This window comes from Dromaius novaehollandiae, chromosome 1 (genome assembly GCF_036370855.1).
Source record: "Dromaius novaehollandiae isolate bDroNov1 chromosome 1, bDroNov1.hap1, whole genome shotgun sequence".
Lineage (NCBI taxonomy): Eukaryota > Metazoa > Chordata > Aves > Casuariiformes > Dromaiidae > Dromaius > Dromaius novaehollandiae.
This window is the reverse complement of record NC_088098.1, coordinates 154,451,555-154,520,426: the sequence shown is the minus strand read 5'-3', so window position 1 is coordinate 154,520,426 and position 68,872 is coordinate 154,451,555. Positions and strand designations below refer to the sequence as shown.

The 68,872-nt window shown below is 52.7% G+C and overlaps 2 protein-coding genes and 2 long non-coding RNA genes across 4 annotated transcripts; all 4 read left to right on the top strand.

Annotated features, from left to right (window-relative positions):
* The first annotated feature begins 8,146 nt into the window (after positions 1-8,146).
* Positions 8,147-12,598, top strand: LOC135325936 (uncharacterized). The gene is made up of 10 exons (XM_064503887.1): positions 8,147-8,242; positions 9,029-9,100; positions 9,193-9,231; positions 9,433-9,504; positions 10,013-10,084; positions 10,536-10,607; positions 10,713-10,811; positions 11,331-11,408; positions 11,748-11,895; positions 12,089-12,598. The coding sequence occupies exons 4-10, from the start codon at positions 9,441-9,443 to the stop codon at positions 12,273-12,275; spliced, it is 720 nt and encodes a 239-aa protein (XP_064359957.1). The 5' UTR covers positions 8,147-8,242; positions 9,029-9,100; positions 9,193-9,231; positions 9,433-9,440; the 3' UTR covers positions 12,276-12,598.
* Positions 12,599-18,370: 5,772 nt separating this feature from the next.
* Positions 18,371-22,821, top strand: LOC135325926 (uncharacterized). Its single transcript, XM_064503885.1, has 10 exons — positions 18,371-18,466; positions 19,253-19,324; positions 19,417-19,455; positions 19,657-19,728; positions 20,237-20,308; positions 20,760-20,831; positions 20,937-21,035; positions 21,555-21,632; positions 21,972-22,119; positions 22,313-22,821. Exons 4-10 carry the CDS (start codon positions 19,665-19,667, stop codon positions 22,497-22,499), a joined length of 720 nt encoding a protein of 239 aa, XP_064359955.1. The 5' UTR covers positions 18,371-18,466; positions 19,253-19,324; positions 19,417-19,455; positions 19,657-19,664; the 3' UTR covers positions 22,500-22,821.
* An 18,612-nt stretch (positions 22,822-41,433) lies between these two features.
* On the top strand, positions 41,434-44,951 carry LOC135329959 (uncharacterized). The gene is made up of 7 exons (XR_010391667.1): positions 41,434-41,708; positions 41,960-42,795; positions 42,888-42,926; positions 43,118-43,177; positions 43,542-43,613; positions 44,117-44,188; positions 44,886-44,951. It is a non-coding gene; the product is annotated as an uncharacterized LOC135329959 (long non-coding RNA).
* Positions 44,952-46,357: 1,406 nt separating this feature from the next.
* Positions 46,358-46,916, top strand: LOC135329956 (uncharacterized). Its single transcript, XR_010391662.1, has 2 exons — positions 46,358-46,501; positions 46,697-46,916. It is a non-coding gene; the product is annotated as an uncharacterized LOC135329956 (long non-coding RNA).
* The last annotated feature ends 21,956 nt before the right edge of the window (positions 46,917-68,872 follow it).

Below are 68,872 nucleotides of genomic sequence, written 5' to 3'. Positions count from 1 at the left end.
GCCTCCAGAAACACAGAAGCCAAAGCCTAATTCTGCCACAGGCTCCTGGAGAGGCGGGGGAAAATCCCACCTCCTCAGTGGCTGGTTGAGAAACACCCCTGATGCCAGAGAGAGAGACATGACAGAGGCTGCCCAGGGAGGGACTGGCCATTAATTTACAGGCAAGAAGCGGAGAAGCAGATCTGATGGTGCAAATGGCCTGACAGAAGTGCTGCAAAGTGCTGTGCGCATGCTGAGCAGGTGCTGAGTTGCCACTCTAATGCTCTGAGATCACTGTGCCCAGACAAGGTGCAATGCAAAGAGGGATGAGAAAGGGCTGAAAGCAGCCCCAAGAGCTCCAGGTCAAGCGCAGTATTAGTATCATTCAAAATGTCGCTGGCAGGATTTATTACTGCAGGCAACAGCTCCCAGAGAAGGTAAAAGGCCTGCTCTGTTGGGGGCATTGTGCAGGGAGGTTCTGAAGAAGGTTATGATTCACAAGGCACCCCCAATTTCTCCCGCATGAAGGTCCAGAGGTGAGCTCTGGGGAGGGTTTTGCTTTCCGGTGGACCTGGGCTCAACTCCCAAAAGGCTGCTGTGGCACATACGGCTGTGAGCCTCCTCTCTTTCTTTCTGGCATGCTAGGAGCTGATTGCACTGGGGAATGGGAACTTTGGAATGAGAGGTACAGGACAATGGGAGAAGAAGGCCCCTCAAAGAAGGCACTCTGTGCACGACACCCCAGCAGCTCCCCCATCGCCCCTTTCTGGGTCCTCCGAAATAAGCAGGAGGTCCTGAAAAAAAAGGAGTCTCTCTGCATGTCCTTAACAGCAATGACTTGCAAAGGCTAGGAAAACAAATGGAATGCAGTGGGAATGTGCTTTTTCTCACCAGATTACACCAAAACGTGCCTATTGCTTTCCCTGTGGGGAGAAGACGGACACTTGAATGAAGAGACTGTCCCCTCTGGCAGGGGAACAAGCGCTTGGTCTCCCATGGGAAGACTAAACAGCTGTCCGTAGCAGTCTCGCAGTAGTTCTCCTCTACTGTGAACGAGCAGCTTTCCAGAGACGGGATGTGTAGCTCATCCATCCTCCACCCAGACACACCTAGCTAGACACGGTCACTAAACTTATTGCCTGTTGAGGACTAGTGCCTACAGACTACTGAACAGAGCAGCAAAACATGAAGCCCCAGAAGTTACACCTACTCATCAGCCATTTAGAAGGAAAAAAAAAATTCTGAGGGGCACCTGGCAGAAGTGAGCAAGTTTTGGCAGCTGTGTGCACATGCAGAGCATGGGTTCTTGACGTGCTTTCCTCCTCCTGCTCGCCTCTTCCTCTTGGGATGCACTTACACCCCTTAGCCCTACAGAGAGACCAAAGGAGGAAGAGCGGCAGCATCATATGATGCAAGAGACTCGCTGGGCCCACAGAGGCCCCTGGCTAAACCACCATGTTCACACAAGCCAAGCATCGCCAGAGCGAGCCAAACACGAAGCCTCTGCTATTGCAGCTCTCAGTCCACGAAGCCCCTGCTACTGCAGCTCTCAGTCCACTCAGCACCTGTGCAGCACATGAGACTATTCAAGGTGTGTTAATGAGCTTTACAAAGCCTTTACAAGGGCAAGTTGCAGGACTTGTTTGCACATTCTTCATAGGAAGAGAGCAATCTGAGGGTAACCCAGCAGGTGAGTCTCACTCCAGCACCATACTTCCCACGGACAAGCAGTAGGGATACATAACACAGGACTGTTGAACTGAAATGGTTTTAGACGGAGTTTGAGCAGCTGTTCTGAGAAAGCCCCGAGGCGAAGTTGGAGGGCAAGTGTGACAGGACTGGGGCATTTGTGACTCCGTCTCTGCTGCTCACCTACAGAAGAGGATGTCTCTGTTGCAGAAGGGTAGTGCCAAGATAACCGTCAATGGCCTAACTCTCTGGTATGCAGATAGTAAATGTTCTGGAAGTAGGCAGATGTCTGGGGAGAGGAAGTCCTCTCTCTGGACAGCTGCCAAAGTGACTGCACCACTGTAGGCGAGCACTGAGACTGCTACAGAAGCAATTCTGTGCTTTCATGCAAGGCAGCACATGTCTTTGCCCACACACTCCCCTTTCTCGGGAGCACACACCCAGAGAAGCCACGCTGGCCTCCTTCAGCCAGCAAGAGCCACAAGGGCCTGGCCAGCATCCTAAACACCCGTGCTGTTGAACATGCAGCCAAAACAGAAGGTGGTGAACAACAGAGCTGTTATCTGCAAACAGCTGCTCCACGGCAAAGCAGAAGAAATGCCTCCCGGCATGGGGAAATAGGAACGCAGACCAAACTGCCTTCGAGGAAAAAACAAGTCCCTAACAATGGGAGATGGTTCCTGCTTGAAAACTCTGGGACGAGGAAAATTGGTTACCTGCTCCCTCGCCTCAAAGGAGTCCGCAAGGCAGAACACCCAAAAACACTGGCTTGGAGTCAGTGAAGCACTCATTGGGGACAGAGAAATGACAGGAGAGGAAATGGCATTTCCCAGGAAGAGGAAGGAAATGGAGTCATGCCATGAAGTCCCACAGACCAGCCCTGTGAATCACAGCAGACTCCACAAGAGCCTCTTTCCCAGCCCCCTCCAGAGGCAGAGGCGTTCTTTGCCTCCTCAGGTCTAACAAAGCCCACAGCAAAGTACCTCAGAGCTGAAGAGCAGCCTTGGACTCTGCAAAGAAGGAAGCAACAAGCTCTGAGAAGAAACAAATACTGTGCCAGTGCCTGCATGTCCAGGCTTTCTTCCAAAGCCACCTCCTTGCCATTGGAAACTTTGGTCCTGCAGGAAGAGACGTACTTGCACCTCGGGCATATTAAACTCGTGTCCAGGAGGACAATTCACATCAGAGCCTGGGAACCGACAGAACCCCCCTGCATGCTAGTTACATCCAGGCTTGCACAACGGAGCCCTTCATGCTCCTCTGATGTCACTGTAGGAGCCGGGGGACACACGAGCCAAAACATGAGTAAAGACAGAAATGCCGTTTGCAGAAAGCTGCCTCCCTGCCTGTGCACATTCTTCTGGGCCACTGACTCCTTCCTCGCGGACCTTCCCTGCCTCCCCTGCACCCAAGCTTTTGCAGCTCGGAAATCACTCGACATCACCTTGAATGGACAGGAGGAAATGGAATCCATGGACTTGGAACAGAGGAGCTTGTGCTTGAGACACAGGGTCAGTGCTCCTGCTGGGAAATGCAGGGGGAGGTGGCTGGGCAGACTCAGCTCTGCTGCTCCACCACAGCCCATGAATCCCAAACCTACCAGAAGACATGAAGAATGGAGGAAACTCCCTGCCCTTCCGTTCTCTTTCCTGCCCTTCCCAAAGGTGCTGTTGCCCTGATCACCCGGGCCGCCAACACTCACCTCTCTCTCAGAGAGACACGTCCAGGCCAATACCTTCTTGCTAAGACTACAAGCCATCACTTGACTAAACCGCAACTGTCCCAGCTCTTCAAAGCACACACTGCTATGAAAACTACGCTCGCCGGCCACCATAACAGGGTCCGACCATAGGTTGCCGCTGAGAAGTTCGGAGCCAAATCAAAGCAAATTCAATACAATTTAATGATGGACGTGCAGGAATTACAGCTCAAGCTGGCTGCCTCCCAAGAGGCACCCTGAACTAAGAAATCCCTGGGCAATTATACCCTCACAATCTAAGCTCCCCACCCCTCATGCAAAGCTTCAGACCAATCATCATATTTGGTTCTGGGGACTTCCTGTTCTTCAGTGGGTCCCACTGCTGTCTCTAGGCAGCCTGGCTTTCCTGATCTTTACTGTGGCAGCTTCTGCTGATGGACTTACCTTCCTCGTAAGCTTCCTTATCTTTCCACCTTGAACTGGTCCTGGGGCCCTTCCTTACTGGGCTAGATAAAAGTTCCTCATGTTATCTGAGAGCAGCCTAAGGCTTCAGCAAATTTAGCTACTCATGCTAAGCAAGGTTTATATAAGTTGTGCTAAGTGGTTACCTCTAGACAGTTCCAGCTCAATATTTTTTAACAGTCTTCCCTTTGTTTCTATTAAGCATCCCTGCTAATACTTTAGACAGAGTTCTCAAAGGCTTTCAAGGCATGCTGTCACTTTCCATAATCTAATGTACAATATGATCATAAGTAATAGGCATAACATGGTTAAACTTAACACAACTACTCCTGGGCGCAACAGGTGAGTATGAATCCCTGTTGCAGTTGGTGACATCCCAGAAGAGTTTCCCACCCATGATGTGCTCTGTCCTGCTTCACCCTTTCCAAGATGTCCTGTATCTCTTCCGTATCATGATGAGCGGTGACTAGAATTTTCTGTCCATTGTTTTGGATGCGTTCTGGCAGTTGACGCAGGTCATCATGTTGCAGCAGTTTCTCCACCAATGTAAGATTCATCCCGCTGGGGGTAGGCAGTCAATCTTACTTAACTCAATGTGCAATTAGATTGTAACAGTGGATAAGATGTACCAGGAGCTGTATAATTAAAGTCGCATCGCATAATTTTGGTAAAGTTACCAACACAAATATTTGAGTGATTACTTGTATTTACAGCAATGTTCTCTATGAATATAAGACTACAAAGGATTCTCATACATACACAGCCTTTCCCAATATATACAAGTACAGTTCATCACCAAAATAAGAACATAGTATGACAGTATAGGGCCTGTCCCATTTAGGTTCTAACTGGGATTTTCCTAAAAATACTTTAACTAAAACTTCATCCCCAGGCTGTATACTAGGCACTTGTATTTCAGGTGATGTGGATTGATACCACTGAGCGTATTTTTTAAGATTTTTCAAACCCCTTTTTGCATACTTAGAACACACTGGCTTAGTCGTTCCTCTCTGTCTAACAGGCTGCTCTTAGCTGGAATAGAAGTCCCTCGTGTAGCTAAAGGTCTCCCACAGAGAATTTCTGCTGGTGGTAGTCCTAGAGGTAGTTGTGGAGCATTTCATATGTCCCACAGAGCTAAGTTTAGGGCTTCTGGCCATTTTAGGCCACTGCGTGTGCATACCTTTGCGATTTTTTCTTGTAATGTCCTCTTCATTCTTTTGACCTCTCCTGAAGACTGTGGGTGGTAGGGAGTAGGTAGGTTTCTCTCTATTCCTAGGAATTTATATAACTGATTGACTATGTCTGCCGTAGAATGAGCGCCCCTGTCTGAATCAATGGCTTCTGGAACCCCATACCTGCGTATGATTTCTTTCAGTAAGGCTTTTACTCCTCCCCCTGCGTCGGCCTTTCTTGTTGGGAAAGCTTCTACCCAGCCTGATAACTGATCTACCATCACTAACAAGTGTTTGTACCCATCGGTGGAAGGCATAGCTGCGTAATCTATTGGTAGCCTTTGAAAAGGGAAGCAGGCCCACGGTCGTCCCCCTAACTCTGAGCTTGGTTTGTTGCTTGAGAACTTTTGGCAGGCTGGGCAGCTATTGCTTCTTCTTTTTGCAGCCACGTAAATTCCTGCACTGGCCAGGACCTTCTGTACTTGCTTAGCTACCGCCTCTGCTCCCCCATGAGCTTTCTTGTGAAACCACCTAGCTATAGGAATTACTTTTTTTCTTTTCTTTTTTTTGGTAGAATTGGTTTTCCTCCAATTGTCCATATTCCATCATCATTTTGCTCTGCTTCCCACTATTCCTATTGTTTCTTCTCTTCCACGGAGCAGGCCTTTTCATACATGGTTCTGGGGTATATTACATTTGGCCATTCACTTTGGTTCATCATTGGAACTGCCACCATACGTCCTCTCAGAGGTTGTTGGGCTGCAGCCTTCGCAGTGGCGTCAGCTAAAGCATTTCCTTTACTGATTTCTGTAGTGTCTTTAGGATGGGCTGGGCAGTGTATTACAGCAATTTCTTTGGGCCTTTGGACTGCTTCCAGCCAATTACATATTTCTTCTCCACTAGCTGTTTTCTTTCCTGATGACATTTAAAAAAATCCTCGTTCTTTTCAAAAGGCATATCGAGAGTTATCATTTTAAAGGATCCATACATCCTTTCTGGATTTTCTCGGTATGACCCAGCAGACTCCTTCCAATTCATTAAATCTGGAGTTGAAAAAGGCACCTTCACATCTACAGGCGGTCCCTCTGGTCCCACTGCTTGACGCAGCGGGGCCTGAATCACAGCGTTTTGCTGAGCCCGAGTAGCCCGAGTTCTGCCTGCAGTCGGGCTAAATGCCTCACTTCCCTCATCTCTGCCATCGACACTACCTTGATCTCTTTCCGGAGAGACCAATAGCTGTGCATCCTCTTCCTCATCGCCCACTTTTAAACAACTTTTCCCAATGCTACCAGCAGAGCAACACCGAGGCACTTACTCTTTGTCTTCCATCATCATTAACACATTTCAGTCAGAGACCAACAGCTTACATTTTTTTCTTGTTCCATGATCGCTTCTCAAAGAGAAAAACAAATCGACCTAGGGGACCTCATCGCATTTCTTCTGTCTTCTGCAAAACAACGTACGTTGCAAAATTGTATTATAGTTCAGCGTTCCCATTTCTGGCCATTTTTTCTCATCCTCCAGTTTCAGAGGTGCGCAAGCCTGGGGGCTCGGTGGTTTCCCACAAATCAAGCACACCCCCCTGCCTTTTCAAGTAGCATTTATACAAACACACTGCAAGGTTTGCAACTTTCCCTTTTACACTGATTGGGTAGTAATTTACAGACAATTATAATACTGCTTACACACCATTTTACCACTACGCATGCTCCGGGGAGGGGTCTTCACCCGGGTGGTGCAGGGCTTTTTGACCTGTGGGCGTGATTTTTTGTATTACATGGAGGACAGGTCAGTTAGGGATACATGAACTCTTTTGCCAAACTGGCAATACATAGCTAGAAATAAAACATTTTGATGTAATGTTTCTTTAGGGCTTTAGCAGTTCCAGGATGTCCTGGGTTAAAGAATGCTGCTTCTCCGAAAAGAGAGAGTGCGCTTCTCCTAATCTGCCTCCTTTAAAGAGCAGGAACCTTCTTCCTGAGCTTCCAGGGTTGTCTTGTAAGAGGAGCACTCGGGGCAAGGCCCAGGCCCAGGCCCAGGAGAGCTCTGCTTGCTTCGGGTGCTGCGCAAAGCCCAAGGAGGCCTGAAATGTTGGTCCCAAAGCAAAGGGGACAGAAGGAGTGGTGCCAGCAAGAATGGAGGACTCTGAATCCCAGCTGGACGGGGGCTGAGAGATGGGGCACAGGCTTGGCACTGGAGCCCCCCCACTTGTCAGCAGCTGCCCCTGGGCCAGCTCCAGAAGGGCAGAGCTGCAGCTGGGGCTGGGGCTGGAGCAGAGCGGCGGCAGCGGGGGCGGGAAGGAGAGCAGCGAGCGAGGCCGGATCCGGCAGGCGCTGGCGCGGAGCTGCCGAGCAGCGAGGCGAGCGCAGGGCCGCGAGCGTGTGGGCAGAGAGCCGGGCTGCCCCCGAGGGGCTCCTCGAGGGCGGCGGCAGCACCCCCGGCCGCCAGCATGCCCGGGCTGCCCGCACAGGGCGGCGGCGGCGCGCGGAGGGAGCGCGGGCCGCGGCGGGGGTGCGCGGCCCCCTGCGCCCCCGCGGAGGCGCGCGGAGGGCGCCCCTGAGCTCACAGAGGGGCCCCGCGAGGCGTTGTGCTGCGCGGTGTTGCGTTGTGCTGCGTTGTGCTGCGGGGCAGTGCGGTGTTTTGCGCTGCGCTGCGTTGGGCTGCGGGGCGGTGCAGTGCGTTGTGCTGCGGTGCGGGGCGGTGTTTTGCGCTGCGTTGTGCCGCGCCGCGTTCCGCAGACGCCGCTCCGCGCGCGTTGCTCGAGGGCGCCGGCGGCGGGCGGCTGCTGGCGGCGGGCAGCATGGTGCGAGCGCGGGGGGCGTCCGGCCCCGGGTGCCGCCTGCTGCTGCTGCTCGGCCTCCTGGCGGCCCTGCGTGCCCGGGACAGCCGGGCTGCTCCGCGGGCAGCGCCGGGCCCAGGTAGGGCGGGCGGGCGGGCGGGCGGCGACGGAGGCAGCCTGGGGGCCGCGGGGCCGGCTGGCGAGCGGCCGGGGCGGCGGGAGGCGGCGGCCGGGGCCAGGAGCCGGGAGCCGGGAGCGGCTCGGCGAGGCTTGTGGGGCCGCGGGGAGGGGGGTGCGCTGGGGGGCGCCGGGGTCTGGGGGCGAGAGCTGTGCCTGGAGCAGCGCCTGGCGCTGGGTGACGGGAGCTGTTGTCCCCGCGGGCGGTTGCAGCGGTGCCCGGCGGCGATGGCGATGCTGGTGCTTGGTTGGATGCGGGACCGAAGGCTTGGGAAGATGCAGGAGGTGAGTCCTCGGGGGACCTGACCTTCCCTGGCAAGACCAGAAGCATGCCTTTCCTGGCGCCGCGTCGCCCTGGTGCTGGCCGGGGAGCTCCTGTGCCCACGCAGTGTGAATGATGCTTCGTGTCCCCCGGTGCTGAGGGTTGCCCCTTTGCAGAGTCCTGGCTTCCTTGGTGGAGGTTAGAGACCTCCCTGGAAGAAGGGGCCGAGGGGCCACGTGTTTGTCTTGGGGGTGCTTGGGGGCTGTCGTATAGCGGCTGGATGCAGGACTTGGAGAGGCGCCAGGTCCCAGCCAGCGAGTGCCGCTGGTCCTCCTGTAGCTGGGAGACTCTTCAACTGCATGTGTGGGATGAGCATTCCTTTTCAATTTCTTCTGCATGTGACATTTAACTGAACAAGTCCTTGGCCAACGATAAGGCACTGAAAAGAGCACGAGTGCAACTCAGAAAGGCTTCGGAGATCTGCGCTGGCTGCTTTGGCTCGCAAAGCGCTGTTGGCGAGTCCCCTGAGCCTGTGCTGCTTCCAGTGCCTGCTGCCAACTGGGCTGGCATGATCGGATTGAGTTTACAGCTTGTGTGAGCTCCGGGGCATCCTTTCCCCCAGCAGCTCCATGCCTGCTTAGATTTATGGCCATAGGGTGCCACTGCAGACACCCGCTAAGCGTTTGCAAGGTGCCCACGAGCTGAAGTATGGTGTTATTATATGTTGCCCGTCATTCACCACCCTTCATATCCAAAGTCGTCTGTGGAAATACATCATGAGAACTTCTCCCATCTGTGTTTGGTTACAGATGTGGCTGTAGTTGAGGATTATCGAGTTTCTCAACTGCATCCTGTTGTTGAGCCTCTGGGTCTTCCCACGGGTATGTAGTCAATTTTTACTTCCCTGAAAGAACAAGAACGTTCCTTGTGCTATTTTGTTCCCGTTAACTTGTACTTCATACTTCCTCTGCAGGTGGTCCAAGTGCTTTAGGGCCGCGGGGGGTCCTCAAGGGTAAGTTGTGAGCATTTCTTTCCTTTGAGAGCTGCCAGGTGCCAGGCAAAAGATCCTCTCTGCTCCTCCACAGCTTTGAGACTTGCGACCTACATATATGTCCCATCATGGCCCCCCTTCCATTCGCTACCATTGCTTTGTGAAGAAGCTGTAATGGGAAGAAGAATGTAATGGGAGCCATTCTCATGTGTTTGGTTACAGATGTGGCCATGGGTGATGAAGATTTTCCTTCTCCTCTGGACCCTGGATATGAGGCTCAGAGACTTCCTGGAGGTGAGCAGTCAGCAGATACTCAGTTGAAGAAATAAGCATTTCTTTTCTCCCTCTGTAGTGCACTCCTGAGGAGGCCAAGGTCTGCAGCACACATGCCCTGACCAAAGGGCAGCAGAACAACTAGGGGTAACGCTGGTTCAGTCCTAAACTGGCCAGTGGGCTCCTGTGCGTGAGCAATGTAAACAATCCTTGTTGTCCTCCGGTTCTGAAGGTTGCCTGTTGCTAGAGTTCTGGTTTCCTTGGTGTACATTAGACACCTCCCCAGAAAAAAGCACCAAGGTCCTCATGTGTTTAGGCTGGGGGTGCTTGGGGGCTGCTGGGTAGCGCCTTGACGGAGGATTTTGGAAAGGCGGCAGGGCTCAGCCAAGTGCTCCTGGCCCTCCTGCAGCTGGGAGACTCTCGAACTACATGTGTGTCCCCCATTCCCCTCCCATTCATGGCAAGTCACTTCTGTGGAAGTATGTTGCAGCACGTAATGAAAACTTGTCTTGTCTGTGTTTGCTTACAGGCATTCCTGCAGGCAGTGGCCTTCCAGCTTCCCAGCTGGATCCTGTTTCTGAGCCTCAGGAGCATGCCAGGAGTAAGTGGTGGAGATGTACTCCCTTCCTGGGAGGAACCTTTGGTTTCAGAGTTGTATTCGTGGGCCGTGTAGCTTCAGTCCTTGGCTGAGGCTCATGCCCGCAAAAGAGCAGAGTGGGCTTTGGGAGGGCTTCAGAGATCTGCGGTGGGTGCTTTGCCTGGCTTCTCCAGCCTTGTGCTTTTCCAGTGCCTACAGCAAAGCCAGCAGGCTTGTTGGGGTTGAGCTTAGAGCTCAGGTGAGCTCCAGGGCATCCTTTCCCAGCATGCTTGGATTTGTAGCCACGTGGTGCCTGTGCAGGCACCCAGTAAGTGTTTGCCAAAGACTCAGGAGCGGAAGGGCAAGACGAGTGCCTTGCTGTAATGAGAGGTTCCATGCTCATTCGCTACCATTCAAATCTGAAGCAGCATATGGAAATAGGTAACGAGAGCTCTGCTTGTCTCTTTGGGTACAGATGTGGCCGCAGGTGATGGCAATGCAGCTTCTCAGCTGGATGCCCATGTAGAGTCTGTGGGGAATCGTACAGGTGAGCTGTGACTATTTGCCTACTCTTTTGGGTTATTTGAAAGAAGGAGCATTTACCTGTGCCTATCTTGTTCATGTGCAATTTAACTTAATACTTTCTGTTTAGGTCCTCGGCAGAGGAAGTACGAGGCCCAGAGAGGAAAGTTGGCTGAGAAATATTCTAAACTCCTTCAGAAAATCTTGAAGGACTTGGAAAGAGCAGCTGGTGGGTAGATTTCACTCTGTGTTAAGGGTAATCATTGTAAACGTGAGGTTTTAGAAACAGCTATGGATAATCTGTGGCTTACGCAGGAGAAAGGGATCGATCAGAGCCTCGCTGCAGTGACGCACCATGTCACACCTTCCAGGCATTCGCAAGCCACAGAGCTTGTTGAGGGTGTCTTCTACAAGCTTGTTCTTCACTGCATTTGTTCATGTTAAGGTGCTAGAGTATGGGAAGTGTCCTAAAGCAAGGCAGGAGCGGCTTTCTGAAGATGACTTTTGTCTCTGGTGTGTGGAGATGCTTGCAATTAGTCTCTGGGGAATCCCAGAGGTGAGGCATGACTATTGGTTTACTGTGAGAGCCGCGGTGTCCCTAGCCAAAGGTCTGGCAGGCCCCTCGGCCGCTGTGCGAATCTAGACCTACCCAGGGCATGGCAACATCCCTTTCAGTGCACTAGAGTTCCTTTACAAACGTGTATTGCCTCACGTATTTTACCCTTTTCTCCTCCGTGTTTAATTACAGATGTCCCTCAAGTCACTGAAGCTTCTGCAGCTTCTCAGGGGCTGGAGCCTCTGCTTGAGTCTCAGGGAGATCTCAGGGGTAAGTAGTCTCTCTTCCTTTCCTTTTGATTCTTCTATTAGTATTTTCTCTTTTTTCCTGTTTTATTGCCCTCCTGGGGAATCCAAGGTGCCCAGCACACATGCCGTCCCTGAAGCCCAGAGACACAGGTAGGAGTAGTGCTGGTTCAGGCTTTCACTGGCCAGTGGGCTCTTGCCCGTGAGAAGTGTCAATCAGCTTTCTTGTCCGCTGGTGCCAAGAGACCAGAATCAGTGATAGTAACACCACGGCATGTAAAATTGCCTGGGAATCCCAAACACACAGTGAGATTATCAGTCCTGCAGAATCCAGGGATGTATGGGATTGTCTCCTTTCCTCCAGGTCTTGGTGGTGACAAAGATGCAAAGGCCGCAGATCATAAAGCCCTACAGATGTACTATTTGGTCCTCCCTGCCGCAGTCTTGGGTTCCATGCTGTTTGTCATAGTGCTGAGCTGTATAGTTACTTCCCGGCTGAGGAAGAGAAAACAGTGAGTTGTTCTTTCCGACATTCTTTCTATTTTCTGTGTTTTAGCAACAAAGCATGTGTAGGGATAGTATGGTGGAGTGCCTGGTGAGCTGTTGAGAGGACTCTGTTGAGATGTCTGCTGTAAGCTTTCTTACGCGGACTCTTCCTTCCTAGCAGTGAGTGCTCTTTCCTGAAAGCCATTCTCGTTGTTGCAGAGAAGCGGTACCAGCTAACCCTGCCGCTGCCTCCAACAGAGAGGAGTCAAGCACAGAGGAAGGCAGAGCAAAGGCAGGGAGCAAAAGAGAAAAGGATGAGCTTGCCCTGGAAAATGAAAATTTCAACAACAGCTCCAGGCGACTCCTGGTGCCTATCCCAAACAGAATAAAAAAATTGTTGGGCTAAAATGGCGTGAGTCCTTGGCTGTTTTGGTCCTTTGTGTCTGGGTGTAATGCACAGCACTTACAGCAGGGTTGGATGAGGGAGAGGAGCTGTCAGGGAGTTGCCCTCCCTCAAGGGCTGCCCTCGGTCCCATCATCAGTGTAGTTTCCCAGCTCAGGCTGTCATTAAGGTTTCATTCATCTGAATGGGGGAGTGTGGATGAGCCTTGGAGTGCAAGTGAAGTCACTGGGACTGCTCCACTGAATCCTGATGGATTTGCACAGGACCAGGAGAGCTCTCATTGCTTCGGGTGGTGCACAAGGCTCAAGGAGGCCTGAAATATTTGTCCTAAAGCAAAGGGGACAGAGGGATTGATACCATTGAGAATCAAGGAATCTAAATCATAGATTAACAGTTGAAAGAGAGAACACTTTCCTGATATTTGGTTAAAATCTGTGAAAGAAATCCCCTGCCAGGTGTCCACATTTCAGGCTGTGGCATGAAGTTTTGTATGCAAAGGGTCGATGTGCTATCTGATATAGTCTTGAGGCAGAGCTGTTGAGAAAAGTAATGGTAAGCACAAGGAATGAACATTGATAGAGGGAAGGTAAAAATGTACAAGGCAAATATACCTAAGCACTCCTTTTCTGCTGTGCTGTACCATACTGCTCAATATACAAAGGAATGTATATTCCAAGTACTCAGATTTCACAGGGATGCCACTGTTTGGATTATTTCTGTATATGTTCAACACACAGAAAACAATCTGTATTCAATGCTTCCCCCTACTCCATTCTGAACTTGTATTTAGGCTACCTGAGTGTTTTTATGATTCAAAGCAAGTACCCTGAAATGGAACAAAGTTCAGCATAAAATTTTTTTTTACAGAAGAAAGGACTGCAGATGCCAATAAAATGTGTTAGTGACTAAGTTCCCCTTTTTGGCGACTTATGTTTTCAAATCAAGAAAAATGCTTGAAGCTTAGTTTATTAACCATTCATAAAGTAGTATTTTTTAGATAAAAGCCTTTTTTGCTTAAGAATACGTAATGTGTATAAGAAGCAACTGAAAAGCTAACAAAGTCACAGCACTTCACATGGGCTCAGCCTTGCACCCAGACTGTCTCCATCATATGACTGGGATCTGCCAATGCTAAAAGGAGAAAGTATCTAAAAACTTGAAAGCTTCTGTTGTTACCTTTTTTTTTTTTTTTAAATGAACTAATCCTTAAATCACACTGTGGTAATTTGTGAAACGTAAATTAGAAAAAGGAATCTACATAAGTAACGTGTCATTAGCTGTATTATCATGATATTCCTGGTGCATGGCTCTTTCACAAAAATGCTTGCCTTTAAAACAGTCACCTCTCTGCTTTGTTTCTTCTTTCCAGAGACAAGGGATGTTTCATTTGCGCACTGCTACAAAATTTCATAATCAGGGCCTAAGCAACAAATGGGAAACTTCCATTCTCAGTTATACTATTTCACCTTCATCATGATCTGTCATGAAACAGTCAGTCAAGAGAACAAAACATAAAATTCATCCCAACCCAGGAATCCATGGTCTGCAACATCCCACAAGAAAGCAGCAGTTAGGTCAATTACAGGGAAACATTTTGCCCAACGTGGCATTTGTAAAAGCACTGTGGAAGGATCAGGCACTACTGGGGGAGGGGTCACCACACGTTGACTGATTGCTCGCAAATCTTGTACAAACTGGTATTCTGGATCGCCATCAGAATCCTGCCTATGCTTTTTAAGTGGCACAATCGGAGTGTTGTATGGGGATTCACAGACTCTAAGGAGACCCAGTTTTACATAGTGATCAGTTTGCTTTCAGATACTCTTCTCAGCTTCTTTTGGGGTAGGGTATTGTTTAACCATAGGAGGGAATCCCCCCTTTGCTGTTATCGAGACTCAACTAGCTGATTTCAACAGTCCACCATCCATTCCTCAAGAGCTCCGTAACTTTCCAGGAACTCATTCTAAACCTATGGGAATTTGCAGATTAGTTGACTCTGGCTCTGGTGTCTCAGCCACAACGCATGAGCCCGTTAGTATTAATTTTATCCCTCCCGGCTGTAAGCAGATCTGAGTATCCAAGGCTTGCAGGACATCTCTCCCTAAAAGGCAAGAGGGTGAATCTGTGGAAATCATGAAATGTCCCCACACTCCTTTACCTCCAACAGTGAGCAATAAGGGCTTAGTTAACGCTCATTTGCCTTTTCCCATCACTCCTTGTACTATTATTTCATCTGACGATTTGCACCCTTTAGGCTCAAAACTCAAAAGGGAAAGGGTAGCTCCAGTATCCACTAGATAGGGCACTTCTAGACCTTCTATACTTGCCACTATCTGCCCCCGACATCCAAATCTATATCCCAGGAATTTACCCCAATTTCCACAGTATTCACTGTTCACTCCTGATGATCAAAGGCTCCCTGCGGCGGCCATCCTTCTGCCGGGTTACCCTCCTTAGTCACGAACGGACAATCCTTCTGACATACTTGGATCAACCCTTTTTTCCTTTGATTCTTACTACCATCAGTCTTACTCCAGTTTTGCAAAATTTCTGCCAAGGGTGACCCCTTCTCTAGGCCAAAATTATTTCCCACATTGAGTTCCTGAAAAGTGCATCCTATGGTGATCAGGTATGCCTTTTTTTTTCTTTCTTTCCTCTTTCCCCCGCAATACCAGCCTGCAGCTGCTGTGATCACACACTCTCTCTCTCTGGGAACCGCACTCACACCACCCGAGGCTTTGACTGCTAGGACTGCTGTCCCGTCGCAGTGGGCAGCTTTAGCAGCTGACGGGTGCCCCCGTCGGTTCCCAGGTTATACGCACTCACACACTCACGGGACTGTTCACACTCACACCAGTTACAGTGACTCCAGATTTCTGTTTCTAGAGTCTGGCGGTGCGCCTTACGCTGATCCGGCTGCGCACTCCCCGTTCCGGCCGGATTGAGACGGGACTCGAATCCACTCAAGGAAGCGGCAGTTAGGTCAATTACAGTGAAACATTCTGCCCAATGTGGTTCATCACGTTATCTGCGTTATCGGCCTAAGACCTCAGCAAATTCAGCTACTCATGCTAAGCAAGGTTTATGTAAGTTGTGTTAAGTGGTTTACTCTAGACACTTTCAGTTCAATATTCTTTAACTACAGCACAAAGGGGAGTGTTTCGCCTGCACCAGCGTTTGCCAAAGAGCAGAAATTCCTTAACATTGGTGACCAAGAAGCGTTTGCATTCCTTCTTCAGGTTACTGATAGGAAAAGAGCAAGCTTGACTTTACTGCCTGCCATTACTCCTTTAAAGCACTACAATCCCGAGTGTTCATACGGTTTGGGAACAGGCAATAAAGCTATCCTAGAAAGAGAACGCTACCTCGAGGGAGTTGACAAAGCCCTTCCAGCTGCTCCACCACAGCCCACGAATCCCAAACCTACTAGAAGACAGGAAAAATGGAGGAAGCTCCCTGCCCTTCCTTTCTCTTTCCTGCCCATCCCAAAGGTGCTGTTGCCCTGATCACCAGGGCCACCAACACTCACCCCTCTCTCAGAGAGACATCTACAGGCCAATACCTTCTTGCCAAGACTACAAGCCTTCAGTTGACTAAACCACGACTGTCCAAGCTCTTCAAAGGACACAGCACTGCACTAGCGTTTGACACCCCCATGCTCGGAGCCCAAACAACTAAGGAAGAAGTCAAAGACTTGCTTACACCACTCGAGGGAAAGGCAAGCAAAGAGCTGGGGTATTAGCCAATCCCATCAGGAACAGATGAGCAAGGGACGGAGAAGAGAAGCTCTCAAACCAGGATAGCAGTTCCTGCTGGGGGAATTCTCTGAAGAGGCACATGGGCGAAAACACCCACAATGCAGCCTCTAGTAGCTGCGCTCCTGTAACACCAAAGCTCTGCAAAACTCATGCAAGCAAAACTCATACAAGCAACAGTACATATGGACACTGGCATTTGCGCCTTACCTCTCTACTCCCACCAGCCAAAAAGGTCCTCACTCTAAACACCTACATACATCTTGCTAAACATTACCATGCCACAAAGAAGTGCATCCCTCCGGAGCTACAGTTGTCCGAAAAGCAGATTCATTGCCCGGTGTGCAATAAGCCAATAACTACACACTCGGGAGAGACATTCGCTTATCTAGTTCAGAGCTGCGCAAGCCTGGGTGCTCGGTGGTTTCCCACAAATGAAGCACACCCCTCCAACTTTTCAAGTAGCATTGATACAAACACAGTGCAAGGTTCGCCTTTTACACTAATTGGGTAGTAATTTACAGACAATTATAATATTCCTTACACACCATGTTACTACTACACATGCCCAGGGAAGGGGTCTTCACCCAGGCACGGGGCTTTTTTACCTGTGGGCATGATTTTCGGTATTATATGGAGGACAGTTCAGTTAGGGATACATGCACCTCCAATTCTTTTGCCAAACTGGCAACACATAGCTAGAAACTACCTAGTTTAAACATTCTTGCCGAGCTTCCCAGGGTTGTCTCGTAACAGTTTCCCACAAATGGAGCACACCCCCCTGCCTTTTCAAGTAGCATTTATACAAACACATTGCAAGGTTTGCAACTTTCCCTTTTACACTGACTGGGTAGTAATTTACAGACAATTATAATACTGCTTACACACCATTTTACCACTACGCATGCTCCGGGGAGGGGTCTTTGCCCAGGCGCGGGGCTTTTTGACCTGTGGGTGTGATTTTTTGTGTTACATGGAGGACAGTTCAGTTAGGGACACATGCACCTCCAATTCTTTTGCCAAACTGGCAACACATAGCTAGAAATAAAACATTTTGATGTAATGTTTCTTTAGGGCTTTAGCAGCTCTAGGCTGTCCTGGGTTGAAGAATGCTTCTTCTCCGAAAACAGAGAGCGAGCTTCTCCTGATCTGCCTCCTTTCAACAGCAGGAACAGTCTTCCTGAGCTCCCAGGGTCGTCTTGTAAGAGGAGCACTCGGGGCAAGGCCCAGGCCCAGGCCCAGGAGAGCTCTGCTTGCTTCGGGCGCTGCACAAGGCCCAAGGAGGCCTGAAATGTTGGTCCCAAAGCAAAGGGGACAGAGGGAGTGGTGCCAGCAAGGAAGTGGGAGGCGGAATCCCAGCTGGGCGGGGGAGGAGAGCTGGGGCACAGGCTTGGCACTGGAGCCCCCCCGCCTGTCAGCAGCTGCCCCTGGGCCAGCTCCAGAAGGGCAGAGCTGGCGCTGCCGCTGGGGCTGGGGCTGCGGCTGGGGCTGGGGCTGGGGCTGGAGCAGAGCGGCGGCAGCGGGGGCGGGAAGGAGAGCAGCGAGCGAGGCCGGATCCGGCAGGCGCTGGCGCGCAGCTGCCGAGCAGCGAGGCGAGCGCAGGGCCGCGAGCGTGTGGGCAGAGAGCCGGGCTGCCCCCGAGGGGCTCCTCGAGGGCGGCGGCAGCACCCCCGGCCGCCAGCATGCCCGGGCTGCCCGCACAGGGCGGCGCCGGCGCGCGGAGGGAGCGCGGGCCGCGGCGGGGGTGCGCGGCCCCCTGCGCCCCCGCGGAGGCGCGCGGAGGGCGCCCCTGAGCTCACAGAGGGGCCGCGCGCTGCGCTGCGCTGCGCAGTGTTGCGTTGTGCTGCGTTGTGCTGCGGGGCAGTGCGGTGTTTTGCGCTGCGCTGCGTTGGGCTGCGGGGCGGTGCAGTGCGTTGTGCCGCGCCGCGTTCCGCAGACGCCGCTCCGCGCGCGTTGCTCGAGGGCGCCGGCGGCGGGCGGCTGCTGGCGGCGGGCAGCATGGTGCGAGCGCGGGGGGCGTCCGGCCCCGGGTGCCGCCTGCTGCTGCTGCTCGGCCTCCTGGCGGCCCTGCGTGCCCGGGACAGCCGGGCTGCTCCGCGGGCAGCGCCGGGCCCAGGTAGGGCGGGCGGGCGGGCGGGCGGCGACGGAGGCAGCCTGGGGGCCGCGGGGCCGGCTGGCGAGCGGCCGGGGCGGCGGGAGGCGGCGGCCGGGGCCAGGAGCCGGGAGCCGGGAGCGGCTCGGCGAGGCTTGTGGGGCCGCGGGGAGGGGGGTGCGCTGGGGGGCGCCGGGGTCTGGGGGCGAGAGCTGTGCCTGGAGCAGCGCCTGGCGCTGGGTGACGGGAGCTGTTGTCCCCGCGGGCGGTTGCAGCGGTGCCCGGCGGCGATGGCGATGCTGGTGCTTGGTTGGATGCGGGACCGAAGGCTTGGGAAGATGCAGGAGGTGAGTCCTCGGGGGACCTGACCTTCCCTGGCAAGACCAGAAGCATGCCTTTCCTGGCGCCGCGTCGCCCTGGTGCTGGCCGGGGAGCTCCTGTGCCCACGCAGTGTGAATGATGCTTCGTGTCCCCCGGTGCTGAGGGTTGCCCCTTTGCAGAGTCCTGGCTTCCTTGGTGGAGGTTAGAGACCTCCCTGGAAGAAGGGGCCGAGGGGCCACGTGTTTGTCTTGGGGGTGCTTGGGGGCTGTCGTATAGCGGCTGGATGCAGGACTTGGAGAGGCGCCAGGTCCCAGCCAGCGAGTGCCGCTGGTCCTCCTGTAGCTGGGAGACTCTTCAACTGCATGTGTGGGATGAGCATTCCTTTTCAATTTCTTCTGCATGTGACATTTAACTGAACAAGTCCTTGGCCAACGATAAGGCACTGAAAAGAGCACGAGTGCAACTCAGAAAGGCTTCGGAGATCTGCGCTGGCTGCTTTGGCTCGCAAAGCGCTGTTGGCGAGTCCCCTGAGCCTGTGCTGCTTCCAGTGCCTGCTGCCAACTGGGCTGGCATGATCGGATTGAGTTTACAGCTTGTGTGAGCTCCGGGGCATCCTTTCCCCCAGCAGCTCCATGCCTGCTTAGATTTATGGCCATAGGGTGCCACTGCAGACACCCGCTAAGCGTTTGCAAGGTGCCCATGAGCTGAAGTATGGTGTTATTATATGTTGCCCGTCATCCACCACCCTTCATATCCAAAGTCGTCTGTGGAAATACATCATGAGAACTTCTCCCATCTGTGTTTGGTTACAGATGTGGCTGTAGTTGAGGATTATCGAGTTTCTCAACTGCATCCTGTTGTTGAGCCTCTGGGTCTTCCCACGGGTATGTAGTCAATTTTTACTTCCCTGAAAGAACAAGAACGTTCCTTGTGCTATTTTGTTCCCGTTAACTTGTACTTCATACTTCCTCTGCAGGTGGTCCAAGTGCTTTAGGGCCGCGGGGGGTCCTCAAGGGTAAGTTGTGAGCATTTCTTTCCTTTGAGAGCTGCCAGGTGCCAGGCAAAAGATCCTCTCTGCTCCTCCACAGCTTTGAGACTTGCGACCTACATATATGTCCCATCATGGCCCCCCTTCCATTCGCTACCATTGCTTTGTGAAGAAGCTGTAATGGGAAGAAGAATGTAATGGGAGCCATTCTCATGTGTTTGGTTACAGATGTGGCCATGGGTGATGAAGATTTTCCTTCTCCTCTGGACCCTGGATATGAGGCTCAGAGACTTCCTGGAGGTGAGCAGTCAGCAGATACTCAGTTGAAGAAATAAGCATTTCTTTTCTCCCTCTGTAGTGCACTCCTGAGGAGGCCAAGGTCTGCAGCACACATGCCCTGACCAAAGGGCAGCAGAACAACTAGGGGTAACGCTGGTTCAGTCCTAAACTGGCCAGTGGGCTCCTGTGCGTGAGCAATGTAAACAATCCTTGTTGTCCTCCGGTTCTGAAGGTTGCCTGTTGCTAGAGTTCTGGTTTCCTTGGTGTACATTAGACACCTCCCCAGAAAAAAGCACCAAGGTCCTCATGTGTTTAGGCTGGGGGTGCTTGGGGGCTGCTGGGTAGCGCCTTGACGGAGGATTTTGGAAAGGCGGCAGGGCTCAGCCAAGTGCTCCTGGCCCTCCTGCAGCTGGGAGACTCTCGAACTACATGTGTGTCCCCCATTCCCCTCCCATTCATGGCAAGTCACTTCTGTGGAAGTATGTTGCAGCACGTAATGAAAACTTGTCTTGTCTGTGTTTGCTTACAGGCATTCCTGCAGGCAGTGGCCTTCCAGCTTCCCAGCTGGATCCTGTTTCTGAGCCTCAGGAGCATGCCAGGAGTAAGTGGTGGAGATGTACTCCCTTCCTGGGAGGAACCTTTGGTTTCAGAGTTGTATTCGTGGGCCGTGTAGCTTCAGTCCTTGGCTGAGGCTCATGCCCGCAAAAGAGCAGAGTGGGCTTTGGGAGGGCTTCAGAGATCTGCGGTGGGTGCTTTGCCTGGCTTCTCCAGCCTTGTGCTTTTCCAGTGCCTACAGCAAAGCCAGCAGGCTTGTTGGGGTTGAGCTTAGAGCTCAGGTGAGCTCCAGGGCATCCTTTCCCAGCATGCTTGGATTTGTAGCCACGTGGTGCCTGTGCAGGCACCCAGTAAGTGTTTGCCAAAGACTCAGGAGCGGAAGGGCAAGACGAGTGCCTTGCTGTAATGAGAGGTTCCATGCTCATTCGCTACCATTCAAATCTGAAGCAGCATATGGAAATAGGTAACGAGAGCTCTGCTTGTCTCTTTGGGTACAGATGTGGCCGCAGGTGATGGCAATGCAGCTTCTCAGCTGGATGCCCATGTAGAGTCTGTGGGGAATCGTACAGGTGAGCTGTGACTATTTGCCTACTCTTTTGGGTTATTTGAAAGAAGGAGCATTTACCTGTGCCTATCTTGTTCATGTGCAATTTAACTTAATACTTTCTGTTTAGGTCCTCGGCAGAGGAAGTACGAGGCCCAGAGAGGAAAGTTGGCTGAGAAATATTCTAAACTCCTTCAGAAAATCTTGAAGGACTTGGAAAGAGCAGCTGGTGGGTAGATTTCACTCTGTGTTAAGGGTAATCATTGTAAACGTGAGGTTTTAGAAACAGCTATGGATAATCTGTGGCTTACGCAGGAGAAAGGGATCGATCAGAGCCTCGCTGCAGTGACGCACCATGTCACACCTTCCAGGCATTCGCAAGCCACAGAGCTTGTTGAGGGTGTCTTCTACAAGCTTGTTCTTCACTGCATTTGTTCATGTTAAGGTGCTAGAGTATGGGAAGTGTCCTAAAGCAAGGCAGGAGCGGCTTTCTGAAGATGACTTTTGTCTCTGGTGTGTGGAGATGCTTGCAATTAGTCTCTGGGGAATCCCAGAGGTGAGGCATGACTATTGGTTTACTGTGAGAGCCGCGGTGTCCCTAGCCAAAGGTCTGGCAGGCCCCTCGGCCGCTGTGCGAATCTAGACCTACCCAGGGCATGGCAACATCCCTTTCAGTGCACTAGAGTTCCTTTACAAACGTGTATTGCCTCACGTATTTTACCCTTTTCTCCTCCGTGTTTAATTACAGATGTCCCTCAAGTCACTGAAGCTTCTGCAGCTTCTCAGGGGCTGGAGCCTCTGCTTGAGTCTCAGGGAGATCTCAGGGGTAAGTAGTCTCTCTTCCTTTCCTTTTGATTCTTCTATTAGTATTTTCTCTTTTTTCCTGTTTTATTGCCCTCCTGGGGAATCCAAGGTGCCCAGCACACATGCCGTCCCTGAAGCCCAGAGACACAGGTAGGAGTAGTGCTGGTTCAGGCTTTCACTGGCCAGTGGGCTCTTGCCCGTGAGAAGTGTCAATCAGCTTTCTTGTCCGCTGGTGCCAAGAGACCAGAATCAGTGATAGTAACACCACGGCATGTAAAATTGCCTGGGAATCCCAAACACACAGTGAGATTATCAGTCCTGCAGAATCCAGGGATGTATGGGATTGTCTCCTTTCCTCCAGGTCTTGGTGGTGACAAAGATGCAAAGGCCGCAGATCATAAAGCCCTACAGATGTACTATTTGGTCCTCCCTGCCGCAGTCTTGGGTTCCATGCTGTTTGTCATAGTGCTGAGCTGTATAGTTACTTCCCGGCTGAGGAAGAGAAAACAGTGAGTTGTTCTTTCCGACATTCTTTCTATTTTCTGTGTTTTAGCAACAAAGCATGTGTAGGGATAGTATGGTGGAGTGCCTGGTGAGCTGTTGAGAGGACTCTGTTGAGATGTCTGCTGTAAGCTTTCTTACGCGGACTCTTCCTTCCTAGCAGTGAGTGCTCTTTCCTGAAAGCCATTCTCGTTGTTGCAGAGAAGCGGTACCAGCTAACCCTGCCGCTGCCTCCAACAGAGAGGAGTCAAGCACAGAGGAAGGCAGAGCAAAGGCAGGGAGCAAAAGAGAAAAGGATGAGCTTGCCCTGGAAAATGAAAATTTCAACAACAGCTCCAGGCGACTCCTGGTGCCTATCCCAAACAGAATAAAAAAATTGTTGGGCTAAAATGGCGTGAGTCCTTGGCTGTTTTGGTCCTTTGTGTCTGGGTGTAATGCACAGCACTTACAGCAGGGTTGGATGAGGGAGAGGAGCTGTCAGGGAGTTGCCCTCCCTCAAGGGCTGCCCTCGGTCCCATCATCAGTGTAGTTTCCCAGCTCAGGCTGTCATTAAGGTTTCATTCATCTGAATGGGGGAGTGTGGATGAGCCTTGGAGTGCAAGTGAAGTCACTGGGACTGCTCCACTGAATCCTGATGGATTTGCACAGGACCAGGAGAGCTCTCATTGCTTCGGGTGGTGCACAAGGCTCAAGGAGGCCTGAAATATTTGTCCTAAAGCAAAGGGGACAGAGGGATTGATACCATTGAGAATCAAGGAATCTAAATCATAGATTAACAGTTGAAAGAGAGAACACTTTCCTGATATTTGGTTAAAATCTGTGAAAGAAATCCCCTGCCAGGTGTCCACATTTCAGGCTGTGGCATGAAGTTTTGTATGCAAAGGGTCGATGTGCTATCTGATATAGTCTTGAGGCAGAGCTGTTGAGAAAAGTAATGGTAAGCACAAGGAATGAACATTGATAGAGGGAAGGTAAAAATGTACAAGGCAAATATACCTAAGCACTCCTTTTCTGCTGTGCTGTACCATACTGCTCAATATACAAAGGAATGTATATTCCAAGTACTCAGATTTCACAGGGATGCCACTGTTTGGATTATTTCTGTATATGTTCAACACACAGAAAACAATCTGTATTCAATGCTTCCCCCTACTCCATTCTGAACTTGTATTTAGGCTACCTGAGTGTTTTTATGATTCAAAGCAAGTACCCTGAAATGGAACAAAGTTCAGCATAAAATTTTTTTTTACAGAAGAAAGGACTGCAGATGCCAATAAAATGTGTTAGTGACTAAGTTCCCCTTTTTGGCGACTTATGTTTTCAAATCAAGAAAAATGCTTGAAGCTTAGTTTATTAACCATTCATAAAGTAGTATTTTTTAGATAAAAGCCTTTTTTGCTTAAGAATACGTAATGTGTATAAGAAGCAACTGAAAAGCTAACAAAGTCACAGCACTTCACATGGGCTCAGCCTTGCACCCAGACTGTCTCCATCATATGACTGGGATCTGCCAATGCTAAAAGGAGAAAGTATCTAAAAACTTGAAAGCTTCTGTTGTTACCTTTTTTTTTTTTTTAAATGAACTAATCCTTAAATCACACTGTGGTAATTTGTGAAACGTAAATTAGAAAAAGGAATCTACATAAGTAACGTGTCATTAGCTGTATTATCATGATATTCCTGGTGCATGGCTCTTTCACAAAAATGCTTGCCTTTAAAACAGTCACCTCTCTGCTTTGTTTCTTCTTTCCAGAGACAAGGGATGTTTCATTTGCGCACTGCTACAAAATTTCATAATCAGGGCCTAAGCAACAAATGGGAAACTTCCATTCTCAGTTATACTATTTCACCTTCATCATGATCTGTCATGAAACAGTCAGTCAAGAGAACAAAACATAAAATTCATCCCAACCCAGGAATCCATGGTCTGCAACATCCCACAAGAAAGCAGCAGTTAGGTCAATTACAGGGAAACATTTTGCCCAACGTGGCATTTGTAAAAGCACTGTGGAAGGATCAGGCACTACTGGGGGAAGGGTCACCACACGTTGACTGATTGCTCGCAAATCTTGTACAAACTGGTATTCTGGATCGCCATCAGAATCCTGCCTATGCTTTTTAAGTGGCACAATCGGAGTGTTGTATGGGGATTCACAGACTCTAAGGAGACCCAGTTTTACATAGTGATCAGTTTGCTTTCAGATACTCTTCTCAGCTTCTTTTGGGGTAGGGTATTGTTTAACCATAGGAGGGAATCCCCCCTTTGCTGTTATCGAGACTCAACTAGCTGATTTCAACAGTCCACCATCCATTCCTCAAGAGCTCCGTAACTTTCCAGGAACTCATTCTAAACCTATGGGAATTTGCAGATTAGTTGACTCTGGCTCTGGTGTCTCAGCCACAACGCATGAGCCCGTTAGTATTAATTTTATCCCTCCCGGCTGTAAGCAGATCTGAGTATCCAAGGCTTGCAGGACATCTCTCCCTAAAAGGCAAGAGGGTGAATCTGTGGAAATCATGAAATGTCCCCACACTCCTTTACCTCCAACAGTGAGCAATAAGGGCTTAGTTAACGCTCATTTGCCTTTTCCCATCACTCCTTGTACTATTATTTCATCTGACGATTTGCACCCTTTAGGCTCAAAACTCAAAAGGGAAAGGGTAGCTCCAGTATCCACTAGATAGGGCACTTCTAGACCTTCTATACTTGCCACTATCTGCCCCCGACATCCAAATCTATATCCCAGGAATTTACCCCAATTTCCACAGTATTCACTGTTCACTCCTGATGATCAAAGGCTCCCTGCGGCGGCCATCCTTCTGCCGGGTTACCCTCCTTAGTCACGAACGGACAATCCTTCTGACATACTTGGATCAACCCTTTTTTCCTTTGATTCTTACTACCATCAGTCTTACTCCAGTTTTGCAAAATTTCTGCCAAGGGTGACCCCTTCTCTAGGCCAAAATTATTTCCCACATTGAGTTCCTGAAAAGTGCATCCTATGGTGATCAGGTATGCCTTTTTTTTTCTTTCTTTCCTCTTTCCCCCGCAATACCAGCCTGCAGCTGCTGTGATCACACACTCTCTCTCTCTGGGAACCGCACTCACACCACCCGAGGCTTTGACTGCTAGGACTGCTGTCCCGTCGCAGTGGGCAGCTTTAGCAGCTGACGGGTGCCCCCGTCGGTTCCCAGGTTATACGCACTCACACACTCACGGGACTGTTCACACTCACACCAGTTACAGTGACTCCAGATTTCTGTTTCTAGAGTCTGGCGGTGCGCCTTACGCTGATCCGGCTGCGCACTCCCCGTTCCGGCCGGATTGAGACGGGACTCGAATCCACTCAAGGAAGCGGCAGTTAGGTCAATTACAGTGAAACATTCTGCCCAATGTGGTTCATCACGTTATCTGCGTTATCGGCCTAAGACCTCAGCAAATTCAGCTACTCATGCTAAGCAAGGTTTATGTAAGTTGTGTTAAGTGGTTTACTCTAGACACTTTCAGTTCAATATTCTTTAACTACAGCACAAAGGGGAGTGTTTCGCCTGCACCAGCGTTTGCCAAAGAGCAGAAATTCCTTAACATTGGTGACCAAGAAGCGTTTGCATTCCTTCTTCAGGTTACTGATAGGAAAAGAGCAAGCTTGACTTTACTGCCTGCCATTACTCCTTTAAAGCACTACAATCCCGAGTGTTCATACGGTTTGGGAACAGGCAATAAAGCTATCCTAGAAAGAGAACGCTACCTCGAGGGAGTTGACAAAGCCCTTCCAGCTGCTCCACCACAGCCCACGAATCCCAAACCTACTAGAAGACAGGAAAAATGGAGGAAGCTCCCTGCCCTTCCTTTCTCTTTCCTGCCCATCCCAAAGGTGCTGTTGCCCTGATCACCAGGGCCACCAACACTCACCCCTCTCTCAGAGAGACATCTACAGGCCAATACCTTCTTGCCAAGACTACAAGCCTTCAGTTGACTAAACCACGACTGTCCAAGCTCTTCAAAGGACACAGCACTGCACTAGCGTTTGACACCCCCATGCTCGGAGCCCAAACAACTAAGGAAGAAGTCAAAGACTTGCTTACACCACTCGAGGGAAAGGCAAGCAAAGAGCTGGGGTATTAGCCAATCCCATCAGGAACAGATGAGCAAGGGACGGAGAAGAGAAGCTCTCAAACCAGGATAGCAGTTCCTGCTGGGGGAATTCTCTGAAGAGGCACATGGGCGAAAACACCCACAATGCAGCCTCTAGTAGCTGCGCTCCTGTAACACCAAAGCTCTGCAAAACTCATGCAAGCAAAACTCATACAAGCAACAGTACATATGGACACTGGCATTTGCGCCTTACCTCTCTACTCCCACCAGCCAAAAAGGTCCTCACTCTAAACACCTACATACATCTTGCTAAACATTACCATGCCACAAAGAAGTGCATCCCTCCGGAGCTACAGTTGTCCGAAAAGCAGATTCATTGCCCGGTGTGCAATAAGCCAATAACTACACACTCGGGAGAGACATTCGCTTATCTAGTTCAGAGCTGCGCAAGCCTGGGTGCTCGGTGGTTTCCCACAAATGAAGCACACCCCTCCAACTTTTCAAGTAGCATTGATACAAACACAGTGCAAGGTTCGCCTTTTACACTAATTGGGTAGTAATTTACAGACAATTATAATATTCCTTACACACCATGTTACTACTACACATGCCCAGGGAAGGGGTCTTCACCCAGGCACGGGGCTTTTTTACCTGTGGGCATGATTTTCGGTATTATATGGAGGACAGTTCAGTTAGGGATACATGCACCTCCAATTCTTTTGCCAAACTGGCAACACATAGCTAGAAACTACCTAGTTTAAACATTCTTGCCGAGCTTCCCAGGGTTGTCTCGTAACAGTTTCCCACAAATGGAGCACACCCCCCTGCCTTTTCAAGTAGCATTTATACAAACACATTGCAAGGTTTGCAACTTTCCCTTTTACACTGACTGGGTAGTAATTTACAGACAATTATAATACTGCTTACACACCATTTTACCACTACGCATGCTCCGGGGAGGGGTCTTTGCCCAGGCGCGGGGCTTTTTGACCTGTGGGTGTGATTTTTTGTGTTACATGGAGGACAGTTCAGTTAGGGACACATGCACCTCCAATTCTTTTGCCAAACTGGCAACACATAGCTAGAAATAAAACATTTTGATGTAATGTTTCTTTAGGGCTTTAGCAGCTCTAGGCTGTCCTGGGTTGAAGAATGCTTCTTCTCCGAAAACAGAGAGCGAGCTTCTCCTGATCTGCCTCCTTTCAACAGCAGGAACAGTCTTCCTGAGCTCCCAGGGTCGTCTTGTAAGAGGAGCACTCGGGGCAAGGCCCAGGCCCAGGCCCAGGAGAGCTCTGCTTGCTTCGGGCGCTGCACAAGGCCCAAGGAGGCCTGAAATGTTGGTCCCAAAGCAAAGGGGACAGAGGGAGTGGTGCCAGCAAGGAAGTGGGAGGCGGAATCCCAGCTGGGCGGGGGAGGAGAGCTGGGGCACAGGCTTGGCACTGGAGCCCCCCCGCCTGTCAGCAGCTGCCCCTGGGCCAGCTCCAGAAGGGCAGAGCTGGCGCTGCCGCTGGGGCTGGGGCTGCGGCTGGGGCTGGGGCTGGGGCTGGAGCAGAGCGGCGGCAGCGGGGGCGGGAAGGAGAGCAGCGAGCGAGGCCGGATCCGGCAGGCGCTGGCGCGCAGCTGCCGAGCAGCGAGGCGAGCGCAGGGCCGCGAGCGTGTGGGCAGAGAGCCGGGCTGCCCCCGAGGGGCTCCTCGAGGGCGGCAGCAGCACCCCCGGCCGCCAGCATGCCCGGACTGCCCGCACAGGGCGGCGCCGGCGCGCGGAGGGAGCGCGGGCCGCGGCGGGGGTGCGCGGCCCCCTGCGCCCCCGCGGAGGCGCGCGGAGGGCGCCCCTGAGCTCACAGAGGGGCCGCGCGCTGCGCTGCGCTGCGCAGTGTTGCGTTGTGCTGCGTTGTGCTGCGGGGCAGTGCGGTGTTTTGCGCTGCGCTGCGTTGGGCTGCGGGGCGGTGCAGTGCGTTGTGCCGCGCCGCGTTCCGCAGACGCCGCTCCGCGCGCGTTGCTCGAGGGCGCCGGCGGCGGGCGGCTGCTGGCGGCGGGCAGCATGGTGCGAGCGCGGGGGGCGTCCGGCCCCGGGTGCCGCCTGCTGCTGCTGCTCGGCCTCCTGGCGGCCCTGCGTGCCCGGGACAGCCGGGCTGCTCCGCGGGCAGCGCCGGGCCCAGGTAGGGCGGGCGGGCGGGCGGGCGGCGACGGAGGCAGCCTGGGGGCCGCGGGGCCGGCTGGCGAGCGGCCGGGGCGGCGGGAGGCGGCGGCCGGGGCCAGGAGCCGGGAGCCGGGAGCGGCTCGGCGAGGCTTGTGGGGCCGCGGGGAGGGGGGTGCGCTGGGGGGCGCCGGGGTCTGGGGGCGAGAGCTGTGCCTGGAGCAGCGCCTGGCGCTGGGTGACGGGAGCTGTTGTCCCCGCGGGTGGTTGCAGCGGTGGCTGCTGGTGATGCTGGTGCTTGGCCGGATGCAGGACCGAAGGCTTGGGAAGATGCTGGAGGTGAGTCCTCGGGGGACCTGACCTTCCCTTCCCTTCCCTGGCAAGACCAGAAGCATGCCTTTCCTGCCGCCGCTTTGGCCTTTCGGTGGCCGGGGAGCTCTTGTGCCCGCGCAGGGTAAACGATCTTTCGTGTCATCTGGTGCTGAGAGTTGCCCCTTTGCAGAGTGCTGTCCGTTAGAGAGCTCCCTGCAAGAAGGTGCTGAGGGCCTGTGTGTTTGTCCTGGGGGTGCTTGGGGCCTGTGGTATAGCGCCTGGATGCAGGATTGGGAGAGCTGCCAGATCCCAGCCAACAGGTCCCCCCCGGCTCCTCTGCACTTGTGAGGCTCTCGACCCACATGTGTGACCTGGGGAAGGCTTCCGAGATCTGCACTGGGAGCTTTGGCGCGCAAAGCACTTGCCGAGTCCCCCGAGCCTGTGCTGCTTCCAGTGCCTGCTGCAAAGCCAGGGGACATGATGGGGTTGAGCCTACAGCTTGTGTGAAGTCCAGGGCACCCTTTCCCCCAGCAGCTCCATGCCCGCTGAGATTTATGCCCCTATGGTGGCACTGCAGGCACCTGCTAAGTGCTCGCCAGATGCACCTGAGTGGAAGTGTGGTGTAATTTTATGCTCCCTGTCGTTCACCACCATTCGAATCAGAAGAAGAGTGTGGAAATATGTACTGAGAACTGCTATGTGAACCCATGTGTGTTTGGTTACAGATGAGGCTGTGGTTGAAGGTTATCCCAGTTCTCGCCTGGATCCCGTTGTTGAGGCTCGGGGTCTTCCCAGGCGTACGTAGTCACCTTTTCCTTACCTGCAAGAATAAGAACGTCCTTTGTAGTATGTAGTTCGTGTGCAACTGTACATGGTGCTTCCTCTTCAGGTGGTCCAAGAGTTGCTGAGCCTCGCAGGGGTGCCAGGGGTAAGTTGTGAGCATTCCTTTACTTTGAGAGCTGCCAGGTGCCAGGCAAAAGGTGACACCTGTCACCTTTGAGACTCTTGACCTGCAAATATGTCCCATGTCATTGCCTGGCCCCCCTTCCATTCAGTGCAACTGCTGTGTGGAGAAGGAAACCTTGTCACCAATGCGTTCGGTTTGTGCTCTGCCTATAGGCGATGGTTACCGAACTTTTCGGCAGTATCCAGTTCTCGTGCCTCGGGAGGATCCCTGGGGTAAGTAGTCAAGCTTTATTCACTTGACAGAATAAGCTTTTACCTTTGAAAATGTTCTTCATATGGCAGAGACCTGAGTAAGTCCTTGGCTGCTGCTCAGACACTCCCAAGAGTAGAGTGGGACTTGGGAGGCCGTCAGCTATCTGCCGCGGTGTGCTTTTCCTTGGGAAGGCTTTGTGCTGCTCGCAGTGCCTACTGCAAAGGCCACAGGCTTGTTGGGGTGGAGTTACAGCTTGCGTGAACTCCAGGGCATCCTTTCCCCCAGCAGCTCTGTGCAGGCTTCAGTTTGTACCCGTACAAATCTGCAGAAGTATATGGCAACATATATATATAACAGGAACTGTTCCCATGTGTTTGGTTGAAGCTGTGGCCGTAGCGGATGGAGATCCCTCTTCTGCTCTGGAGCCTGGACTGGTGACTCCGGGACATCGTGGAGGTGAGCAGTCAGCAGATATTCAGCTGAAAAAATAAGCATTTCTTTTCTCGCTTTGTTGTGCCCTCCGGATGATGCCAAGGTCTGCAACAGCCGTGCCCTGCTGGCAGGCCAGAGAAACAGTTAGGGGTAGCGCTGGTTGAGTCTTGCACTGGCCAGTGGGCTTCTGTGCATGAGGAATGTAAACAACCCTTGTTGTCCTCCGGTGCTAAAGGTTCCCAGTTTGTAGAGTTCTGGCTTCCTTGGTGTACGTTAGAGACCTCCCCAGAAGAAAGCACCAAGGGGCTGCGTGTTTGTCCTGGGGGTGCTTGCGGGGTGTTGGATAGTGCGTTGACGGAGGATTTGGAGAGGCGCCAGGTCCCAGGCAGCAAGTGTCCCTGGCCCTCCTGCAGCTGGGAGACTCTCAACCTGCGTGCGTGTCCCCATTCCCCTTCCCGTCACTGCAATTCACTTCTGCAGAAGAGTGTGGCAACCTGTAATGAAAACTTGTCTGTGTTTGCTTACAGGTGTTCCTGTAGGCAGTGGCCTCCCAGCTTCTCATCCGGATGCCATTGTTGTGCCTCAGGGGCATGCCAGGGGTAAGTGGTCAGGATTGATTCCCTTCCAGGAATGAGCAGGATTTTTCACTATTTGATTCGTGGGCCATGTAGCTTACGTCCTTGGCCGACGCTGCTAGATGCAAAAGAGCCAAGAGGGATTTGGGAGGGCTTCAGCAATGTGTCCCAGGGTGCTTGGTGTGGCAAAGTGGTTTTTGATCTTCTCTTGGCGCCCACTACTGCACATCGTGCCAGTGGGCAAATTTTAAAGTACTAGGGCATCGGAAGTGTTCTACAGCAAGGCGAGAGCGGCTTTCTGAAGATGACTTTTGTCTCTGGTGTGTGGAAGTTATTGCAATGAGTGTGTCAGAGATGTGCATATAAACCTTTGTGGATCCTGTGAGGTAGCCTCCCTTCCCACACCACGCAGCTCCCAGGGATTTTGGAGCTTTGCCACGTGGGGACTGAGGCGGTTTTAACCCCACTGAGCACATGTTAGCAAGCACGACTCCTAATCCACTCAATCTCCTGCCGTGTCCGCATCTCAGACCTTGCAGGGAGTCCCTCGAGGCCCTAAGCACAAAAGGTGCACCGAGTGGGATCCCTGCTGTGAAAGGAGGCCCAAAGTGATGCCCTGATTCAGGGGTCGGGCAGGAGGGAAGCTTCTCCGTCCTTCTGCATGCTGTCTGCCCGAGCAGTGCTGAGGCTTTCCCTCTCTCTGATTCTTCATAGAGCTTCCAAGCGTGTCACAGCCTGGAGAAGCCCCCCACGGCAGGAAATACTCCTTTTTTCCAGTGCACCGAGGTACTGAGCAGTCTTGCGGGGATGCCTAAGTGAGAGATAAGTCCTGGAAACGTGGAGCATGCGAGTTGTGTTTGGAAGAGCAGAGGGCAGAGGAAGGGGAGGTGGTGCCTGTGTGGGAGAAAGGGCAAAGGGAGAGAGCCAGGTTCAGGTGTCTCCTTGGCCACAGGCAGACTCAGAGGAGCCCGCTCTGCCTGCTGGCCAGCACAGTTTGGGGTAGCACTGGTTCAGACTTTCACCGGCCAGTGGGCTCTTGCCCATGAGAAGTGTCGATGAACTTTCTTGTCCACCGGTGCCAAGAGGCCAGAATTAGTGACAGTAACAACACGGGATGTAAAATTGCCTGGGAATCCCAACCACACACTGAGATTATCAGTCCTGCAGAACCCAGGGATGTATGGGATTGTCTCCTTTCCTCCAGGTCTTGGTGGTGGCAAAGATGCCGAGGCTGCAGCTCCTAAAGGCCGACAAAAGCAGCGTTTGGTCCTGAGTGCCGCAGTCTTGGGTTCCGTACTGTTTGTCGTCCTGCTGATGTGTATAGTTACTTTCTGGCTGAGGAAGAGAAAGCAGTGAGTTGTTCTTTTCCGACGTTCTTTCTATTTTCTGTGTTTTAGCAACAAAGCATGTGTAGGGATAGTGTTGTGGAGTGCCTGGTGAGCTGTTGAGAGGACTCTGTTGAGACGTCTGCTGTTAGCTTTCCTAAGCAGACTCTTCCTTCCTAGCAGTGAGTGCTCTTTCCTGAAAGCCATTCTCGTTGTTGCAGAGAAGCGGTACCAGCTAACCCTGCCGCTGCCTCCAACAGAGGGGAGTCAAGCACAGAGGAAGGCAGAGCAAAACCAGGGAGTGACAGAGAAAAGGATGAGCTCACCCTAGAAAATGAAAATCTGAACAACAGCTCCAGTCGCCTTCCGGTGAACTTTGCAACAGAGCTTTCCCAGTTATTTAATGCCACAAATTCAGAAAGTTCATTTCAGCCTACATGCCAGAACACCTCAGATGGTGATTATGACTCTTCCTCAGATATCTGCATTCCCCGGGATTTACCCCAAGCCGATCATTCCAAGTGCGTGTGCTTTCATTACCAACAGGGATATTGTACTTCAGATGCATATTCTGAAGAGAATAATAAAAATGGTGGGCTAGAATGGTGCGAGTCCTTGGCTGTTTTGGTCCTCTGTGTCTGGGTGTAATGCGCAGCGCTTACGGCAGGGTTGGATGAGGGAGAGGAGCTGTCAGGGAGTTGCCCTCCCTCAGGGGCTGCCCTCGGTGCCATCATCAATGTAGTTTCCCAGCTTGGGCTGTCATTAAGGTTTCATTCATCCGAATGGGGGAGCGTGGATGAGACATGGCACGCAAATGGTTATCCGTGAACTCACTGGGAGTGCTGCACTGAATCCTGGTGGATTTGGGGACTGAGAGGGGAAGGAGGTGCTGTGAAGGATGGCTGTGCAGCTCTGAGCAATGAGTTAGAGGAGTGCTAAAGTGAGACCAGAGGCTGCTGGGGGTTCGCGCAATGGTCCTCTGTGCGCAGAAGCTGAATGTCTTCAAGTAGAGAAAAGGGAGAGGGGGCTGGTTGGGCAAGAGAGCAAAAAGGACTGTGATAGGAAGAACAGTACTGGCCTTAAAAATGGCACAAAGACGCACAGAAATGGCATTGCTCTGCTCCCAAACACTCAAACCATGAATACGAGCGGTAAGGCAGAAAAGAGAATACAGCTGTATTTGGAGGAAAGCCCAGGATCCTATGTGCTCTCTCTGAACGGGGCCCAGGTAGACTCTTACCTTTCCAGAGGATCACAGGCAAACAGTTGCCACCTCTGAAAACATGTCACCCCTATTGCCAGCTTGCAGGAGAGGGCGAGGAGTAAAGGCCCTTGTAGGATCCAATAGGAAGGCCATGGCAGGAAGGTGCAGCCCCAGCACCTGCAGTGTCCCTGGGGAAGCTCACAGAGCCCTGAGAAACCTGGTGAGGGAAGGGCATAGGCGAGGAAAGGCAAGCAGTGAGATTTGCGCATGTTTCTTAGGGGGCCCAGCAACCCTTTGCCTCTGGGATCGGAAGAACCAGCTCCTCCCTCTTCCCTGCATGTTCATCAAGTGCTGCAGGATTTGCTCTGTGCGCTGCACTAAGGGACAGGCATTCAAGCGGCAGTTTCATTTTCCTCTCACGAGGCTCAGCCAAGCAAGGCCTAGGAACACACCACTCCCGAGAGCAGCAGGAGGCCTCCAGAAACACAGAAGCCAAAGCCTAATTCTGCCACAGGCTCCTGGAGAGGCGGGGGAAAATCCCACCTCCTCAGTGGCTGGTTGAGAAACACCCCTGATGCCAGAGAGAGAGACATGACAGAGGCTGCCCAGGGAGGGACTGGCCATTAATTTACAGGCAAGAAGCGGAGAAGCAGATCTGATGGTGCAAATGGCCTGACAGAAGTGCTGCAAAGTGCTGTGCGCATGCTGAGCAGGTGCTGAGTTGCCACTCTAATGCTCTGAGATCACTGTGCCCAGACAAGGTGCAATGCAAAGAGGGATGAGAAAGGGCTGAAAGCAGCCCCAAGAGCTCCAGGTCAAGCGCAGTATTAGTATCATTCAAAATGTCGCTGGCAGGATTTATTACTGCAGGCAACAGCTCCCAGAGAAGGTAAAAGGCCTGCTCTGTTGGGGGCATTGTGCAGGGAGGTTCTGAAGAAGGTTATGATTCACAAGGCACCCCCAATTTCTCCCGCATGAAGGTCCAGAGGTGAGCTCTGGGGAGGGTTTTGCTTTCCGGTGGACCTGGGCTCAACTCCCAAAAGGCTGCTGTGGCACATACGGCTGTGAGCCTCCTCTCTTTCTTTCTGGCATGCTAGGAGCTGATTGCACTGGGGAATGGGAACTTTGGAATGAGAGGTACAGGACAATGGGAGAAGAAGGCCCCTCAAAGAAGGCACTCTGTGCACGACACCCCAGCAGCTCCCCCATCGCCCCTTTCTGGGTCCTCCGAAATAAGCAGGAGGTCCTGAAAAAAAAGGAGTCTCTCTGCATGTCCTTAACAGCAATGACTTGCAAAGGCTAGGAAAACAAATGGAATGCAGTGGGAATGTGCTTTTTCTCACCAGATTACACCAAAACGTGCCTATTGCTTTCCCTGTGGGGAGAAGACGGACACTTGAATGAAGAGACTGTCCCCTCTGGCAGGGGAACAAGCGCTTGGTCTCCCATGGGAAGACTAAACAGCTGTCCGTAGCAGTCTCGCAGTAGTTCTCCTCTACTGTGAACGAGCAGCTTTCCAGAGACGGGATGTGTAGCTCATCCATCCTCCACCCAGACACACCTAGCTAGACACGGTCACTAAACTTATTGCCTGTTGAGGACTAGTGCCTACAGACTACTGAACAGAGCAGCAAAACATGAAGCCCCAGAAGTTACACCTACTCATCAGCCATTTAGAAGGAAAAAAAAAATTCTGAGGGGCACCTGGCAGAAGTGAGCAAGTTTTGGCAGCTGTGTGCACATGCAGAGCATGGGTTCTTGACGTGCTTTCCTCCTCCTGCTCGCCTCTTCCTCTTGGGATGCACTTACACCCCTTAGCCCTACAGAGAGACCAAAGGAGGAAGAGCGGCAGCATCATATGATGCAAGAGACTCGCTGGGCCCACAGAGGCCCCTGGCTAAACCACCATGTTCACACAAGCCAAGCATCGCCAGAGCGAGCCAAACACGAAGCCTCTGCTATTGCAGCTCTCAGTCCACGAAGCCTCTGCTACTGCAGCTCTCAGTCCACTCAGCACCTGTGCAGCACATGAGACTATTCAAGGTGTGTTAATGAGCTTTACAAAGCCTTTACAAGGGCAAGTTGCAGGACTTGTTTGCACATTCTTCATAGGAAGAGAGCAATCTGAGGGTAACCCAGCAGGTGAGTCTCACTCCAGCACCATACTTCCCACGGACAAGCAGTAGGGATACATAACACAGGACTGTTGAACTGAAATGGTTTTAGACGGAGTTTGAGCAGCTGTTCTGAGAAAGCCCCGAGGCGAAGTTGGAGGGCAAGTGTGACAGGACTGGGGCATTTGTGACTCCGTCTCTGCTGCTCACCTACAGAAGAGGATGTCTCTGTTGCAGAAGGGTAGTGCCAAGATAACCGTCAATGGCCTAACTCTCTGGTATGCAGATAGTAAATGTTCTGGAAGTAGGCAGATGTCTGGGGAGAGGAAGTCCTCTCTCTGGACAGCTGCCAAAGTGACTGCACCACTGTAGGCGAGCACTGAGACTGCTACAGAAGCAATTCTGTGCTTTCATGCAAGGCAGCACATGTCTTTGCCCACACACTCCCCTTTCTCGGGAGCACACACCCAGAGAAGCCACGCTGGCCTCCTTCAGCCAGCAAGAGCCACAAGGGCCTGGCCAGCATCCTAAACACCCGTGCTGTTGAACATGCAGCCAAAACAGAAGGTGGTGAACAACAGAGCTGTTATCTGCAAACAGCTGCTCCACGGCAAAGCAGAAGAAATGCCTCCCGGCATGGGGAAATAGGAACGCAGACCAAACTGCCTTCGAGGAAAAAACAAGTCCCTAACAATGGGAGATGGTTCCTGCTTGAAAACTCTGGGACGAGGAAAATTGGTTACCTGCTCCCTCGCCTCAAAGGAGTCCGCAAGGCAGAACACCCAAAAACACTGGCTTGGAGTCAGTGAAGCACTCATTGGGGACAGAGAAATGACAGGAGAGGAAATGGCATTTCCCAGGAAGAGGAAGGAAATGGAGTCATGCCATGAAGTCCCACAGACCAGCCCTGTGAATCACAGCAGACTCCACAAGAGCCTCTTTCCCAGCCCCCTCCAGAGGCAGAGGCGTTCTTTGCCTCCTCAGGTCTAACAAAGCCCACAGCAAAGTACCTCAGAGCTGAAGAGCAGCCTTGGACTCTGCAAAGAAGGAAGCAACAAGCTCTGAGAAGAAACAAATACTGTGCCAGTGCCTGCATGTCCAGGCTTTGTTCCAAAGCCACCTCCTTGCCATTGGAAACTTTGGTCCTGCAGGAAGAGACGTACTTGCACCTCGGGCATATTAAACTCGTGTCCAGGAGGACAATTCACATCAGAGCCTGGGAACCGACAGAACCCCCCTGCATGCTAGTTACATCCAGGCTTGCACAACGGAGCCCTTCATGCTCCTCTGATGTCACTGTAGGAGCCGGGGGACACACGAGCCAAAACATGAGTAAAGACAGAAATGCCGTTTGCAGAAAGCTGCCTCCCTGCCTGTGCACATTCTTCTGGGCCACTGACTCCTTCCTCGCGGACCTTCCCTGCCTCCCCTGCACCCAAGCTTTTGCAGCTCGGAAATCACTCGACATCACCTTGAATGGACAGGAGGAAATGGAATCCATGGACTTGGAACAGAGGAGCTTGTGCTTGAGACACAGGGTCAGTGCTCCTGCTGGGAAATGCAGGGGGAGGTGGCTGGGCAGACTCAGCTCTGCTGCTCCACCACAGCCCATGAATCCCAAACCTACCAGAAGACATGAAGAATGGAGGAAACTCCCTGCCCTTCCGTTCTCTTTCCTGCCCTTCCCAAAGGTGCTGTTGCCCTGATCACCCGGGCCGCCAACACTCACCTCTCTCTCAGAGAGACACGTCCAGGCCAATACCTTCTTGCTAAGACTACAAGCCATCACTTGACTAAACCGCAACTGTCCCAGCTCTTCAAAGCACACACTGCTATGAAAACTACGCTCGCCGGCCACCATAACAGGGTCCGACCATAGGTTGCCGCTGAGAAGTTCGGAGCCAAATCAAAGCAAATTCAATACAATTTAATGATGGACGTGCAGGAATTACAGCTCAAGCTGGCTGCCTCCCAAGAGGCACCCTGAACTAAGAAATCCCTGGGCAATTATACCCTCACAATCTAAGCTCCCCACCCCTCATGCAAAGCTTCAGACCAATCATCATATTTGGTTCTGGGGACTTCCTGTTCTTCAGTGGGTCCCACTGCTGTCTCTAGGCAGCCTGGCTTTCCTGATCTTTACTGTGGCAGCTTCTGCTGATGGACTTACCTTCCTCGTAAGCTTCCTTATCTTTCCACCTTGAACTGGTCCTGGGGCCCTTCCTTACTGGGCTAGATAAAAGTTCCTCATGTTATCTGAGAGCAGCCTAAGGCTTCAGCAAATTTAGCTACTCATGCTAAGCAAGGTTTATATAAGTTGTGCTAAGTGGTTACCTCTAGACAGTTCCAGCTCAATATTTTTTAACAGTCTTCCCTTTGTTTCTATTAAGCATCCCTGCTAATACTTTAGACAGAGTTCTCAAAGGCTTTCAAGGCATGCTGTCACTTTCCATAATCTAATGTACAATATGATCATAAGTAATAGGCATAACATGGTTAAACTTAACACAACTACTCCTGGGCGCAACAGGTGAGTATGAATCCCTGTTGCAGTTGGTGACATCCCAGAAGAGTTTCCCACCCATGATGTGCTCTGTCCTGCTTCACCCTTTCCAAGATGTCCTGTATCTCTTCCGTATCATGATGAGCGGTGACTAGAATTTTCTGTCCATTGTTTTGGATGCGTTCTGGCAGTTGACGCAGGTCATCATGTTGCAGCAGTTTCTCCACCAATGTAAGATTCATCCCGCTGGGGGTAGGCAGTCAATCTTACTTAACTCAATGTGCAATTAGATTGTAACAGTGGATAAGATGTACCAGGAGCTGTATAATTAAAGTCGCATCGCATAATTTTGGTAAAGTTACCAACACAAATATTTGAGTGATTACTTGTATTTACAGCAATGTTCTCTATGAATATAAGACTACAAAGGATTCTCATACATACACAGCCTTTCCCAATATATACAAGTACAGTTCATCACCAAAATAAGAACATAGTATGACAGTATAGGGCCTGTCCCATTTAGGTTCTAACTGGGATTTTCCTAAAAATACTTTAACTAAAACTTCATCCCCAGGCTGTATACTAGGCACTTGTATTTCAGGTGATGTGGATTGATACCACTGAGCGTATTTTTTAAGATTTTTCAAACCCCTTTTTGCATACTTAGAACACACTGGCTTAGTCGTTCCTCTCTGTCTAACAGGCTGCTCTTAGCTGGAATAGAAGTCCCTCGTGTAGCTAAAGGTCTCCCACAGAGAATTTCTGCTGGTGGTAGTCCTAGAGGTAGTTGTGGAGCATTTCATACGTCCCACAGAGCTAAGTTTAGGGCTTCTGGCCATTTTAGGCCACTGCGTGTGCATACCTTTGCGATTTTTTCTTGTAATGTCCTCTTCATTCTTTTGACCTCTCCTGAAGACTGTGGGTGGTAGGGAGTAGGTAGGTTTCTCTCTATTCCTAGGAATTTATATAACTGATTGACTATGTCTGCCGTAGAATGAGCGCCCCTGTCTGAATCAATGGCTTCTGGAACCCCATACCTGCGTATGATTTCTTTCAGTAAGGCTTTTACTCCTCCCCCTGCGTCGGCCTTTCTTGTTGGGAAAGCTTCTACCCAGCCTGATAACTGATCTACCATCACTAACAAGTGTTTGTACCCATCGGTGGAAGGCATAGCTGCATAATCTATTGGTAGCCTTTGAAAAGGGAAGCAGGCCCACGGTCGTCCCCCTAACTCTGAGCTTGGTTTGTTGCTTGAGAACTTTTGGCAGGCTGGGCAGCTATTGCTTCTTCTTTTTGCAGCCACGTAAATTCCTGCACTGGCCAGGACCTTCTGTACTTGCTTAGCTACCGCCTCTGCTCCCCCATGAGCTTTCTTGTGAAACCACCTAGCTATAGGAATTACTTTTTTTCTTTTCTTTTTTTTGGTAGAATTGGTTTTCCTCCAATTGTCCATATTCCATCATCATTTTGCTCTGCTTCCCACTATTCCTATTGTTTCTTCTCTTCCACGGAGCAGGCCTTTTCATACATGGTTCTGGGGTATATTACATTTGGCCATTCACTTTGGTTCATCATTGGAACTGCCACCATACGTCCTCTCAGAGGTTGTTGGGCTGCAGCCTTCGCAGTGGCGTCAGCTAAAGCATTTCCTTTACTGATTTCTGTAGTGTCTTTAGGATGGGCTGGGCAGTGTATTACAGCAATTTCTTTGGGCCTTTGGACTGCTTCCAGCCAATTACATATTTCTTCTCCACTAGCTGTTTTCTTTCCTGATGACATTTAAAAAAATCCTCGTTCTTTTCAAAAGGCATATCGAGAGTTATCATTTTAAAGGATCCATACATCCTTTCTGGATTTTCTCGGTATGACCCAGCAGACTCCTTCCAATTCATTAAATCTGGAGTTGAAAAAGGCACCTTCACATCTACAGGCGGTCCCTCTGGTCCCACTGCTTGACGCAGCGGGGCCTGAATCACAGCGTTTTGCTGAGCCCGAGTAGCCCGAGTTCTGCCTGCAGTCGGGCTAAATGCCTCACTTCCCTCATCTCTGCCATCGACACTACCTTGATCTCTTTCCGGAGAGACCAATAGCTGTGCATCCTCTTCCTCATCGCCCACTTTTAAACAACTTTTCCCAATGCTACCAGCAGAGCAACACCGAGGCACTTACTCTTTGTCTTCCATCATCATTAACACATTTCAGTCAGAGACCAACAGCTTACATTTTTTTCTTGTTCCATGATCGCTTCTCAAAGAGAAAAACAAATCGACCTAGGGGACCTCATCGCATTTCTTCTGTCTTCTGCAAAACAACGTACGTTGCAAAATTGTATTATAGTTCAGCGTTCCCATTTCTGGCCATTTTTTCTCATCCTCCAGTTTCAGAGGTGCGCAAGCCTGGGGGCTCGGTGGTTTCCCACAAATCAAGCACACCCCCCTGCCTTTTCAAGTAGCATTTATACAAACACACTGCAAGGTTTGCAACTTTCCCTTTTACACTGATTGGGTAGTAATTTACAGACAATTATAATACTGCTTACACACCATTTTACCACTACGCATGCTCCGGGGAGGGGTCTTCACCCGGGTGGTGCAGGGCTTTTTGACCTGTGGGCGTGATTTTTTGTATTACATGGAGGACAGGTCAGTTAGGGATACATGAACTCTTTTGCCAAACTGGCAATACATAGCTAGAAATAAAACATTTTGATGTAATGTTTCTTTAGGGCTTTAGCAGTTCCAGGATGTCCTGGGTTAAAGAATGCTGCTTCTCCGAAAAGAGAGAGTGCGCTTCTCCTAATCTGCCTCCTTTAAAGAGCAGGAACCTTCTTCCTGAGCTTCCAGGGTTGTCTTGTAAGAGGAGCACTCGGGGCAAGGCCCAGGCCCAGGCCCAGGAGAGCTCTGCTTGCTTCGGGTGCTGCGCAAAGCCCAAGGAGGCCTGAAATGTTGGTCCCAAAGCAAAGGGGACAGAAGGAGTGGTGCCAGCAAGAATGGAGGACTCTGAATCCCAGCTGGACGGGGGCTGAGAGATGGGGCACAGGCTTGGCACTGGAGCCCCCCCACTTGTCAGCAGCTGCCCCTGGGCCAGCTCCAGAAGGGCAGAGCTGCAGCTGGGGCTGGGGCTGGAGCAGAGCGGCGGCAGCGGGGGCGGGAAGGAGAGCAGCGAGCGAGGCCGGATCCGGCAGGCGCTGGCGCGGAGCTGCCGAGCAGCGAGGCGAGCGCAGGGCCGCGAGCGTGTGGGCAGAGAGCCGGGCTGCCCCCGAGGGGCTCCTCGAGGGCGGCGGCAGCACCCCCGGCCGCCAGCATGCCCGGGCTGCCCGCACAGGGCGGCGGCGGCGCGCGGAGGGAGCGCGGGCCGCGGCGGGGGTGCGCGGCCCCCTGCGCCCCCGCGGAGGCGCGCGGAGGGCGCCCCTGAGCTCACAGAGGGGCCGCGCGCTGCGCTGCGCTGCGCGGTGTTGCGTTGTGCTGCGTTGTGCTGCGGGGCAGTGCGGTGTTTTGCGCTGCGCTGCGTTGGGCTGCGGGGCGGTGCAGTGCGTTGTGCCGCGCCGCGTTCCGCAGACGCCGCTCCGCGCGCGTTGCTCGAGGGCGCCGGCGGCGGGCGGCTGCTGGCGGCGGGCAGCATGGTGCGAGCGCGGGGGGCGTCCGGCCCCGGGTGCCGCCTGCTGCTGCTGCTCGGCCTCCTGGCGGCCCTGCGTGCCCGGGACAGCCGGGCTGCTCCGCGGGCAGCGCCGGGCCCAGGTAGGGCGGGCGGGCGGGCGGGCGGCGACGGAGGCAGCCTGGGGGCCGCGGGGCCGGCTGGCGAGCGGCCGGGGCGGCGGGAGGCGGCGGCCGGGGCCAGGAGCCGGGAGCCGGGAGCGGCTCGGCGAGGCTTGTGGGGCCGCGGGGAGGGGGGTGCGCTGGGGGGCGCCGGGGTCTGGGGGCGAGAGCTGTGCCTGGAGCAGCGCCTGGCGCTGGGTGACGGGAGCTGTTGTCCCCGCGGGTGGTTGCAGCGGTGGCTGCTGGTGATGCTGGTGCTTGGCCGGATGCAGGACCGAAGGCTTGGGAAGATGCTGGAGGTGAGTCCTCGGGGGACCTGACCTTCCCTTCCCTTCCCTGGCAAGACCAGAAGCATGCCTTTCCTGCCGCCGCTTTGGCCTTTCGGTGGCCGGGGAGCTCTTGTGCCCGCGCAGGGTAAACGATCTTTCGTGTCATCTGGTGCTGAGAGTTGCCCCTTTGCAGAGTGCTGTCCGTTAGAGAGCTCCCTGCAAGAAGGTGCTGAGGGCCTGTGTGTTTGTCCTGGGGGTGCTTGGGGCCTGTGGTATAGCGCCTGGATGCAGGATTGGGAGAGCTGCCAGATCCCAGCCAACAGGTCCCCCCCGGCTCCTCTGCACTTGTGAGGCTCTCGACCCACATGTGTGACCTGGGGAAGGCTTCCGAGATCTGCACTGGGAGCTTTGGCGCGCAAAGCACTTGCCGAGTCCCCCGAGCCTGTGCTGCTTCCAGTGCCTGCTGCAAAGCCAGGGGACATGATGGGGTTGAGCCTACAGCTTGTGTGAAGTCCAGGGCACCCTTTCCCCCAGCAGCTCCATGCCCGCTGAGATTTATGCCCCTATGGTGGCACTGCAGGCACCTGCTAAGTGCTCGCCAGATGCACCTGAGTGGAAGTGTGGTGTAATTTTATGCTCCCTGTCGTTCACCACCATTCGAATCAGAAGAAGAGTGTGGAAATATGTACTGAGAACTGCTATGTGAACCCATGTGTGTTTGGTTACAGATGAGGCTGTGGTTGAAGGTTATCCCAGTTCTCGCCTGGATCCCGTTGTTGAGGCTCGGGGTCTTCCCAGGCGTACGTAGTCACCTTTTCCTTACCTGCAAGAATAAGAACGTCCTTTGTAGTATGTAGTTCGTGTGCAACTGTACATGGTGCTTCCTCTTCAGGTGGTCCAAGAGTTGCTGAGCCTCGCAGGGGTGCCAGGGGTAAGTTGTGAGCATTCCTTTACTTTGAGAGCTGCCAGGTGCCAGGCAAAAGGTGACACCTGTCACCTTTGAGACTCTTGACCTGCAAATATGTCCCATGTCATTGCCTGGCCCCCCTTCCATTCAGTGCAACTGCTGTGTGGAGAAGGAAACCTTGTCACCAATGCGTTCGGTTTGTGCTCTGCCTATAGGCGATGGTTACCGAACTTTTCGGCAGTATCCAGTTCTCGTGCCTCGGGAGGATCCCTGGGGTAAGTAGTCAAGCTTTATTCACTTGACAGAATAAGCTTTTACCTTTGAAAATGTTCTTCATATGGCAGAGACCTGAGTAAGTCCTTGGCTGCTGCTCAGACACTCCCAAGAGTAGAGTGGGACTTGGGAGGCCGTCAGCTATCTGCCGCGGTGTGCTTTTCCTTGGGAAGGCTTTGTGCTGCTCGCAGTGCCTACTGCAAAGGCCACAGGCTTGTTGGGGTGGAGTTACAGCTTGCGTGAACTCCAGGGCATCCTTTCCCCCAGCAGCTCTGTGCAGGCTTCAGTTTGTACCCGTACAAATCTGCAGAAGTATATGGCAACATATATATATAACAGGAACTGTTCCCATGTGTTTGGTTGAAGCTGTGGCCGTAGCGGATGGAGATCCCTCTTCTGCTCTGGAGCCTGGACTGGTGACTCCGGGACATCGTGGAGGTGAGCAGTCAGCAGATATTCAGCTGAAAAAATAAGCATTTCTTTTCTCGCTTTGTTGTGCCCTCCGGATGATGCCAAGGTCTGCAACAGCCGTGCCCTGCTGGCAGGCCAGAGAAACAGTTAGGGGTAGCGCTGGTTGAGTCTTGCACTGGCCAGTGGGCTTCTGTGCATGAGGAATGTAAACAACCCTTGTTGTCCTCCGGTGCTAAAGGTTCCCAGTTTGTAGAGTTCTGGCTTCCTTGGTGTACGTTAGAGACCTCCCCAGAAGAAAGCACCAAGGGGCTGCGTGTTTGTCCTGGGGGTGCTTGCGGGGTGTTGGATAGTGCGTTGACGGAGGATTTGGAGAGGCGCCAGGTCCCAGGCAGCAAGTGTCCCTGGCCCTCCTGCAGCTGGGAGACTCTCAACCTGCGTGCGTGTCCCCATTCCCCTTCCCGTCACTGCAATTCACTTCTGCAGAAGAGTGTGGCAACCTGTAATGAAAACTTGTCTGTGTTTGCTTACAGGTGTTCCTGTAGGCAGTGGCCTCCCAGCTTCTCATCCGGATGCCATTGTTGTGCCTCAGGGGCATGCCAGGGGTAAGTGGTCAGGATTGATTCCCTTCCAGGAATGAGCAGGATTTTTCACTATTTGATTCGTGGGCCATGTAGCTTACGTCCTTGGCCGACGCTGCTAGATGCAAAAGAGCCAAGAGGGATTTGGGAGGGCTTCAGCAATGTGTCCCAGGGTGCTTGGTGTGGCAAAGTGGTTTTTGATCTTCTCTTGGCGCCCACTACTGCACATCGTGCCAGTGGGCAAATTTTAAAGTACTAGGGCATCGGAAGTGTTCTACAGCAAGGCGAGAGCGGCTTTCTGAAGATGACTTTTGTCTCTGGTGTGTGGAAGTTATTGCAATGAGTGTGTCAGAGATGTGCATATAAACCTTTGTGGATCCTGTGAGGTAGCCTCCCTTCCCACACCACGCAGCTCCCAGGGATTTTGGAGCTTTGCCACGTGGGGACTGAGGCGGTTTTAACCCCACTGAGCACATGTTAGCAAGCACGACTCCTAATCCACTCAATCTCCTGCCGTGTCCGCATCTCAGACCTTGCAGGGAGTCCCTCGAGGCCCTAAGCACAAAAGGTGCACCGAGTGGGATCCCTGCTGTGAAAGGAGGCCCAAAGTGATGCCCTGATTTACGTGTTGGGCAGGATTTTGGAAGAGAGCTTCTCCGTCCTTCTGCATGCTGTGTGCCTGAGCAATGCTGAGGTTTCACTTTCCTCTGATTCTTGACAGTGCTTCCACATGTGTCAGAGCCAGGAGAAGCCCCCCACAGCAGGAAATACTCCTTTTTTCCAGTGCACCGAGGTACTGAGCAGTCTTGCGGGAATGCCTAAGTGAGAGATAAGTCCTGGAAACGTGGAGCATGCGAGTTGTGTTTGGAAGAGTGGAGGGCGGAGGAAGGGGAGGTGGTGCCTGTGTGGAAGAAAAGGCAAAGCAGGAGAGCAAGGTTCAGGTGTCTCCTTTGCTGCAGGAAGCTGCAGAGGAGCCAGCCCTGGCTGCTGGTGTGAGCTGGTACCATTTTGGTTCCCCTCCATTCGGTGCAAATTCACTTCTGCAGAAGTGTGTTGCAACCTGTAATGAAAAATCTTCTCATCTGTGTTTGCTTACAGACGTTCCTGCACACAGAGCTCTTCCAGCTTCTCACCTGGATCCTGTTTTGGAGCATCAGGGGAATGCCAGGGGTAAGAGGTCAAGATTTATTCCCTTCATGGAAGGAGCCTTTACTTTTCAACATTTTATTCCTGTGACATTTCACTGAATAAGTCCTCGGCCAATGCTGAGCTTGTGTGAAGTCCAGGCCATCCTTTCCTCCAGCAGCTCCCTGCATGCTTCTGTTGGTAGCCATATGGTGCCTGTGCAGGCACCTGCTAAGCGTTTGCAAAATGTTCAGGGGTGGCAGGGTGAGACAAGTGCCTTGGTGTAATTATGCGTCCCACGTTCATTCGCTGCCATTCCAATCTGAAGCAGCCCACGGAAATATGTACTGGGAGCTCTTCTTGTCTCTCTGATTACAGCTCTGCCTGCAGATGACAGTGGCTCTGCAGCTCCTCAGCTGGATGCCCGTTTTGAGTTTCTGGGGAATCGCACCTGTGAGTTGTGACTCTTGGTTTACTGTGAGATCCACCGTGTCCCTGGCCAAAGGTCAGGCGGGCCCATCAGCCGCTGTGCAAATCTGGACCTACCCAGGGCATAGCAACATCCCTTTCAGTGCACTAGAGTTCCTTTCCTAACACATGTATTGCCCCAGGTATTTTACCCTTTTCTCTTCCGTGTGTAATTACAGATGTCCCTCAAGTCACTGAAGCTTCTGCAGCTTCTCAGGGGCTGGAGCCTTTCCCTGAGCCTCAGGGAGATCGCAGGGGTAAGTAGTCTCTCTTCCTTTCCTTTTGATTCTTTTATTACTATTTTCTCTTTTTACCTCTTTTATTGTCCTCCTGGGGAATCCAAGTTCCCCAGCACACATGCCCTCCCTGAAGCCCAGGGGCACAGGTAGGGGTAGCGCTGGTTCAGGCTTTCACTGGCCGGTGGGCTCTTGCCCATGAGAAGTGTCAATGAGCTTTCTTGTCCGCCAGTGCCAAGAGACCAGAATCAGCGATAGTAACAACACGGGATGTAAAATTGCCTGGGAATCCCAACCACACACTGAGATTATCAGTCCTGCAGAACCCAGGGATGTATGGGATTGTCTCCTTTCCTCCAGGTCTTGGTGATGAGAAAGGTGCAGAGGATGCAGCTCATAGAGCCCGACAAAAGCAGCATTTGGTCTTCACTGCCGCAGTCTCGGGTTGGGTGCTGTTTGGGGTAGTGCTGACTTGTATAGTCACTTCCCAGCTGAGGAAGAGAAAACAGTGAGTTGTTCTTTTCTGACCTTCTTTAGTACATGGCTGCTCTTAGCAACAAAGCATGTGTAGGGATAGTATGGTGGAGTGCCTGGTGAGCTGTTGAGAGGACTCTGTAGAGACGTCTGCTGTAAGCTTTCCTAAGCAGACCCTTCCTTGCTGACAGCGAGTGCTCTTTCCTGAAAGCCATTCTCGTTGTTGCAGAGAAGCGGTACCAGCTAACCCTGCCGCTGCCTCTGACGGAGAAGAGCCCAGTATGGAGGAAGGCAGAGCACAGCCAGGAAGCGAAAGAAAAAAGGATGAGTTTACTCTAGAAAATGAAAATCCCAGCAGCAGCTCCACTCGGCTTCCTATTCTAAGCAGAATAAAAAACCTGTGCATATTCTGAAGAGAATAAAAAACCTGTTGGGCTAAATGGTGTTAATCCTTGGGTGTTTGGTCCTTTGTGTCTGGGTGTAATGCACAGCGCTTACAGCAGGGTTGGATGAGGGAGAGGAGCTGTCAGAGAGTTGCCCTGCATCAAGGGATGCCCTCAGTCCCCTCATCACTGTAGTTTCCCAGCTCGGGCTGTCCTTCAGGTTTCATTCATCTGAAAGGGGGAGTGCAGATGAGCCTTGGAGTGCAAGTGAACTCCCTGGGAGTGCTGCACTGAATCCTGGTGGATTTGGTGACCGAGAGGGGAAGGAGGTGCTGTGAAGGATGGCCATGCAGCTCTGAGCAATGAGTTAGAGGATTGCTAAAGTGAGACCAGAGGCTGCTGGGGGTTAGTGCAATGGTCTTCTGTGCGCAGAAGCTGAACATCTCCAAGTAGAGAAAAGGGAGAGGGGGCTGGTTGGGAAAGGGAGCAAAATGGACTGAGATAGGAAGAACAGTACTGGCCTTAAAAAAGGCACAAAGACGCACAGAAATGGCATTGCTCTGCTCCCAAACACTCAAGCCATGAATAGTAGAGGTGAGGCAGAAAAGGGAATACAGCAGTATTGGGAGGAAAGCCCAGGATCCTCTGTGCTGTCTTTCGAGGGGGCCCAGGTGGACTCTTACATTTCCAGAGGAACACAGGCAAACAGTTGCTGTCTCTGAAAACATTTGTCACCCCTACTGCCAGCTTGCAGGAGAGGGCGAGGAGTAAAGGCCCTTGTAGGATCCAATAGGAAGGCCATGGCAGGAAGGTGCAGCCCTGGCACCTGCAGTGTCCCTGGGGAAGCTCACAGAGTCCTGAGAAACCTGGTGAGGGAAGGGCATAGGAGAGGAAAGGCAAGCAGTGAGATTTGCGCATGTTTCTCAGGTGGCCCAGCAACCCTTTGCCTCTGGGATCGGAAGAACCAGCTCCTCCCTCTTCCCTGCATGTTCATCAAGTGCTGCAGGATTTGCTCTGTGCGCTGCACTAAGGGACAGGCATTCAAGCAGCAGTCTCCTCTCATGAGGCTGCTGGGGGAAAGGATGGCCTGGACTTCACACAAGCTCAACATTGGCCGAGGACTTATTCAGTGAAATGTCACAGGAATAAATGTTGAAAAGTAAAGGCTCCTTCCATGAAGGGAATAAATCTTGACCGCTTACCCCTGGCATTCCCCTGATGCTCCAAAACAGGATCCAGGTGAGAAGCTGGAAGAGCTCTGTGTGCAGGAACGTCTGTAAGCAAACAGAGATAAGGAGAGTTTTCATTACAGGCTGCAACACACTTCTGCAGAAGTGAATTTGCACTGAATGGAAGGGGAACCAAAATGGTGACGGCTGCACTCCCCACACCAGCAGCCAGGGCCAGCCCCTTGGTGGCCACCTGCGGCAAAGGAGACACCTGAACCTTGCTCTCCTGCTTTGCCATTTCTCCCACACAGGCACCACCTCCCCTTCCTATGCCCTCTGCTCTTCCAAACACCATTCATATGCTCCACGTTGTCAGGACTCGTCTCTCACTTAGGCATCCCCGCAAGACTGCTCAGTACCTTGGTGCTTTGGAAAAAAGGAGTATTTCCTGCCATGGGTGGCATCTGACTTGTACATCCCCCAGCTTCTACAGTGAAAGGCTCAGTTCTTCAAGACTGGCCATAGCTAGCATCCAGATGGGTTCTGTCCCTTTCCAGACTCTGGCAGGAATTTCCCTCCCCCTGCACCAAAAGCTACATGACTTTAAGACGCCAGATGTGCAAATACTTCTCTTCCTACAGACCCAGGTTTCCAAGGGCAAGTAGGTGGCTTTGCAACAAAACCTGGACATGCAGCTGCTGTCACAGTATGGATTTCTTCTAAGAGCTTGTTGCCTCCTTATTTCCAAAAGCAAAGGCTGCTCTGAGGCACTTGGCTTTGGCCTTTCTTTGACTTGAGGAGCCAAAAAAAGCCTTTGCCTCTGGAGGTCGCTGAGAAACAGGCTCTTGTTGAGTCTGCTCCAACTCACAGGGCTGGTTGCTGAGACTTCACAGCATGACTACATTTCCTTCCTGTTTCTGGGAAATGGCATTTACTTTACTGTCATTCTCTTGACACAGGTGAGCAGCTGAGGCCATCAGTGTGTCTTGCCCCTGGGTCTCTGTGGTGGAGCAGGGAATTGGGTCGAGACCTCTAGAGTCACGAAGACCCCAGCCTCGTCACAACTGCCCTCCAGCTGGGTCTCTGCAGCACCCTGACTTGGGGCTTTGGCAAAACACCCTCTCAAACTCTGCTTAGAAAGATTTCAATTCAACAGCGGTATGTTACACATCCGTACTGCCTGTCAGTGGGCAGCACAGGGCTGGGTTCACCTGAGATTTCCTTAATAGTTGCTGTCATCCTACAAAGAACGTGAGAACAACTTCTGTAATTTGCCCTTTGTGGGGGGATGCTCCCAGCTTCCCCCCCCCATCTGGTGCCAGTTACAAGCAGTCTGCATTCCTGTGCCTCGCACTCCAAAATGGAGGACATCAAGACTTTGAAATAAGGCCTGCTTGGGTGCCAGGACCTTGAGAAACAAAACCTCCTCTCGTTGCTGGGGCAGTGTTAATTACTGCAGTCTGGAATTATCTCCTCCTTGTCAGGACCTTGAGAAACAAAACCTGCTTTCACTGCTAGGGCAGTGTTAATCATCGTGGACTGGAATTAACTCCTTTTTACCCCAGCTATGGGATCTCTCCTTGGAACCACCACTGCAAGAGTAAAGCAGTCATTCGCAAACTCCTTTCTTCAGTGCTGAAGAGTGCTCAAGGCAGCTAGCCTGTCGTTGTGGGTGTTTGGACCCCCCCCCCCCCCCATGACTGTGGGTGTGATCGTCATAACAACGATGGAGGAGAGCTGAACCCTGCAGCAGCCAAGAGCTAGGGACTGAGACTGCACGAAGAGAACCACAACTGGCCTCACAACTCCACCTCCACCTTCCCCTAAGGGGTATAAATAGGTTGGCCCCAGAGGCTGTCTGGGGCTCTTTGTGGGTGACAGTGGGTCTGTCAACTTGTGGATCCCTTGGGGAGGGGGATGCCCTCCTGCAGTTCCTTCCCTGGGATTGAGTGTATGTTGGCTGCTGAGGCAATGCATGGGTAAGATCAGTTAGAATCAGTCTGCCTAGTTCATTTGTTTGGGTAGTTACAGTTAGTATAAATTAGCTAGCTTTGTCTGTTACTGAGTAGTTGTCATTAGCATAGCTTTTAGTGTAATTAGAAAGTGTTCCAGTTGAGCTAAGTTTCTGTTAATAAGGATTGTTGCTTTGTACCATTGTAGCTTGTGCAGTAAATTTTGATCTTTGAGACAAGTTGTGGAGTCGTGCAGTAGATCTCCTTCTCCCCCTCCTCCTCTCCCTCGTGCCACACACAACCTATGTGGTCTGGGACCGTAGGTAGTCTGTCGTCCCGTGACACCCTTCTAAAGGAGTCAGGGCATTAACACACCTTGGACAGTCTCCCATGCTGTACAGCCCTCAAGCGGCCTGACAGCTGCAGTAGCAGAGGCTATGTGTTTGGCTCAGTATGCTGACACTTGGCTTTGCCGAATCTGGTGGTTTAGCCAGGTGACTCCCTGGGCCCACTGAGTCACTTCCAGCATGTGAAGCCCCAGCTCTTCCTCCTTTGGTCTCTCTTGAGGGCAAATGGGGTGTAACTGCATCACAAGAGGAACAGGAGTGTCGAGAATCAATACTCAGAATGTGCTCACAGCTGCCAACGCTTGCTCACTTTTACCAGGGCCTCCTTAGAGTCTTCTTTTTTTTGGCGGGGGGGGGGGGGGGGCGCGGCGCTGGATGATGAGTCTTGATATGTAGAAATTGAATTGAGATGAGGAGTAGGTGTATCTTCTGCATTTGTGTGCTTAACTTAGCAAAAAAAAAAGGAAAGAAGTTGCTCTCCCTTCTGTCACAGGGTACTTTACAGATATTTATTACTAAATAATCCTCGGCTGCCCCAACAAACAGTCCTAAATCCCTGCTGGGAAACCTCACAGGCTGGTGAGCGGCCCATGAGAGAAACTGCAGGGCAGTCACTGGCGCGCTGGGAGCAGCTGCCCCTCGCTGCCTGGCCCTAGCAAGGATGGACCTGGCCCCACAGGACCCAGCCTGGCCCCACAGGACCAGCCGCTCCCGGCCGGGCTGGGGGCACATGCGGGCGGGGCCAGGCCCTGAGGAGGAAGATCTGGGGGGAGGCGGCTGGCAACAGGCACAGCAGGTGGCAGCTGCTGATTGGCCGGGGCTGCGTGTGGGGCATGCCCATTGGCTGTTGCTGCCCGCAGGGGCAAGTGGGGTGGGCAGCTGTGTGGGCGTGGTGGGCCTGGTTCTCCAGGGAGCTGCAGTGGGCAGTCTCTGGCTGTGGGGGGCTGGGGGCGGTTGCTGGTGGCTGGTCCGGATCCTGGGGCTGTGCGACGGTGCGTGTCGGGGGAGGCAGCTGTTCAGGACATGCGGGCTGTGGGTGCCGGGGCAGAGGAGAGCCCGGCCCTGACGGGTGCAGCGGCCCCACACTGTGGACGGGCTCCCAGGGCTGCAGCGCTGGGCCCCATCGGCCCCCTGGCTGGACGAGGCCATAGCTGATGTGAGGGTGCTGGGGGAGCGGCGTGTGGCCCCCATGGTGCCTGGCACCCTGCCTCTGAGCAGGAGCAGTGGGGTACCGAAAACTGCAGGTCAAAAACCAGGCACACCCGCACCCACACGGCTTTTGATTTTGTCTGCACCAACCACCCAAGTCTAGTGTCCTCTCAAGTTCTTCTTGGCCTGTACTGTGTTGCCTTGAAAAGGCAAAAACTTGCCTTTTCTGCCCATGCTGGGGAGGAGAGCTAGCTTTGGGAAACAGCGGGGCCTGAGGTACTCCGCAGTATGCCAGAATCTAGGAGAGCCACGTAGTCCTTCTTCTCAGTGTGCTCAACAAAGACCAATACGCAACTTTCCAGGCCTCCCTGAGGAAACAAGATGGCAACTTCTGCTCCACTGAATGCTCTTAATGCTGTCTTTGGAATATGTTTCCAAAGCACAAAATCCCTGCCTGTACTGTGGACACACACATTGGGAGTGTGGAAATGTTAGTGTCCTTTTCCAAAGCAACGCCTAGAGCTGGGAAGGTGTCATCACCACCAGCTGAGCTGCTCTGACAGCCAGGCTGAGGAGCACATTGGGAATTTCTGGCAATTGAGAACATGGTGATGTCTGTTACCATAGAGAGTGAGAACTGTGATGGCTCCAGTCCACTCCCAGGCAATTTGGCAATCTCGCCCTTTTTGCTTTGCCTTTTTCCGCGCCATAGGTGGCTCCTCCTGGCTGTGACACACTGTCAGGAATCAGAGAAAGGTAAAGCCTCGACATTGTTCAGGTACACAGCATGCAGAAGAATGCAGAACCTTCCCTCCAAACGCCTGCCTGACCTGTGAATCAGGGCATCACTTTGGGCCTCCTTTCACAGCAGGGATCCCACTTGGTGTGCCTTTTGTGTCTAGGGCCTCTAGGGACTCCCTGCAAGTTCTGAGATGCAGACACAGCAGGAGGTACAGTGGATTACAAGCCGTGTGGGGAAAAAGGCCTTCTGAGAACCAAGGCTTATCCTGGCAACTCCGCCAGTCAATATGCTTAACAGTCACATACAGTGGACTGAGCCCCAAGCTCTTACCACTCTATTCTGGGCACTTTCACAAATGCAGTGCAGAACACGCTCGTAGAAGACACCCTGGACAAGCTCTGTGGCTTGCCAATGCCTGCAAGGAGTGAAACGGTGCGTCACCACTGTGAGGCTTTGATCAATCCCTTCCTCCTGCATAGGCTACAGCTTATCCGTACATGTTTCTGAAGCTCAGGTTTGCAATGATTACGCTTGACATACACTGAAATACACCCACCATTTGCTCTCTCTCAGTGCTTCAAGATCTCCTTAGCACTTCCAAAGATTTCTGAGAAGACATGCCTGTTCTGGCCTGACACTTTCTTCGTTGAGGACCTAAACAGAAAGTATGAAGGTAAATGCCACACGAATAAAATATTCCACAGTAAACAGTGCTTCTTTCCAGTAAACCAAAAAAGGAAACAGATATTCACGACTCACCTACGGGATTCCCCAGAGTCTCAAAACTGGCACCCAGCTGAGAAGCTGCAGTGCCATCTCATACACCTGCATCTGTAATCAAAGAGACAAGCAGAGCTCCTATTACGCATTTCTGTATGCTTCTTCAGATTGGAATGGTAGTGAATGAGCGTGGGGCGCATAATTATACCAAGGCACTTGTCTTGCCCTTCCACTCCTGAGCATTTTGCAGATGCCTAGCAGGTGCCTGCACAGGCACCATCTGGCTACCAAGGGAAGCATGCAGGGAGCTGCTTGGGGAAAGGACACCCTGGACTTCACACGAGCTCTAAACTCAACCCCAACAAGCCTGCTGGCTTTGCTGCAGGCGCTGGAAGAAGCCCAAGGTCGAAGCAGCTAGCAAACAGCACTTCACCACAGAAAGCACCCCAGGGCAGAGCTCTGATGCCCTCCCAAATCCCACTTGGCTCTTTTGCATCTAGGAGCGTTGGCCAAGGACTTAAGCTACATGGCCCGTGAATCAAAAATTGAAAAATCATGCTTGAGACCAATCATGATTGGAAAAATCATGCTGGAGACCAACAGGTCTCTGCAGTCCCTCTGCAGCTGTGAGACACTCGACTTGCGTTTGCATCCACATGCTGCCATGGTCCCCTGCTATTCACTGCACTTCTGCAGAAGGTATGGGGCCTGAGAGGTGCCACTGGTTGACGACTTCCGTGGGACACCGGCTGGCGTTACCCAATCCTGCGCTTGCATTTCCGCAATGGCATCTCCCACCCTCTGCGCCTGGCACCTGCTTCCCCCACACTGCCATCATGCCACGTAGCCCCTCCAGGGGGGGCGGTGGGGCACCGCATACACACCTGGTGCCCAAAGCTCGGTGGGGTTATGAGGGCTCTACGTATTTATCCACCTTCTCAGCATCGCTCTAGCTGAGTTAGGGCAGCGGGGCAAATGGTGGGGGCCATCCCATTGCTGCAACACACTTTGCTTCCACCGCTTTGTGTTGCCCGTTCAAAGGGTTGTGCAGGGAAAGCAGTGAAGTGCTGGGCCCTGGGCTCGCTCCACTTTGTCCACACACGTCCTGGTCTGTGCCCAGAGCGGGGTAGAGCTCTGCAGGTGGGCGAGGGCCGCCCAGGAATCGTGGCTGCCCTCAGCTCCTGTCCAGGTTCCTGCCAGTGCAGCCACGGGGCCACCAGCCAGCCCGGGGCCAGGCACTGCTGGCTCACAGGGACCTGCTCTGTGGCAGCACCGCTTCCCAGCCCCAGCCCTGGGCGGCACCGCTGCAGGGCTCAGCCCAGCCCAGGCATGGGGCTTGGCAAGTGTCCCCACCCCATGACATGGAAGAGCAATGGATGGCTTTTGTTCCTTCCCACCTCGCTGGCAACCGTCCACATCTTGCCTCTGTCTGTACTGCTCCTTAGTGCAACTGGACAAGCGCTGCGCTGGGCAGGGAGGCAGTGTGGCAACCAGATGCCACCTGTTAGTGCACACAGCTCTGCAAGCAGACATATTCTGGAGGCTTCCTTGTGCTCCTGTAAAGGTGCCCACAGCAGTGTCTCCAGCACTGACCGCAAAGTTCTTCTAAAACCAGGTCATTTATTATGTTTCACAAGTGCAAGCTTAGAAAGACAACAGTGCAGTCTCTTTGAAACACTTGTTTTGCTGTCTGTAGTGGGAAGGTGAGAGTGTGTGGAGAGTGTAAGGAGGGACATGCTCGCAGTTAGGAGTGCAGCTGGTTTACAGATCCCTACCCATTACAGGGTTTTGGGACTAGAATTGACCAAAGTCATGGCTGCGTGCAATTTCCTAGCTAACAATCGTCCTCAGGAACAGCAGTTATCAATACCTCTTGCTATCAATGCCTGTCGATAGGCATGGACCTCAACAGGCACCGATGCCCCTCCATATCAAGAGGCATCGATGTCGATAGGCATTGATGCCTACAGAGAGCAAAAGCGGTGCAACAGTGAAAGCTAGAGGTGCCTGTTGAGATCGAGAAGTATCGATGCCAATCTATAGCTATTGTTCCCTCATGATACGGATGGAAGTCGATAGTCATTGAGGCATATTGATGTTGAGAACAGTCAATGTTGATCATTGTCATGCCTCCCCTTGCCTCTGGTTCTGCCAAGGAGCCATCGCAACCATCTCTGCCTGTCACCTCACACACGTTCCATTTGTTTTCGTAGCCTTTGCAAGTCATTGCCGTTAGAGACTTGCAGAAAGAGTCCTTCTTTCAGGACCTAATGCTAGTATGGAAGGGCACAAAAAGGGTCCGTGGCAGTTATCTCTTGGGATAACGTGCAGAGAGTACCTTCTTTGAGGGGCATTACTCTCCCTTGGTCTTGCTTTCTTACACCTGGTTCTCAAGCTCCCCTTTCGCAGTGAAACCAGCTCTTAGCTTCCAGGGAAAGCATGCGAGAAAGAAACGAAGGAGGGGACACTGCCTTATGTGCCACAGCAGCCTTTGGGGATTTGACCGCAGGTCCACTGGAAACCAAACCCCTACCTGCAGCTCACCTCTTGACCTGCACACGTGGGAAACTCAGGATAGCTAGTGAATCATAACACTCTTCAGAACCTCCCTGCAAAACCACCACTGCTGCATAGGAGGCTTTTTCGCTATTTCTCTTTTCGCTATTGCCTGAAGCCATAAAGCCTGCCAAAGGCCTTTTTAAGGATCCTGAGCTTGAGCTAGAGTTCTTGGGCCTGCGTTCATCCCTCTCTCCTCCCTATTGCCATTTCACTGTCTATGGGTAGAGTGCTTTCAAAGCATTACAGTGGCGACTCAGCAGCTGCTCAGCATGCGCACAGCGCTCCCCAGCACTTTTGTCTGGCAGGTTCCACCATCAGCTCCATTGCTCTATTTCTTGCTGACAGTTTTGCCCAGCTATAGGCATGCAGGACTCTCAACAGCTCACCAGGCACTCCACCATACTATCCCTACACATGCTTCGTTGCTAAGAGCAGCCATGTACTAAAGAAGGTCAGAAAAGAACAACTCACTGTTTTCTCTTCCTCAGCTGGGAAGTGACTATACAAGTCAGCACTACCCCAAACAGCACCCAACCCGAGACTGCGGCAGTGAAGACCAAATGCTGCTTTTGTCGGGCTCTATGAGCTGCAACCTCTGCACCTTTCTCACCACCAAGACCTGGAGGAAAGGAGACAATCCCATACATCCCTGGGTTCTGCAGGACTGATAATCTCAGTGTGTGGTTGGGATTCCCAGGCAATTTTACATTCCGTGTTGTTACTATCGCTGATTCTGGTCTCTTGGCACCAATGGACAAGAAAGCTCATTGACACTTCTCACGGGCAAGAGCCCACTGGCCAGTGAAAGCCTGAACCAGCGCTACCCCTACCTGTGCCCCTGGGCTTCAGGGAGGGCATGTGTGCTGGGCACCTTGGATTCCCCAGGAGGGCAATAAAACAGGAAAAAAGAGAAAATACTAAAAAAATCAAAAGGAAGAGAGACTACTTACCCCTGCGATCTCCCTGAGGCTCAGGGAAAGGCTCCAGCCCCTGAGAAGCTGCAGAAGCTTCAGTGACTTGAGGGACATCTGTAATTACACACGGAAGAGAAAAGGGTAAAATACCTGGGGCAATACATGTGTTAGGAAAGGAACTCTAGTGCACTGAAAGGGATGTTGTCATGCCCTGGGTAGGTCTAGATTCACACAGCAGCTGATGGGTCTGCCTGACCTTTGGCTAGGGACACAGCGGCTCTCACAGTAAACCCATAGTCACGCCTCACCTCTGGGACTCCCCAGAGACTAATTGCAAGCATCTCCACACCCCAGAGACAAAAGTCATCTTCAGAAAGCCGCTCCCAGCTTGCTTTAGAACACTTCCTGTACTCTAGCACCTTAACATTAACAAACGCGGTGAAGAACACGCTTGTAGAAGAGACCCTCAACAAGCTATGCGGCTTGCCAGTGCCTGCAAGGTGGGACATGATGCGTCACTGCGGCGAGGCTCTGATCGATCCCTTTCTCCTGCTCTAAAGCGGCATCCACCCGAGAAGCTGCATAGCCGTCATCTACGACCACATCTGTAGCCAAAGAGATGAGAAGAGCTCTCGTTACATAGCTCTGTAGGCTACTTCATATGTGAATGGTAGTGATTGAGCATGGCACGTAAAAATACACTAAGCCACTTGTCTCACCCTTCCACTCCTGAGCATTTTGCAAATCCTTAGTAGGTGCCTGCGCAGGCAAATCTAAGCGTGCGGGGAGCTGCTGGGGGAAAGGACTCTGAGCATCAGCCGAGGACTTACTCAGGTCTGTGCCATATGAAGAACATTTTCAAAGGGTAAAAGCTTATTCTGTCAAGTGAATAAAGCTTGACTACTTACCCCAGGGATCCTCCCGAGGCACGAGAACTGAATACCGCCAAAAAGTTCGGTAACCATCGCCTATAGGCAGAGCACAAACCCAACACTTTGGTGACAAGGTTTCCTTCTCCACGCAGCAGTTGCACTGAAAGGAAGAGGGGGCCAGGCAATGACATGGGACATATTTGCAGGTTGAGAGTCTCAAAGGTGACAGGCATCACCTTTTGCCTGGCACCTGGCAGCTCTCAAATAAAGAAATGCTCACAACTTACCCCTGGCATCCCTGCGAGGCTCAGCAACTCTTGGACCACCTGAAGAGGAAGCATGATGTACAATTGCACATGAACTACATATTACAAAGGACGTTCTTATTCTTGCAGATAAGGAAAACGTGACTACGTACGCCTGGGAAGAACCTGAGCCTCAACAACGGGATCCAGGCGAGAACTGGGATAACCTTCAACCACAGCCTCATCTGTAACCAAACACACATGGGTTCACATAGCAGTTCTCAGTACATATTTCCACACTCCTCTTCTGATTCGAATGGTGGTGAACAACAGGGAACATAAAATTACACCATGCTTCCACTCATGCGCATCTGGCGAACACTTAGCAGGTGCCTGCAGTGCCACCATATGGGCATAAATCTAGGCAGGCATGGAGCTGCTGGGGGAAAGGGTGCCCTGGACTTCACACAAGCTGTAGGTTCAACCCCATTAAGTCCCCTGGCTTTGCAGCAGGCACTGGAAGCAGCACAGCATCAGAGCAGCTCGCCAACAGCACTCTGCGTGCCAAAGCTCCCAGTGCAGATCTCGGAAGCCTTCCCAACTTCCCCTCTGCTCTTTTGTGTGTCTAAGAATTGGCCCAGGACTTAGTCAGTCAGTCCAATGCCACATGAACAAAATACCAAAAAGCAAAGGCTCCTTCCATGAAGTGAATCAACCTTGACCACTTACCCCTGGCATCCCCCTGATGCTCAAAAAGCAGATTCAGCTGAGAAGCTGGAAGGCCCCTGCCTGCAGGAACACCTGTGAGCAAACACAGACAAGACAAGTTGTCATTACGTGCTGCAACATCCTTCTGCAGAAGTGACATGCCAGGAATGGGGGACGCACATGTAGTTTCAGGGTTTTCCACCTGAAATAGGGCCAGGGGCACTTGTTGGCTGGGACCTGGCGCCTCTCCAAAATCCTCCATTGCAGCGCAACCCAGCAGCCTCCAAGCACCCCCAGGACACACACACGGCCCCTCAGTGCTTTCGAAAGTGAAATGGAAGCGAATGGAAGGGGAGGGGGCCAGGATGGGACATATATGTAGGTCACGAGTCTCAAAGCTGTGGAGGGGCAGAGAGGACCTTTTGCCTGGCACCTGGCAGCTCTCAAAGGAAAGAAATGCTCACAACTTATCCCTGGGACTCCCCTGCGGCTGTAAAGTGCTTGGACCACCTGCAGAGGAAGTATGAAGTACAAGTTCACAGGAACACGGGAAATAGCACAAGGAAAGTTCTTGTTCTCTCAGGGAAGTAAAAATTGACTACGTACCCCTGGGAAGGCCTGGAGGCTCAGCAACAGCATCCAGCTGAGAAGCTGGATAAGCCCTCTGCAGGGGAACAGCTGTAATCCAAAACACATGATAAACACTTCCATTTGAGCTTGAGACACAGCTTTTCAAGTCAATGACAGCACATGGAAGGGGAAAAAGGGACACACATAGAGCTCTAGATACCTAAAGCTGACAAGGTACCTGGCTGATATTTTGTCCGTGACATGGAAGCTCTCAAAGAAGCTAAATATTCGTGACTTACGTGCATGGCCATCTTGAGGTTCAAAATGGGGATCCAGCTGAGAAGCTGCATGCCCATCTATGTCGGCCACATCTGTAACCAAACACAGATTTGAATGGTAGTGAATGACGGCGAGGAACACAGAATTACACCCAAGGCCCTTGTCATGCTCTTCCACTCACGAGCATCTTGCAGACGCTCACCGGGTGCATGCACATGCACTGTATGGGTACCAGTCTAAGCAGGCACAGAGCTGCTGGGGGAAAGGATGCCCTGGAGTTCACGCAAGCTGTAAACTCAACCGCATTGCAGCAAGCACTGGAAGCAGCACAGTGTCAGAGCAGCTCGCCAACAGCACTCTGCGCGCCAAAGCTCCCAGTGCAGATCTCGGAAGCCTTCCCAAATTCCCCTCTGCTCTTTTGTGTGTCTAAGAATTGGCCCAGGACTTAGTCAGTCAGTCCAATGCCACATGAACAAAATACCAAAAAGCAAAGGCTCCTTCCATGAAGTGAATCAACCTTGACCACTTACCCCTGGCATCCCCCTGATGCTCAAAAAGCAGATTCAGCTGAGAAGCTGGAAGACCACTGCCTACAGGAACACAGACAAGCTGACATTACAGGCTGCAACATCCTTCTGCAGAAGTCAAGCGCAGTGAAGAGAAGGGAACACGACAGCACTTGGGTGCACGTGCAGGTGGAGAGACCCCAGCTGCAGAGGGACTGGGGAGACCTCCTGGCTGCCCCCTGGCACCTTTCAAAATCCCCTGTCAAGGCGTGATCCCAGAGCCCCCAAGCACCCCCAGGACAAACACACAGGCCCTCGGCACCTTCTTGCAGGGAGCTCTCTAACGGACAGCACTCTACAAATGGGGAACCCTTAGCACCGGAGGACACGAAGGATCATTTACACTGCGCGGGCAAAAGAGCTCCCCGGCCAGCGCCAGGGCAACACAGCGCCAGGAAAGGCATGCTTCTGGTCTTGCCAGGGAAGGGAAGGTCCCCCGAGGACTCACCTCCAGCCTGTCCGCGAGGCTCAGCACCTGGGAGCTCTCAAAGGAAAGAAATGCTCACAACTTACCCCTGGGACTCGCCCACGGCTGTAAAGCGCTTGGACGACCTGCAGAGGAAGTATGAAGCACAAGTTCACGGGAACAAAATAGCACAAGGAAAGTTCTTGTTCTTTCAGGAAAGTAAAAACTGACTACATACCCCCGGGAAGACTCAGAGGCTCAGCAACGGGATGCAGCTGAGAAGCTGGATATCTACCAACTTCAGCCACATCTATAGCCAAACACAGATGGGAACAGTTCTCATTATCTAATTCTATAGTCTTCTTCTGATTTGAAGGGTGGTAAATGATAGGGAACATATAATTACACCACAGCACCTGTCTCTCCCTTCCACTCATGCACATCACACGCATCTTGAGCTGCTGGGGGAAAGGACGCCCCGGAGCTCACACAAGCTGTAAACTCAACCCCATCATGCGAGCCCAGTTGGCAGCAGGCACTGGAAGCAGCACAGGCTCAGGGGGATCATTCACACTGCATGGGCACAAGAGCTCCCGGCCAGCGCCAGGGCAACGCAGCACCAGGAAAGGCATGCTTCTGGTCTTGCCAGGGAAGGGAAGGTCCCCCAAGGACTCACCTCCAGCGAGGCTCAGTGCCGGCGTCCAGCCAAGCACCGGCATCGCCATCACCAGCAGCCACCGCTGGAACCCCCCGCGGGGACAACAGGTCCTGTCACCCAGTGCCAGGCGCTGCTCCAGGCACAGCTCTCGCCCCCGACGCCCCCCAGCGCACCCCCCCCCCCTCCCCGCGGCCCCACAAGCCTCGCCGAGCCGCTCCCGGCCCCCGCCACCGCCTCCCGCGGCCCCGCAGCCCGGCAGGCGCCTCCCGCCGCCCCGGCTGCTCGCCGGCCTGCCCCGCGGCCCCCAGGCTGCCGCGCCGCGCCGCGCCGCGCGGGGGCGGCGCTGCCTCCGTCGCCGCCTCCGTCGCCGCCCGCCCAAGCACAGAATTGCTTCTGGAGCAGTCTCAGTGCTCGCCTACAGTGGCACAGTCGCTTTGGCAGCTGTCCAGAGAGAGGACTTCCTCTCCCCGGACAGCTGCCTATTTCCAGAATGTTGACTATCTGCATAGCGAGGAATTAGGCTGTTGATGGTTATCTTGACACTACCCTTCTGCAACAGACATACCTTCTTGTGCAGCTGAGGTGGTTGGCACAACTTGCCCCGGGTCTCTGTGGTGGAGCAAGGAAATGCGCCAGGACCTACGGAGTCATGAATGCCCCAGTCCCATCACACCCATCCTCCAACTAGGTCTCTGCAGCAACTGACTTAGGGCTTTCTCAGAACAGCCTCTCAAACTCTGTCTGAAACCATTTCAGTTCAACAGTCCTGTGTTATGTATCCCTACTGCTTGTCTGTGGGAAGTATGGTGCTGGAGTGAGACTCACCTGCTGGGTTACCCTCAGATTGCTCTCTTCCTATGAAGAATGTGCAAACAAGTCCTGCAACTTGCCCTTGTAAAGGCTTTGTAAAGCTCATTAACACACCTTGAATAGTCTCATGTGCTGCACAGGTGCTGAGTGGACTGAGAGCTGCAGTAGCAGAGGCTTCGTGGACTGAGAGCTGCAATAGCAGAGGCTTCGTGTTTGGCTCGCTCTGACGATGCTTGGCTTGTGTGAACATGGTGGTTTAGCCAGGGGCCTCTGTGGGCCCAGCGAGTCTCTTGCATCATATGATGCTGCCGCTCTTCCTCCTTTGGTCTCTCTGTAGGGCTAAGGGGTGTAAGTGCATCCCAAGAGGAAGAGGCGAGCAGGAGGAGGAAAGCACGTCAAGAACCCATGCTCTGCATGTGCACACAGCTGCCAAAACTTGCTCACTTCTGCCAGGTGCCCCTCAGAATTTTTTTTTTCCTTCTAAATGGCTGATGAGTAGGTGTAACTTCTGGGGCTTCATGTTTTGCTGCTCTGTTCAGTAGTCTGTAGGCACTAGTCCTCAACAGGCAATAAGTTTAGTGACCGTGTCTAGCTAGGTGTGTCTGGGTGGAGGATGGATGAGCTACACATCCCGTCTCTGGAAAGCTGCTCGTTCACAGTAGAGGAGAACTACTGCGAGACTGCTACGGACAGCTGTTTAGTCTTCCCATGGGAGACCAAGCGCTTGTTCCCCTGCCAGAGGGGACAGTCTCTTCATTCAAGTGTCCGTCTTCTCCCCACAGGGAAAGCAATAGGCACGTTTTGGTGTAATCTGGTGAGAAAAAGCACATTCCCACTGCATTCCATTTGTTTTCCTAGCCTTTGCAAGTCATTGCTGTTAAGGACATGCAGAGAGACTCCTTTTTTTTCAGGACCTCCTGCTTATTTCGGAGGACCCAGAAAGGGGCGATGGGGGAGCTGCTGGGGTGTCGTGCACAGAGTGCCTTCTTTGAGGGGCCTTCTTCTCCCATTGTCCTGTACCTCTCATTCCAAAGTTCCCATTCCCCAGTGCAATCAGCTCCTAGCATGCCAGAAAGAAAGAGAGGAGGCTCACAGCCGTATGTGCCACAGCAGCCTTTTGGGAGTTGAGCCCAGGTCCACCGGAAAGCAAAACCCTCCCCAGAGCTCACCTCTGGACCTTCATGCGGGAGAAATTGGGGGTGCCTTGTGAATCATAACCTTCTTCAGAACCTCCCTGCACAATGCCCCCAACAGAGCAGGCCTTTTACCTTCTCTGGGAGCTGTTGCCTGCAGTAATAAATCCTGCCAGCGACATTTTGAATGATACTAATACTGCGCTTGACCTGGAGCTCTTGGGGCTGCTTTCAGCCCTTTCTCATCCCTCTTTGCATTGCACCTTGTCTGGGCACAGTGATCTCAGAGCATTAGAGTGGCAACTCAGCACCTGCTCAGCATGCGCACAGCACTTTGCAGCACTTCTGTCAGGCCATTTGCACCATCAGATCTGCTTCTCCGCTTCTTGCCTGTAAATTAATGGCCAGTCCCTCCCTGGGCAGCCTCTGTCATGTCTCTCTCTCTGGCATCAGGGGTGTTTCTCAACCAGCCACTGAGGAGGTGGGATTTTCCCCCGCCTCTCCAGGAGCCTGTGGCAGAATTAGGCTTTGGCTTCTGTGTTTCTGGAGGCCTCCTGCTGCTCTCGGGAGTGGTGTGTTCCTAGGCCTTGCTTGGCTGAGCCTCGTGAGAGGAAAATGAAACTGCCGCTTGAATGCCTGTCCCTTAGTGCAGCGCACAGAGCAAATCCTGCAGCACTTGATGAACATGCAGGGAAGAGGGAGGAGCTGGTTCTTCCGATCCCAGAGGCAAAGGGTTGCTGGGCCCCCTAAGAAACATGCGCAAATCTCACTGCTTGCCTTTCCTCGCCTATGCCCTTCCCTCACCAGGTTTCTCAGGGCTCTGTGAGCTTCCCCAGGGACACTGCAGGTGCTGGGGCTGCACCTTCCTGCCATGGCCTTCCTATTGGATCCTACAAGGGCCTTTACTCCTCGCCCTCTCCTGCAAGCTGGCAATAGGGGTGACATGTTTTCAGAGGTGGCAACTGTTTGCCTGTGATCCTCTGGAAAGGTAAGAGTCTACCTGGGCCCCGTTCAGAGAGAGCACATAGGATCCTGGGCTTTCCTCCAAATACAGCTGTATTCTCTTTTCTGCCTTACCGCTCGTATTCATGGTTTGAGTGTTTGGGAGCAGAGCAATGCCATTTCTGTGCGTCTTTGTGCCATTTTTAAGGCCAGTACTGTTCTTCCTATCACAGTCCTTTTTGCTCTCTTGCCCAACCAGCCCCCTCTCCCTTTTCTCTACTTGAAGACATTCAGCTTCTGCGCACAGAGGACCATTGCGCGAACCCCCAGCAGCCTCTGGTCTCACTTTAGCACTCCTCTAACTCATTGCTCAGAGCTGCACAGCCATCCTTCACAGCACCTCCTTCCCCTCTCAGTCCCCAAATCCACCAGGATTCAGTGCAGCACTCCCAGTGAGTTCACGGATAACCATTTGCGTGCCATGTCTCATCCACGCTCCCCCATTCGGATGAATGAAACCTTAATGACAGCCCAAGCTGGGAAACTACATTGATGATGGCACCGAGGGCAGCCCCTGAGGGAGGGCAACTCCCTGACAGCTCCTCTCCCTCATCCAACCCTGCCGTAAGCGCTGCGCATTACACCCAGACACAGAGGACCAAAACAGCCAAGGACTCGCACCATTCTAGCCCACCATTTTTATTATTCTATTCGGAATATGCATCTGAAGTACAATATCCCTGTTGGTAATGAAAGCACACGCACTTGGAATGATCGGCTTGGGGTAAATCCCGGGGAATGCAGATATCTGAGGAAGAGTCATAATCACCATCTGAGGTGTTCTGGCATGTAGGCTGAAATGAACTTTCTGAATTTGTGGCATTAAATAACTGGGAAAGCTCTGTTGCAAAGTTCACCGGAAGGCGACTGGAGCTGTTGTTCAGATTTTCATTTTCTAGGGTGAGCTCATCCTTTTCTCTGTCACTCCCTGGTTTTGCTCTGCCTTCCTCTGTGCTTGACTCCCCTCTGTTGGAGGCAGCGGCAGGGTTAGCTGGTACCGCTTCTCTGCAACAACGAGAATGGCTTTCAGGAAAGAGCACTCACTGCTAGGAAGGAAGAGTCTGCTTAGGAAAGCTAACAGCAGACGTCTCAACAGAGTCCTCTCAACAGCTCACCAGGCACTCCACAACACTATCCCTACACATGCTTTGTTGCTAAAACACAGAAAATAGAAAGAACGTCGGAAAAGAACAACTCACTGCTTTCTCTTCCTCAGCCAGAAAGTAACTATACACATCAGCAGGACGACAAACAGTACGGAACCCAAGACTGCGGCACTCAGGACCAAACGCTGCTTTTGTCGGCCTTTAGGAGCTGCAGCCTCGGCATCTTTGCCACCACCAAGACCTGGAGGAAAGGAGACAATCCCATACATCCCTGGGTTCTGCAGGACTGATAATCTCAGTGTGTGGTTGGGATTCCCAGGCAATTTTACATCCCGTGTTGTTACTGTCACTAATTCTGGCCTCTTGGCACCGGTGGACAAGAAAGTTCATCGACACTTCTCATGGGCAAGAGCCCACTGGCCGGTGAAAGTCTGAACCAGTGCTACCCCAAACTGTGCTGGCCAGCAGGCAGAGCGGGCTCCTCTGAGTCTGCCTGTGGCCAAGGAGACACCTGAACCTGGCTCTCTCCCTTTGCCCTTTCTCCCACACAGGCACCACCTCCCCTTCCTCTGCCCTCTGCTCTTCCAAACACAACTCGCATGCTCCACGTTTCCAGGACTTATCTCTCACTTAGGCATCCCCGCAAGACTGCTCAGTACCTCGGTGCACTGGAAAAAAGGAGTATTTCCTGCCGTGGGGGGCTTCTCCAGGCTGTGACACGCTTGGAAGCTCTATGAAGAATCAGAGAGAGGGAAAGCCTCAGCACTGCTCGGGCAGACAGCATGCAGAAGGACGGAGAAGCTTCCCTCCTGCCCGACCCCTGAATCAGGGCATCACTTTGGGCCTCCTTTCACAGCAGGGATCCCACTCGGTGCACCTTTTGTGCTTAGGGCCTCGAGGGACTCCCTGCAAGGTCTGAGATGCGGACACGGCAGGAGATTGAGTGGATTAGGAGTCGTGTTTGCTAACATGTGCTCAGTGGGGTTAAAACCGCCTCAGTCCCCACGTGGCAAAGCTCCAAAATCCCTGGGAGCTGCGTGGTGTGGGAAGGGAGGCTACCTCACAGGATCCACAAAGGTTTATATGCACATCTCTGACACACTCATTGCAATAACTTCCACACACCAGAGACAAAAGTCATCTTCAGAAAGCCGCTCTCGCCTTGCTGTAGAACACTTCCGATGCCCTAGTACTTTAAAATTTGCCCACTGGCACGATGTGCAGTAGTGGGCGCCAAGAGAAGATCAAAAACCACTTTGCCACACCAAGCACCCTGGGACACATTGCTGAAGCCCTCCCAAATCCCTCTTGGCTCTTTTGCATCTAGCAGCGTCGGCCAAGGACGTAAGCTACATGGCCCACGAATCAAATAGTGAAAAATCCTGCTCATTCCTGGAAGGGAATCAATCCTGACCACTTACCCCTGGCATGCCCCTGAGGCACAACAATGGCATCCGGATGAGAAGCTGGGAGGCCACTGCCTACAGGAACACCTGTAAGCAAACACAGACAAGTTTTCATTACAGGTTGCCACACTCTTCTGCAGAAGTGAATTGCAGTGACGGGAAGGGGAATGGGGACACGCACGCAGGTTGAGAGTCTCCCAGCTGCAGGAGGGCCAGGGACACTTGCTGCCTGGGACCTGGCGCCTCTCCAAATCCTCCGTCAACGCACTATCCAACACCCCGCAAGCACCCCCAGGACAAACACGCAGCCCCTTGGTGCTTTCTTCTGGGGAGGTCTCTAACGTACACCAAGGAAGCCAGAACTCTACAAACTGGGAACCTTTAGCACCGGAGGACAACAAGGGTTGTTTACATTCCTCATGCACAGAAGCCCACTGGCCAGTGCAAGACTCAACCAGCGCTACCCCTAACTGTTTCTCTGGCCTGCCAGCAGGGCACGGCTGTTGCAGACCTTGGCATCATCCGGAGGGCACAACAAAGCGAGAAAAGAAATGCTTATTTTTTCAGCTGAATATCTGCTGACTGCTCACCTCCACGATGTCCCGGAGTCACCAGTCCAGGCTCCAGAGCAGAAGAGGGATCTCCATCCGCTACGGCCACAGCTTCAACCAAACACATGGGAACAGTTCCTGTTATATATATATGTTGCCATATACTTCTGCAGATTTGTACGGGTACAAACTGAAGCCTGCACAGAGCTGCTGGGGGAAAGGATGCCCTGGAGTTCACGCAAGCTGTAACTCCACCCCAACAAGCCTGTGGCCTTTGCAGTAGGCACTGCGAGCAGCACAAAGCCTTCCCAAGGAAAAGCACACCGCGGCAGATAGCTGACGGCCTCCCAAGTCCCACTCTACTCTTGGGAGTGTCTGAGCAGCAGCCAAGGACTTACTCAGGTCTCTGCCATATGAAGAACATTTTCAAAGGTAAAAGCTTATTCTGTCAAGTGAATAAAGCTTGACTACTTACCCCAGGGATCCTCCCGAGGCACGAGAACTGGATACTGCCGAAAAGTTCGGTAACCATCGCCTATAGGCAGAGCACAAACCGAACGCATTGGTGACAAGGTTTCCTTCTCCACACAGCAGTTGCACTGAATGGAAGGGGGGCCAGGCAATGACATGGGACATATTTGCAGGTCAAGAGTCTCAAAGGTGACAGGTGTCACCTTTTGCCTGGCACCTGGCAGCTCTCAAAGTAAAGGAATGCTCACAACTTACCCCTGGCACCCCTGCGAGGCTCAGCAACTCTTGGACCACCTGAAGAGGAAGCACCATGTACAGTTGCACACGAACTACATACTACAAAGGACGTTCTTATTCTTGCAGGTAAGGAAAAGGTGACTACGTACGCCTGGGAAGACCCCGAGCCTCAACAACGGGATCCAGGCGAGAACTGGGATAACCTTCAACCACAGCCTCATCTGTAACCAAACACACATGGGTTCACATAGCAGTTCTCAGTACATATTTCCACACTCTTCTTCTGATTCGAATGGTGGTGAACGACAGGGAGCATAAAATTACACCACACTTCCACTCAGGTGCATCTGGCGAGCACTTAGCAGGTGCCTGCAGTGCCACCATAGGGGCATAAATCTCAGCGGGCATGGAGCTGCTGGGGGAAAGGGTGCCCTGGACTTCACACAAGCTGTAGGCTCAACCCCATCATGTCCCCTGGCTTTGCAGCAGGCACTGGAAGCAGCACAGGCTCGGGGGACTCGGCAAGTGCTTTGCGCGCCAAAGCTCCCAGTGCAGATCTCGGAAGCCTTCCCCAGGTCACACATGTGGGTCGAGAGCCTCACAAGTGCAGAGGAGCCGGGGGGGACCTGTTGGCTGGGATCTGGCAGCTCTCCCAATCCTGCATCCAGGCGCTATACCACAGGCCCCAAGCACCCCCAGGACAAACACACAGGCCCTCAGCACCTTCTTGCAGGGAGCTCTCTAACGGACAGCACTCTGCAAAGGGGCAACTCTCAGCACCAGATGACACGAAAGATCGTTTACCCTGCGCGGGCACAAGAGCTCCCCGGCCACCGAAAGGCCAAAGCGGCGGCAGGAAAGGCATGCTTCTGGTCTTGCCAGGGAAGGGAAGGGAAGGTCAGGTCCCCCGAGGACTCACCTCCAGCATCTTCCCAAGCCTTCGGTCCTGCATCCGGCCAAGCACCAGCATCACCAGCAGCCACCGCTGCAACCACCCGCGGGGACAACAGCTCCCGTCACCCAGCGCCAGGCGCTGCTCCAGGCACAGCTCTCGCCCCCAGACCCCGGCGCCCCCCAGCGCACCCCCCTCCCCGCGGCCCCACAAGCCTCGCCGAGCCGCTCCCGGCTCCCGGCTCCTGGCCCCGGCCGCCGCCTCCCGCCGCCCCGGCCGCTCGCCAGCCGGCCCCGCGGCCCCCAGGCTGCCTCCGTCGCCGCCCGCCCGCCCGCCCGCCCTACCTGGGCCCGGCGCTGCCCGCGGAGCAGCCCGGCTGTCCCGGGCACGCAGGGCCGCCAGGAGGCCGAGCAGCAGCAGCAGGCGGCACCCGGGGCCGGACGCCCCCCGCGCTCGCACCATGCTGCCCGCCGCCAGCAGCCGCCCGCCGCCGGCGCCCTCGAGCAACGCGCGCGGAGCGGCGTCTGCGGAACGCGGCGCGGCACAACGCACTGCACC

Coding starts and splice junctions, on each gene's coding strand:
- LOC135325936 (XM_064503887.1), top strand. CDS start 9,441: ATGGGTGATGAAGATTTTCCTTCTCCTCTGGACCCTGGATATGAGGCT. Junction 9,505..10,012: donor GGCTCAGAGACTTCCTGGAG/GTGAGCAGTCAG, acceptor GTTTGCTTACAG/GCATTCCTGCAGGCAGTGGC. Junction 11,896..12,088: donor CGGCTGAGGAAGAGAAAACA/GTGAGTTGTTCT, acceptor TCGTTGTTGCAG/AGAAGCGGTACCAGCTAACC.
- LOC135325926 (XM_064503885.1), top strand. CDS start 19,665: ATGGGTGATGAAGATTTTCCTTCTCCTCTGGACCCTGGATATGAGGCT. Junction 21,633..21,971: donor GTCTCAGGGAGATCTCAGGG/GTAAGTAGTCTC, acceptor CCTTTCCTCCAG/GTCTTGGTGGTGACAAAGAT. Junction 22,120..22,312: donor CGGCTGAGGAAGAGAAAACA/GTGAGTTGTTCT, acceptor TCGTTGTTGCAG/AGAAGCGGTACCAGCTAACC.